The sequence below is a fragment of the Pelodiscus sinensis genome, chromosome 15 (assembly GCF_049634645.1).
Source record: "Pelodiscus sinensis isolate JC-2024 chromosome 15, ASM4963464v1, whole genome shotgun sequence".
Classification (NCBI taxonomy): Eukaryota; Metazoa; Chordata; order Testudines; family Trionychidae; genus Pelodiscus; species Pelodiscus sinensis.
In genome coordinates, this window is record NC_134725.1 from 37,522,010 (window position 1) to 37,593,800 (window position 71,791).

The 71,791-nt window shown below is 49.5% G+C and overlaps 1 long non-coding RNA gene across 1 annotated transcript; it reads left to right on the forward strand.

The window, feature by feature from the left end:
• The first annotated feature begins 20,089 nt into the window (after positions 1-20,089).
• Positions 20,090-59,355, forward strand: LOC112546369 (uncharacterized). Its single transcript, XR_012895890.1, has 4 exons — positions 20,090-20,295; positions 28,976-29,050; positions 42,725-42,831; positions 59,114-59,355. It is a non-coding gene; the product is annotated as an uncharacterized LOC112546369 (long non-coding RNA).
• The last annotated feature ends 12,436 nt before the right edge of the window (positions 59,356-71,791 follow it).

Sequence of the window (71,791 nt, forward strand, 5' to 3'; positions counted from 1 at the left end):
TCTGTCAGCCATCAGAAAGGCTAGCTGCATTCTTCCCTCTACACCTTCCTGTAACATATGCACAAAGGGCACAGCCGGGTCACTGGGAAAGGAAGACAGTTTTTAAACAAGTAGAGGCATGTTCTTGTAGCCCAGGGGGGGAAAAAACCACTACAGAACGGGGTGGCCTTGAAGCCAGTATTGTAGCTAATGGGATCTGGCCATTCTCTGAATCAGGAGCATGACTACAAAGAAAGTCACATAAGTGAAAGGTACAAGAGCTAATCAGCCATTGCCGCATGGTGGGACTGAGCTCCGGAGAGTGGGGAAGATGCTCCCGTGGAAGGGGGCTGTACAGGCAGTGGAGGCTCAATCAGCCAGCACTAGCCAGTTCTGGAGAAAAGCTAGAGGACAAGGGAAGCATCCGCCTGTTCTGGGGCAGCTATTCCTGTGACAGGCAAGAGTTTGATGTTCCACATCTGTGAAATAGGAATAATAATGAGTAGCCCATTGCCTTTCCCTGTCATTTCCCAGGTGCTGCATGCACCAAGTGCTTTCCATGCAGCCCATTGTTAAGTTTACACAGGCCATGGGAGGGAGGTCAGCAGCAGCATCTTTGTTCTACAGATGGGGAAACTGAGGCACAGGGCTTGTTGAAGGTCCCACAGAGAGTCAGAAGTAGATCTACATTGCCCAGTGCCCTGCTGCAACATGGGCTTTGATAGATGTTACCCCCAGGCAGGGTCAGCTGAGAGCAGTAGACCCAGAGTGGAGCAGTGGGGTGAATACATGATTTTTTGACTGGGTGGCCAAACCACAAAATTGGTAGGGGAAGGGAATCCCTTTGGGTCAATGTGAAACACACACAAAAATAGATTTTTTCAGCAAAACAAAAATGTAAAAAAAATCATTTCCAGTTGAGTTTTGAGGGTTTCATCCTCTTAGAAGTGAAATGAAGGGTAAATTCTACCCTAAAAGGCATTTAGAAGGCGAAATTTGAAATGGTTGATTTAGACTTTTTCAGTATTTTTGTCTTTTTTCACCTGAAACTATCCAGTGAATTTGTGAAATGGTTCAGTCAACCCAAAACTGCATTTTGCAGTAAAAAATCTTAAAAATTCCACCTGGCTCACTAGGGGCTTTCTGCAGCTCTGCTATAGGCATGTCACCCTGTCTGGTAAGGGGGAGCCGGAATGGACTCATTTAGTTCTTTACAACAATTGCTGTTTGTTCATGCTACGAGGCATGATGATCAAATCAGGAGGTACAATTCAGATCCGAGGCAGGGTTTCCAAGACTCTTGTAGTTGGAGTGTTTAGATCAGAAGTCTCAAACACCAAGCCCCACCTCTTCCCATCATTGCCTCGCCCTCTCCCGCGAGGGCACAGCTCTGGGAGTGACGGGGGGGCTTGCACTGTGTGGCAATAGTGGTTGCGCCCCCTGACACTTCTCATGGCATCAGGAGCTGTGCAGAAGCAGAGTGAATGCACTCACAAGTGTGTTCTACTTTCCCCAGAGCTCCTGCCACTGCAGGACTGGGGGGAGATGAGACTGCCGGCACCAGTTTCCCACCTGGTGATCTCCAAGTTTATATCCAAGGCTCTGGATGACCCATTAGAAACCATTTGCAACATTCAAATCCAGATCCCGCTTACTAAAGTTCCAGGGTGACCAGATCCTGAGTTTGAGTTGGTCCAATCTGCAGATCACAGGCAGCTTATTTACACATGCTCCCCAAACTTTGACCTGAAAGTCCCCACCTGCACCCTTACTTATATTTGCTGAATCAGCAGACCAGACACCATGGTATTTCCATACTAAATCGGTGAGTTTGAGCTCTACAGGGCCTTGAGCAATTTCAGATCTGCATAGCCCTAAATATTTTATCTTTCATCCCTGATTGGTAATGCAATATTTTTTAGTAAAAACAACAGTTGTTCCACTGACTTCCCCTCAATGGCTTTAAATATATAATCAGCTCACAAAAAGGAGGAGGAGTGGGTGGGCATAAAATATAATTGGTGGAATTTATATAATGCAATTTTTGACAACACTCAGCAAACAAAGCAGGAAAAGTTGGTGATTTATTGAAGGGCAATTTTTGTCATGAAGAGACTTAGGTATGGCAGCTGGATTATAGACAGAGGAGAGGTGGATGGGGGAACTGTGGATAGGCGTCCGAATAAGGAAGATTTTCTGGTTTCTTCTTCTCACTTTGATAACAAGGAGAAAGGTTATTAAATTGGAAAGCGACAAACTCAGAGGCAATTGGCAAAAATGCTCTTCTAAAGAAGCATGAGCTAGATTCTGTAAGGGAGATGGCAGAGTTCTGGCTAAGGAAGGAGCTCGAATTTTGGTCCTGCATGGTTGATCTGTGAAATCTAGGTCATCAGATCAAACAGTGCAGCTGGATGCAAAAAGAGCTCCACAAACATGGTCATTAATGTCCACTCAGAGAATGGCTGCCCAGATCTCATGCTTCAAGGTGTGAAATGAACAGGGGTCAGGAAGGAATCAGTAGTGCTACATGCTCAACAGATCCCATGGCCTGACTGTCTAGGAAAGTAGGGGGAGAGGATTCTAGGTGGCATGCTTTCCTCTGAGAGAGATGATGGGAATTGCAGCAGTTACTCCAAATGTATGGATCTTGGCTGGAAGCAGCTTCCTTCCTACGGCTCTTTTCTCTTCAAGCTGCAGGAGCCAGCTTCCATCATGAACTTTGTTGCCCCTATGGAGACGATGGTGTCACATGTTACAATCATTGGCCAAGCCTTCCCATTGGGTAGACTCAATTCCACATTCCTTCACGTGAGGCTTGCATGTGTCTTTATAGTGAAGCATGGGGCATCCAGTTATTCTTGCTCCTTCTGATAATTCCTCGCAGAGCATATCCTTGAATGTGTGTCCATCTTCTGGCCTACTTACATGGCCCAGCCAGTGCAGTTGTCATTGCCTGAGCAGGGCTGTCACACTTGGTAAGTTTGACCTTTGAAGAACCTCTGTATTGGTGACTTTATCCCGCCATTTGGCATTGAGTATGCAGTGTGAACAATGTCAGTGGGACCTGTTTGACCTTTTCTCCTGAGGAGAATAAGGTGTCCATGTCTCCCCCACACACATCAGAATGCTGAGGATGCAAGCTTGGCAAGCCAGCATTTTGGTCTTGATGAGAAGCATTGAATTGGTCAGTGCTCTTCTGGTTAGTCTACAAAAGAAAGGGGCAGCATTTGCCATGAGAACATTTAGTTCTTCATCCAGGGAAAGGCTGGTGGTCACTGTAGAACCTAAACCACTGAGCTTTTGGACAACTTCTGGTGTGTTTGCATGTCAGGTACTTGAAGGATCTTGGGGAATCCCCTGTCCTAATACAACTGGTTCTTGGTGCTGATGGGGAGAGCAAAGGCCTGACAGGCACTTTGAAGACAGCCCATGAGTTTTTGGCATAGAGCTTCATTGTGGACTATGAAGGCAGCCTCCTCAGCAAACAGAAGTGGCTTGGTTATCACCTTTTTTAGCCTTTAGCCAAGACCAAGGGTCCCTCTAATTTTTCCCACCCCTGAGCAGAATGAATTTTTTTGTGTGCACCACTGTGGAGGAGACGTGCAGCACGGAGGTGATGTGCGACACATCACCTTCATAGTGGTGCTCATGACAAAATGCATGTAGCGAGGGGGAAAGGGATGGGGCAGCAGCTCAGTGCTCGGGTTGGTGGGAGCTACAGAGCTTGGGGAGAGAGATCCCTCCTCACTGCAGCCCTGAGCAGCGCAGCCATGTGGCCATTCAGCACAGGAGGAAGATAGGTCATGACAAGGTTCCCAGCTGATCCTGCGTGGAGAAACGTGCCGTCTTTCGTGTCCTTAAACACACCGTTCAGGAGTCTCAAGAAGAGAATTGCAAAGTGTGGCAAGGCCTTTGTGACTCTAATCCGGGTGTCTTTCCCCACTGGGCAGGGCAGTGATAGGAAGGGCATACACTAGTGTTTGTCTCTTGCTCCCAGAGATGTGTGCTCTGATAGACTCTTGCTCTGATAGGCTGGCAGGGACTCCAGCAACAGAGAGGTGACCAGACAGCAAGCATGGCAGCGGAGATGTCAGAGACCCCAAAGCTGCATCTACTTGGCTGGGAACGGAGTCCAGCGCTCCCTTGGGAAAAATCTGTTCCCTGGCCCTCTGCCCTGCTGGCTGCAGGGGGTGGGGAGCAGGCTGCTTCTCTATGGGGAGGGAAGCTACAGCGTGTGAGAGCTGGGAGTGCCTTGAGGATGGATGGCTTCATTATTGATGTATGTAACATGCCCAAATACCAATGAGTAGCACCTCAGAGAAGGCACCTCTGCCGACTTCAGGTGAGAGCTCTCACTGCTAGGGGCAGGCCCATGGGCTGCAGAAATTATGGCTAGATTTCAGTGTTCCCTGAAAGCTGAGTGACTGGGTGAGAAATTCAGATGCCACCCAGCTGATTAGCCAAGCACCCACAGCACCCACAGTCAGATTTGTGTTTCTATTGATGGTACACGTCCTCACCTGTCTCAGTGCTCATAACAAAATTTATTCTGCACATGTATGGAAAAAAAATTAGACCCAGCCCCTCTTGGCTCCCAGCATTCAGCTCAGATCAGACCCATACAGGAAAGTACCCCTAGCACCCAGAAGGGTCCTCTCCAGTGATGGTCCTCAGGACATAAGATGCTCTAAAGCTGTGCTTCTTTGTCTGAGCTCTAGGCTCCCCTTCGCTGCCCTCTGTGCTGGGCTCCATTGCACCTCTCCCATTCCCCCTCTCCCGTGTGCATTCTAACTCACCAAAGCCAACCCCATGAGTCCAGTTCCACGGCCACAATCTCGTAATGCCTTTGCAGGAGAGCAGCAGGCGGGCGATGCTGCAGCCGCGCTTGAGTTGCAGGTTCCATTCCTTTGGGGTGGGATGTAATTAGTCACTTTTAATTGGTTCTGGGGAAAATCTTGACATGCGAGCTCTTAGTCCCTGGGAGAAATTGTTTAACTAAACAGGAGTTGGCAAGAGCAGCTGGGCTGCATTGATTAGCTTTTCTTTCTTTCTTTCTTTCTTTCTTTCTTTCTTTCTTTCTTTCTTTCTTTCTTTCTTTCTTTCTTTCTTTCTTTCTTTCTTTCTTTCTTTCTTTCTTTCTTTCTTTCTTTCTTTCTTTCACTTTGCATTTGTTAAAATGCTTTGGATCCAAGTGACCATCCCTTGCTTAATGCCTGGTGTTTGTTTCACCTTAGTGGCCCTTTGCCTTTGTCATCTTTGCCGAAATGCTCTAATTAATAGATGATTGTGAAAACCTCTTCCTTACACAGGCCTGATTCTGCCACGTGCTGAGCTCTGGATAGGGCCAGGAGTTGACTGAGCTCAGCACCACTCAGGATTCCCCATCTTGCACTGGTGCCAATGATGAGGCTAGGGGGAGGGCACTGGAGAAGCAGACTGAAAGAGCTAAAGTGAGGCTCCCTGGGAGAGCGCAGTGGGCATGTCTCTGCAGGATCCACTTGAGCACTACATGGCAACCGCCTTCAGCAGCAGGCAGGCGGAAAGCACAGTATACCACAAACAAGTTTTATCGGCACATGGTCTGTGTTGCCTTTCAATGCCAGAGGAGGGGAGATTTCTCCTGTCAGTCTCTTACTCTGCATCGACCAGAAATTAAATGAAGTCTACAATTACTATAATATTTGCCTAGTGACTAGACAGTTATGAAACCTTGTTATAAACAACTGCTTTACAAATTGCGTCTTGTTTGCTATAGGATCACACCACGATTCTTCAGGGGGGAAAAGAGTTCTCCTTGGAGAGGGGACACCTCATTATGCATGTTCATTAACTTACCTATTTGTACCCTCACACCATGCTGCAATGACAGTTTATAATAAGCTTTATAATAGAAGGCTGCTCCTTTTGGTTTTCAGTTACAATGGCTACTATTTATTCCTCTTTAAAAGGAGCCTTGTCAAAGAAAATCTGCCCCCACCCAATTTCAAATTTGCAAAAGCCTAAGTCCTCCATCCAAAGATTTCCATGAATTATGATTTGTTTACATTTTCCATTGGGAACAGAGTTTTACATGGAGATTCCGTTATACATTGAATAGCATATTATAGTGTAAGAGCCTGAAATTAAAACATCTCCTCTCTGCTCTCACAAATCAAACTGTAGGTGCAGCCCACCAGAAAGCAAAAGTGACCAGAGCCCAGGTGGAGAACACCCGGATTTATCAGCACACAATACAATGGTGTCGTGATTCCATCTTGCAGTGTGCAAGTTAGATATTGACTTCCTTGCACTGAACAAATCATCCCATGTCCCACGCTTCCCCTGACTCTTCCCCACCTGCACTTCGAGACCAATTAGCCCACCCTTCCTGCTGCTTACAGGTTGTTGGTAACAGAAACTGTTTTATGTTTTAATTTGATAACCAGATCGTTCATTCTAATGAGGGATCAATGTACAGACAGCCCAATGTGCCTCGGTGGATGAATTTGCTTCATGCATTTGACTGTAATATCGTGAAGAGGGATGGAGTAGATCAGGGGTGGAAAAAGGTGGTGCAGGCATGGGGCCTTGGGGAAGAGGGTGAAATGGGGGTAGAGCCTGAGGCTGAGCGGGGATTGACTGCCCCCCTGGGGAAAATTAGAAGCCAACTTGAGGGGTCCATAAAATATTTTAAATCAGAATATGGGCCTTCAGGGTGCTAAAATTTGAGAACCACTTCTTTGGAGGCTTAATCTAATCCTGCCAACACCTCCCTGAAGAGGGGAAGGTTGAGTCATAGCATGAGGTGAAGGACTTTCCTGAGACTGTACAGTGAGGCAATGGTAGAGCTGGGATTCCAACTTGCAAGACTTCCCTCTTGCCCCCGTAAAGCTCAGCTTTTGCTTTTGGACAGTACACAGCTGTCTGTAAGGCAGGGTGCTTTAGAAAAAGCTGGGCCTGCTCTCCCCCATATTCCAAACCAGTAACACAGGGATGCCAGCCAACAATAAATTCATTGGGTGGCAGCTACACTGCAGGAGATAACAGATAGGGCAGCTTTACAGTGCTGCACAATTCATTTTTATATAGAAGCCTCATACGCAGCATCCCAGAACCTTTCACAGGAAGAGTCAATCATTCACTAGAGAGAAAAGGCAAGGTTTCAAGAGGGGATGTTTTATGGATGTCTAGGTGTGTGAGAACTGCACAGGAAACCAACTTCTTATCTCTTCGGAAACTATCCTGACTGTATCTATTATAGTTATCTTATGAATTATATGGCTGGTAACAGCAAGTCTGGCTAATGGATGGAATTTTTTTTTGTTAAACTTCACTCTGGGTATGTCTACACTACAAAGTTAATTCGAACTAACAGACGTTAGTTCGAATTAACTTTGATAGGCGCTATACATACAAACCGCTAGTTCGAACTTAATTCGAACTAGCGGAGCGCTTAATTCAAACTAGGTAAACCTCATTCCACGAGGACTAACACCTACTTCGAATTAAGTAGTTCAAATTAAGGGCTGTGTAGCCACTTAATTTGAAGTAGTGGGAGGCTAGCCCTTCCCAGCTTGCCCTGGTGGCCACTCTGGGCACCACCAGGGAAACTCGTCTGCCCCCCTCCCGGCCCCGGAGCCCTTAAAGGGGCACGGTCTGGCTACGGTGCCCATGCCAGGTGCAAGCCTGCCAGCACCCAGCCAGCAGACCCTGCACCTGGCACGGATTGAGCCACCCACCCTCTGCCACCCAGCCCTCCGCCTGTTCCCGGGACCAGGCTGGCGGCTCCCAGGAGCCTGCCCAGGGCTGCAAGAGGCGGGCGCCCGCCTGGTCTAGTGCGGAGATCGAGGACCTCATCCATGACCTCCGCACTAGGCACAGGAAAGTGGCCGTCTAGGGCAGGAGAGCTGCCAACCTGGCCACCCAGGAGCAGGTTTGCATAAAAATCAAGGTGGTCCAGTGAGACCCCCGACCCTGAGCCCTGAGCTTAGAACGGCCATCCTGGGTCAGACCAAAGGTCCATCTAGCCCAGTAGCCTGTCTGCCGACAGTGGCCAACACCAGCTGCTCTGGAGGGGATGGACCGAAGACAATGACCAAGCCATTTGTCTTGTGCCATCCATCTCCAGCTTTCCACAAACAGAGGCCTGGGACACCATTTCTATTCCCTGGCTAATACCACTCCATGGACCCAGCCTCCATGAATTTATCTAACTTCTCTTTAAACTCTGTTATAGTTCTAGCCTTCACAACCTCCTGCAGCAAGGAGTTCCACAGGTTGACTATTTGCTTTGTGAAGAACAACTTTCTGTTATTAGTTTGAAGCCTGCTACCCATTCATTTCATTTGGTGTCCTCTAGTCCTTCTATTATGGGAACTTATGAAGAACTTTTCTGTATGCAACCTCTCCACACCACTCATGCCTTTATAGACCTCTATCATATCCCCCCTCAGTCTCCTCTTTTCTAAGCTGAAAAGTCCCAGTCTCTTTAGCCTCTCTTCATATGGGACCTGATCATTGTAGTTGCCCTCCCCTCTCCCACCTTCTCTCTTCCCCTCTCCCACCTCCTTTTCCCAGTCTCCCTGAGTTTTGTTCAATAAAGAGAGTTTCTATTTTTGAACACACGTGTCCTTTATTTTGTACATCAGGAAGGGGGGCTAGGGAGGGGTAAGTGGAAGGAGGTGAGAGAGGAATGGGGCATGAGCCCCCGATGGGGAGGACTGGGGTGGCCTTGAGGGCTTCTCAGGGTGGAAGCTCTCCTGCAGCCCCCCGATTGACACCCCCCCCCCCGATGGCAGCCTGTGGCAAGGGCAGACGGGCTGATGGCCAAGTGCTGTGATGTGCCGAGTGTGGGCATTCAGGACACTCCAAGCCAGGACTGCTTTGCTGTCCCTCATCGAGTTAGACAAGTGAGCGGGGAACCCCTGAGAACTGTCTGTCCGGGGTGGGGGTCGGGTCCCTTTAAGCACAGCCCTCGGCTAGCCTGAGACAGCATCTCCACGCTCTAAGTCCTAATCTGATGCCCTGCCGGCACTGCTCCTGGCCAGCCTTAACCTCGGTTCAGGGTCCACTCAATGTGGACATGTTAGTTCGAATTAGCAAAACGCTAATTTGAACTAGTTTTTGAGTCTGGATCCGTTAGTTCGAATTAGCTTAGTTCGAATTAACTAATTCGAATTAAGTTAGTTTGAATTAGTGCTGTAGCGTAGACATAACCTCACTGATTTGCAGCAAATGGGCACTCAACAGCAAGGAATCAGAGTACATGATATTATGATACAAACAACACGGGATTCAAGCAGCATATAGTTGATTAGGCAGGCGTGTGACCCTGCATGCTTTGTACATCTGATGCAGAGAACAAAGAAGCTGACCCACTACTGGTCCAGCACAAGCCAAAGTGGCAAAGAAAACGAGGCACTAATCACTGTAGAGCCATAGCTGGCCACATATAGTAAAAGAAGAATGAATGAGTCTTTCGGTTGCCTCTGAAATGAACAGCTACTGGTAATGCAGGTCTGTGCCCTGGTACAGACAGCTGGATTCCTAACTATGTTTTGCAACCATGGTATGCCCCAAAGGATGCATTTTTACTACCAAACAAGGGCAGAGGGCAGTCTTCAGAATCTAGCGGCTGCTACACTCCCACTTTAGAATTGTAAGTGGCCTGATTCTAGTGTAATTTGCTCTGGCCTGTGGCATTTGGTGGAGTGACTCCTAATTGGCAACAGTGTGCTCGGAATCATCTCCCAAATGCTGCTCTGCAGGCCAGTGTGGCTGACCCTGACCAGATTAGTAAACCAGCCATTAGAAGGATGCACCCAGTAAATTTAGTATAATAAGAACAAGAACTAATAGCAGAAGGGTGAAATGATATCAACAAAAGGAGGATAACGTCAGTGCTTGAGAACTTTAACTCTGCCAAAGGAACCTGCTTCGTCTTTAGATTATTTAGTAATGGCCAAGGGAAGCCACTTGCCGTGTGCTCAAAAAGGGGCACTCCCTTGGTATTGCTGTGCCACACCGTTCATGGCAAGTCTTTCAGAACTTCCCAATGGTCAGTACAGGGCATTGCGATCTGAACAACGGGACCTCCAGTTGCTCCACCCCATGCCTGGGGCACTGGTCCTGTTCTCAGTCAGTTGAATAAACATCATCGAGTCTCCTAGTCTGAGGCTTGGGTTTCCCTTCCCCCAGCCAAGCAGCGAACTGAGCCCTTCTGAGCAGGGGAGAGAGGATGCAGTCACAGCCCCAAAAGCTAGGGCTGCAGACATGCCGGTGTTACACCAGCAGGCAAAACTGAACCTGAGGCCTCTGGAGCTTCATCCATGAGCCACTACCACTTGAGTTAAAAGCCAGCTGGCTCCCAGCTAAGGCTGTAGGGACACACTCATTGCACCTCTCTCTCTGTAAGTGGTCTCAGGGCCACTCCAAGGGAGAGCAGCCCACACCGAATAGGGTGTGTACTAATAGTAATTAACCCTTCATTCCTTAAACCTTCCTTTAAGTCTCTAGAGAGCGCCACCACTGTATAGCCTCCTTAGTGTTAGCACCCATCCAACGTAACGGTGGTAAAATCAGAGTAAGCGGGTGCGCCCTGGTGTGCAGCTCCAGCAAGAGCTGGCTGAGCAGCAGGAAAAGACAAGGGAGCTAGTTAAAGAGCTGGCAGGGACCTGTAAGAAACTGTAAGTTACTTTCCCTGCTGGGTAAAACCACTGTTCCAACTCCATGTACTGACACAGCTCAGTCACATCAGCAAACCTGCCCCCATGAACAGAGCCTTGTTCTAGCCACTCCATCCCCTGATGAATAACGAGACTACAGGCCTAGTGCAGAGGACTCATTCCCCTACAGCCACACAAACACCCAGCTTGTCCTCTCTCATCCCTCAATATGTGCCTAGTCTAGTGACTTAAGAGAATAATAATAATAGAATGTAACATTCCTCAAAGACATTTCAACGCTTTACGAGCTTGTATCTGTGGTGTTGAAATGCTACTGACTGGCAGTCATGTGATCTGCCAAGGCAGGGCCGGCTCGAGACATTCCTGCGCCCTTTACAGCTGCCATCAGGCACCCCCCATAGGTTGGTGCCCCAGGCAGAAGCCCAGCTAGCCCGCCCCCCCCCCCATAATCCAGCCCTGTGCCAAGGCAATGGCTGGTTTGCTTGCTGTATTTCCCTGCCATGTTGCTATTTTCCCCCAGTAAGCAGACTAACACATGGGAAGGAAAGTCAGCTGCTGCTGGCTCCCCCAGCCCTGTCTCTGCTAAGTGAATGAGAAAGAGGTCGAGCTGCCCACCTGCCAGGCACGCCAGTGAGCGAAATCTCTCTCCAAATAGGATGGAAATATATCAGATTACATGGGCCATCAGGGCCAGTTGCCAATGGTGATGCACAGGGAAGATTTTGTTAGTCTCTGAGTGCAGGTGCAATCAACCATTCCACCAGCTTCCCTCACGTCAGATGAAACAGCCCCTGTGCGGACAAGGATCAGCCCTGGCTCAGGCAAAAGACTGCGGACCAGAACAGAAAAAAGCATAGAAACTGAAATGGGAAAAAGAGAGGGCTGGCTGAGCAGCAAAGGGCTGAGGTCTAGCAGTGCCCTACGCCGCTGCCTTGAAATGAACACAGCTCAGAAAGGGAGCATGCTCTTTAAAAGAGAGGGAGAGGTCATACTGTCTCCTCTGGCTTTGCCAGAAACAGAGCTGCTAATCTAAGTTCCAGCTGCGTGTGGTCATTCTAGAGCAGGGCTCTGTGCTAGAAGAGGATGGTTCTTTGGCCCCCTGTGCTCTACAGGGGGACTCGCGCAGCAGAATTTGCATCCAGATTTGAGTCCCACCAGAAGCTAGGCCTGTCCAGGCCATTGTAACGACAGAAACCATCTGAAAAACTAGGAAGGCTGCGGATCTGGGTGCAAATTTTGAATGATTTCTTGTCCTGCCCTGGGTTTGTAGCTGTTCTAATCTGGGGCTTTTTTCCATCCCAGCCAGGCCAGGTTCTGTTGCTGACTCTGCCACTGACTTCCTGAGGCAGCAAGGGTAAATCCCTAACCCTCTCTGGGATTCTGTTTCCCCATTTATAAATGACTGTCATGCCTACCTACCACGCCCTTGCGAATAAGGACTGGATGAGCCTCTCTGCTCAGCTGCAAGATGCAGCATAAGTGCAAGATAGCAATGGAAGAGTACAGCAGCTGGCTGCTCTGGTTGGAAATGCTGCAGGTGCAGAGCATGTCTGAGGAAGACACGTGGTCCTAGGAGGCGGGGAGGGAAGACAGCACCATGAGGTTGTAAGTCAAAGATGTGCTTCCCCTCCCAGTCACACAATTCCCTGGCTAAGAGCCAGGCAGCAGCCTCGGGGGCTGTTCCGACGTAGCTGTGTTATTCCAAAGAGCAGAAGCACAATTTGTACTTCTTGTCTTCTTTCTCGCTGCTGAGCTGGCTGGATCCAAAAGTGCCAGGGGATGGATGAGGGCATGTATGAAGTTAAGATGATCGCTTTGTGTGGGTCCCAGCCAGCCCGTCAAGAAGCCGCATGTAACCTCTGAGATCTAGAGTTCCTGAAAGTGAAGCCCCACAGAACACTCCTGTGGGTCACAAACTCCCATCAGTCATGGGGGTCCATCCAGAAGCACAAGCAATCGAGACCATCAGCACGATGTGAGTCAGGCGCGTGGGAGACCCGGGGAAAGGCCCCGCCTCTTGGGGAGTGAGGAGGCAGAAGTGGAAGATGTCCACAAAAGCTGCCCAGCACAAGGCCCCTAGAACAAGCAGGTTTTTCTCTGGAACAGGAGACAGTTTGCAGGGAGAGTGAAATGGCTTAGATTCAACAGTCTCCAGAGCGAGCAGGTCAGGAGTCCTCCCAGGCCCTCCCCAGTGCGCTTCCAAGTCAGAGCACCCCCATTCTTCCTTCGGGGCAGTCCCCACATGGAGCGTGGGGTGCAGCCAGACCACATGCTGCCTATTGAGTGGCCACCAGCCTGCTGCGTGAAAAGCCTGTGCTCCAGGACCTATTAGGCTATGGTTGGGCAAATGGGTGTACATAAAACAAGTCCTGATTCTAAAGTCGAAATCCACAGCTCTGACTCACTCCAGACCCAAACCTGATTTCATGCTGGTTACAGAAGGGGCTGGAATTGCACACAGCTCTGTCCCGCTCAGGCAGGAATTGCAGAGATGGGGAGGTTAGAAACCCCACAGGATTTACAACCCAGCTGACCTGTCCAAGAGACTGAGGATCAGAATCGGGAGATCTGGGAGCTGAGCCGAATCGATGCCCCTCCTGTTTTTGGTGGAGAGCTGTCCTGGGAAAACTGTCATCTCTCTGCCATCATCAGCCCCTTCTCAGTAGCTAGCTCCACAGGCTGATGATGGCAGAGAGGGGGCCACTGGAAGGAGATTACCAGCTGGAGGAAACATGCTCTGAACAAGGATGTCATTCACCCAACATTAGATTCACTGGCAGAAATTCAATCACAAGAGTCTAGTTTATTGGGTCCAAAAATTACATTTTTGATGTAATTTTCAGTTCATCCAGCTTGAGTGCTGCTCATTTCTTTTCAGCTGTCACAAAGGACTCTAAATCCAAAGGACAAATGGCAGGTGCTCACAGAGGGCCCGATCCTGCGAGGAGAAGCCATTGTGAGAAGAGGTGCTCCATTATGAGCAAAATCAGACTCAAGAGACCAGGCATTTATGCCCATCTAAGGTCAAATATATATCTTTGCTGCTGTGCATCTTTTTTTATACATAATCAATATCAGATGTATTTTTACAGTCAGTCAATGTAACGATGGTTGGCAAGTCTGAGCTATAGAAACTCTGTTGTCATTAGAACAAAATACTTCTCTTTGCTCCTTATGATCCCTGATAGTTGCTTACCTTTTTAATTTGTTGGTATCAGGTGTCTCCTCTTCAATAAATTCAGTAGTTGATCTTTCTCTTCTCCCCACCCCATCCTTGTCTAGTTTTCCTTTAATCTCCCTAATCTCCATTAGTTTTATCATAATAGAATTTCTGGCTTGTTCTTAATGACTGCCAGGGTTCCCTAATCCCCTTTAATTATGCGCAAGCTGTAGGAAAAGTACAGTCCTTGCTATAGCTCTCTGATTCATGTCTCTGTTGTTTATACAGCAGGAAGGGCAATAAATAATGGATTTTAGGCTGAGGATTAACATACGTGTTCCATAGTTGCTCTCATCCAGGTATGTTGCTCTGCTTTGCTCTGTAGAGCAAAGCAGATGTATCAAAGTGAACATCAGCCACTCAGACGGTGCTGGGGTATATTTCTGGGGAATGTTCCAAGACACTGACCAATGTTCCCACTCTTTTTTCCCCCCATCCATGTGCAGAATAAATATTGTTCTCTACACCATGGCATGTGCAGATGTGCACCACCATTGGAAACATGTCACCAGCTATGCGAAGCTGTGGACACTCTGTGAATCAGCTGAGTGGCAACTTAATCTCTCCTGGGCACCTGCCCAAGCTCATTTTACAGGGAACACTGATACCGACCCCAGACATTTCAATGAGATTTGGGAATGGGGTGGTGGTGGCTGTGTATACACATTTACACAACTATGCTTTGCTGTTAGCAGCTCCATCCAGTGTTAACTAAACCGGCAATTGACATGGACTGAGAACGTGTTGGAATGTGGCCTTTGTGACAGGGTTTGCTGTAGCATCAAAGCCAAATGCAGACATGCCAAAGGCTGACAATGTACTTCGCTGATGGCTATGTGACGCTGTTGTAAACCAGAGATAATCTCGGTGCCTTCAGGATTTTTCTAAGTCTCTTCCACCCCCTGTTCTATTTTTTTCTAGTTAATTCTCCTGGACTTTCCTCTCTGCCCATGACCTTCACATGAGGTATATCAGGAAGGCCAGCCACAAACTAGGGTTTCCTCTTCCCTTTCAGGAGAGCAGTGAAAGAACTTTTTTGGGGGGGGGATGGATTGAGGCTCCTAGCTTTCTCTCCTTTGCGGGCATTGAATAAGTCACATGCGCACCATTAAGCCGGAGACGTGAAGGCCATCTGGCAAACCTAAAAGTACATCATTTGTCTGTGCAGAGTGCTGTTTTATAACAGGCACACTCTCTTCTGCATGCTGTATCTAAGGCGACAGGAAAGGAGAGGGACATTTAGGGCTGCCCCATTCAAAAGGCAGCTCTCTGGGTCTATTAGGGCTCAGCATCCCCCAACCCCTTCCAACATTGATATTCAAGGCATCAGTTTGTGTTAGAAGTAAAATGCAGGACAATGTAGCACTTTAAAGACTAACAAGATGGTTTAATAGGTGATGAGCTTTCGTGGGCCAGACCCACTTCCTCAGATCAAATAGTGGAAAAAAATAGTCACAACCATATATACCAAAGGATACAATTAAAAAAATGAACACATATGAAAAGGACAAATCACATTTCAGAACAGAAGGGAGATGCGGGGGGGGGAGGGGAGGAAGGAAGGTAGGTATCTGTGAGTTAATGATATTAGAGGTGGGGAAAGTTAGATGTCTGTGAGCTAATGGTATTAGAGGTGATAATTGGGGAAGCTATCCTGGTAATGGGTAAGATAGTTGGGGTCTTTGTTCAATCCGCCCCCCCCGGAGAGTGTCAAATTATAACATGAATGACAGTTCAGAAGATTCCCTTTCAAGTGCAGATGTAAAAGGTCTTTGTAGCAGAATGCAGGTGGTGAAGTCGTTGAGACAATGTCCGTTCTGGTTAAAATGGCAAGAAATAGTTTTTTCTTTGTGATCTTGTCTGATATCTGTTTTGTGGGCATTAATCCTTTGGCGAAGTGTCTGAGATGTTTGTCCAATGTACATAGCAGACGGACACTTTCGGCACATGATAGCATAAATTATATTTCTGGATTATATTTCTGGATAAATTATATTTGTGTTAGAGTGAGACTAACACTAGGCACATGGAACAATGGTCTCCCTGCAGGTACAGTAAAACTCCAATAGTCCGGCATCCAATAGTCCGGCACTCCTGATAGTCCGGCATCAAAATGGCAAGAGCCTAGTGAGTGAGCTTCAGCAAAAAATGAGTCACAAGGTAACAACGGCAGCAGCTGAACTGAGAAAAAAGGGTAAAAAAGGCTTAAAAAACCTAAAACATTAGAGTACACTGTATACAGTATGTACAATAAAAAGAGTTAAGAACACTTTATATACAGTATATAATGTATATAGTATGGCTATGTCTAGACTGGCATGATTTTCCGGAAATGCTTTTAATAGAAAAGTTTTCCATTAAAAGCATTTTCAGAAAAGCGTGTTTAGATTGGCAGGACACTTTCCCTCAAAAGCACTTTTTCTGGAAAAGTGTCCGTGGCCAATCTAGACGCACTTTTCCGCAAAAAAGCCCTGATCGCCATTTTCGCGATCGGGGCTTTTTTGCGGAAAACAGTACTGTGCTGTCTACACTGGCCCTTTCGGGCAAAAGTCTTTCGGAAAAAGACTTTTGCCCGAACAGGAGCAGCATAGTTTTTCCGGAAAAGCACTGATGATTTTACATGAGATCGTCAGTGCTTTTCCGGAAATTCAAGCGGCCAGTGTAGACAGCTGGCAAGTTTTTCCGGAAAATCATCTGATTTTCCGGGAAAACTTGCCAGTGTAGACACAGCCTATATATATAACCAGTTTATACTACCTCCTGATAGTCCATCATATCTGATAATCTGGCACCACCTAGGTCCCATAGGCTCCAGATTATCAGAAGTCTACTGTATTTAAAGTAGCTCATCTTACAATCAGGTTCCATGCTTCCTCCTGGGAGGCCCGGGCCCATGATTCTAGTTTCCAGCTGGATAAAGATTCCGATGGCATGGAATTGACATGCTCAGTCTTGGGGAAAGAAACTGCTGCCTTGCCAATGGGGAATGACTCACCTACTCCTCCTCCCAGTGTAAAGGTGCTGAGCTATCCTCCGGGGGCTCTCCCCAGGTGAATTTCTTGAGCCCGCTTCCCAGGGAAGATGGTGGCATGGAAGAAAGTTAAGGCCAGAGTAATGCCTATGCACTACGTCCACTCTATTTTAGCTTGTCTGGGCCCTCCCACCAGGCAGAATTGCCAAGTGCACCTCATTCCTACTCCACCAATGGATACAAAGATCCCTGTGGCCAAATTTTCTACTGGTGTAAATTTGGACTGTTAGGGAATTTGGGCATGTTAGTCTTACTTCAAGTAACAACTGAACAGGGGCTAAAGATATGTAGGGAGATCTGGTGCTGCTAAGCTCCTTGGTGCTGTTAAGCTCCTCCCAAGCCCCAAACAGAGCATGGCTCGTGTGCACCTCTCCTCCGGCAAGACCCTGTCTGATAGTTCTGGGATAACCACAGGACATGTGATGCTAGTGAGTGCATTAACCAGAGACATCAATTTGTTATGAGAATCTCAAAATGAATGGTGCTTATCATTTATGGATGGGCTAATTAAAGATACTGTACGTGGAGGTTTTACACGGGATTGTAAATTGTGAGCGGTGGTAATAACCAAGTAAGTAGCATCCAAACAGCTTCAAATTGGCCGGATCAGACAGCTCCATTTAAAGAACCCCTTTTGCCCAGCATTACTGAGTGGGCACCAGGTGTTCTGGGTCTGATGTGACTCTGGGGGTATGTCTACACTAGCCCCCTAGTTCCCAGGCTTTATTTGCATCTTCCTGTCCAGGTGCCATTTTTAAATCCCTCTAGTTTGAACTAACTTCCCGTGGCTACACGCAGCAGTCAAACGTTAACTCCAACTAAGTCCTTAGTTCGAGTTAACTGTTACACCTCATTCCACAAGGTGTAACAGTTAACTCGAACTAAGGACTTAGCGTCCTGCTGTGTCCTGCTCTGGGGTCAGGAGCATGTCAGGTATCTTCACACACGTGTGTGGCTATCAGACCAAGGCCCTGACAGGCAGCTGTGTGACAGTCAGCTGGAGCCACATGCCCAGTGGATGGCATGGCACTTGCTCACCCGAGCACAGGTTGCTGTGTGATCCGTGGTAAACAAGGCCCATGTGCGCAGTCCCTCGTCTCTCTTCCTGTCCCCCCCTTCGGGTAGGGGACAGTGACGGCACTTACATGGTGTGACCTCCCCAGACGACCCTGTTGACTCTTCAGGTGGGACTGCTCGGGGGTCCTGGCTGTGTGGCGGCTCCTGCTCTGTGCCCTGGTCAGGGCCCTCTGGTCCCGGGTCACTGCCCCCCGGGGTGACATGCACCATCCCGCCCAGGATGCAGTCCAGTGCCTCAAAGTAGGGGTAGGTGTCTGCCCCTGCTGCGGAGCTGCCCCGAGTGGCCCTGGCATACACCTGCCGCTGCTCCTGGGTGCAGCTGTGGCTTTTCTGGGCCATGGTGGCAGCTATGCAACCATAGATGGCCACGTTCCTCCATCTAGTGTGGAGATCATGGACATTGGGGGCCTGCCCCCAAACCTCAGTGAGATCCATGATCTCCTCACTAGTGCAGGAGGGAGCGTAGCATCTATGAACCCTGGCTGGCTCCTGGGTGCTGGGGACTGGGCGGGGGAAGGCTGGCTGGCACTGGCTGCCTGGCTCATGGTGGGGCCACTGGGTCAGGGACAGAGACTGCTGGCAGGCCTGGATCTGGCACGTGTAGTCTGGCCAGAGTCTACCCCTTTAATGGCTCCACGGCTGGGGGAAAGAGGAGGAGTTTTCCTGGTTTGGCCCAGAGTGGCCACCAGAGTAAACTGGGAAGAGCTGGAGGCCAGCTAATTCGAAATAAGTGTCTACACAGCATTTATTTCAAATTAGCTATTTCAAATTTGGTGTTACTCCTCATAGAATGAGGTTTACCAAATTCGAATTAAGCACCCCACTATTTCGATTTTATTTCGAAATAGCAGTTTGCCTGTATAGACACTATAACGGCTGTTATTTCGTATTAACTTTGCAGTGTAGACATACCCTCAGAGATCTATGACAATCATGATACCAGCTCAGCTCCATAGCCTAATCCAGTGATTCCCATATATTATTCTGAGGGCTGATAGGTCCTTGTCCCAAGATCAGGCCCAGTAAAATTATTATTTCAATTATTTTATAGTTGGGAACCATCATGTGCATAGGTGCCACACTCACACTAGAGGAACTCTTTCATATTTCAAATAAATAATTTATTTACAGATATACACTCTATCTCAGCAAGGTAGATGTAAATAATACAGAGAAAGTAAAGTACAATTGGAACATCCATATCCACACCATGCCTCACAGAACAACCTGAATGTTGGCCCTTATCTTCCTCATTACCATCACCTTCCTCGTTTTCACCAGTGGCTACCATTCTGGCCCCTCCCAAGGTCTACATTTCTCCCTTCACTGCCCTGGGATGCTACTTTTATAATGTTACACTGATGTTACCATGTGCTATATATACTTAATGTGGGGTTACCCTTATTCCTTCTTTGCATTTCCTCCCCTTACCAATGCTAAGGTGTCCTTCTGCTATGGTTTCAGAGGGGTAGCTGAGTTAGTCTGTAACTGGAAAAACTTAAAAAACAACAAATAGTCTAGTAGCACCTTAAAGACTAACAAAATATGTACAGTGAAAGCTTTGTTATCCGGCACTCTGTTAATCAGAAAACTTTGTTAACCGGCATTGCCCGCAGCCACAATACTGACACATCTTCAGGCGTATAGGCCTGGCTTGGTTTACCATGATTGGCTTAACAATTTTGTGTTTAAGAAGTACTGATCATCTTTAACTCAAAATAGAAATGTGAGACCAACTGCCTCACACTACAAAACTACCAATATTAAAAACTTGAGTTTTATTAATATTGTCCATTGGTTTTTCCTAGGTTGATGGGACCCTCAGATAACCGGAATTTTTAGATAACTGGAACGCCCTAATCCCCAAGTGTGCCAGATAACACAGGTTTTACTGTTGATGGTATCATGAGCTTTCATGGGCAAAACTCACTTCTTATCTGAAGAAGTGGGTTGTGCCCATGAAAGCTCATGATACCATCTACATGTTTTGTTAGTCTTTATGGTGCTACCAGACTATTTGTCTTTTCCTATGGGTTAGTAGAGCTATGACTTCACCCCACTGTCGTATACATCAATTTGTTGCCATGGCACCTGTGCAGTCGGATGTTCCATCCAGAACCTTCCAGAAGCTGGAGTCAGCTCCTGCTCTGTGGCCAATTGATGCAGTTCCATGTGCCACAAACTCTTTCAAGTTTCTAGAACAGCTGTTCCCAACCGCAAGTCTGAGGACCAGCAGCAGACCTCAAACTGCTGCTTGCCAGGCTGTGGCATGCTGCCAGTCCACGCCCCCACTGTCTTGGCCCTGCCCGCTGGAGAAGAGCATGGTGAGTGGTGCAGCAGCAAGCGTTCTGTGGGGGTCTGTGTGCTGGGCCTCTGGGTGTGTGCAGGGGCTCAGGGAATTGCAAGGGTGAGGGTGTCTCATGCCTTGCAGCCCCAGGGAAAGTGCCACCCGACTGCAGCACAGGCCACTCCAGGAGATCTGAAGCAGCAGCGCTATCCAGCCATAGAGCACATCCGCAGAACAGGAAGTCTGCCAGTTTTTGCTTCTCAGGGGCCCTTCTAGGCTCCTAAGCTGAGGCGTCTCTATGTGGGGAGCTGTGAGGCAAGGGGGAGCAGTGGTGTTGGTGGCACCTCTGCCTGTGGGGAAGAGGGAGGGATGGGCAAGAGCACCAGCCCCATCAGCGATTCTGGTGAGCTCAGGCAGCCATGGCAACAAGCTGCTCTTCCGCTTCCCCTTCCAGTGGGGCTCAAGAAGTGACAGTGCGAGGCCACATGCCAGGTGCCATAGCTCCCTCTAAGCTGCGTGCTTGTGCATGCAAAAGAAATCTCTACCCTGCCCACCTCTTAAGCAGAGCTGCACAGCAGCGAGGTGAGAGGCACGCTTGAGCTGCTGGGGCTGGAGGAACTGTGTGGCTGGCTGGAGGAACCACTGGGCAGGCGGGTGGCTGCTCTGGGCTGAAGGAACCATGTGGTTGGCAGGTGAGTGGGCAGGTGGCTGCTCTGGCTGGCTGGGGCCGGAGGAACCATGGGGCAGAAGTGGTGGCAACTGCTCCTGCTGGTCGGGGCCACATGGCTGGCAAGTGGGAGAGGAAGTGGCTACTCTGACAGGACTAGAGGAACCGCATGTCTGGTGGGTGGGTGGCTGCTCCGGGCTGACGGAACCATGTGACGGGCAGTCAGTCGGCAAAATAACACGTGACAGCTTAAAATTAATCACCATAATGAATATGCAAATTAATTGTTTACCATAATGAATATGCAAATGTGTCTATGCTGGTCTGCCAAAAGTTTTTTAATGAGTTCACCGGTCTGCGTTATAAAAAAAGTTGGGAACCACTCAGTGCTACAATAAAGCAGCATAAAGTATTGCCATGTCACTCCCTGCAAAGGGCAGTACGTCTGTGACCAAAATCCAACTGCCTTTAAAGACCAAAAAGTAGAGAAGGCTCGTCAGAGGTTTGGTTGTTAAACAGTCACTTGGTTTTCTTCAGCAGAATAAGTGTTCTTCCTGCATTCTGTTTAGTGGTCACCTCTCTTCCTGTAAAGACCTTGAGGAGTTCTAAGGGGTCATGATAATATGCATTCATTGGTCCCCTTGTAGGCAGCCTCAGGAGAGTGAATTTACTGGGCCTGAAAACTGGACTCTTTAGTGAGCATTCCCACAGCTGATCTAGCTCCAGGGCAACTCCTTTCCTGATAGCAGTGCTGCACACCCGTTACCAGCACTTTTACCACTGTGTCTAGAGCTGTAGTTTTCAATAGGGTTGCCAGATGGTTTCAATAAAAAAACCGAACACACTTGACATGACATCACAATCTACATTACATCTTAATTAGAAAATACCCAACATTTCTATTTTCTTATTTCTATTTGCTCAATTTGTTTCTCAAACAGAAAGCTCAAATACCGGACTGTCCAGTTCAAAACCAGACATCTGGCAACTCTAGTTTTCAAACGTTTTTTTTTCATGACCCAGTTGAAGAAAATTGCTGATGTTGTGACCCAACATAATTTGACTAGAGTGTGGACTCCGGGATGGAGCTGAGGGTGAGAGATGTGGGCTGTAGGTTGGGGCTCTGGATTTAGGGGGATGTCAGAGCTGGGGCAGGAGGGGCTTACCTTGAGTGCCTCCAAGTCACCAGTGCATCCAGGGGCTAAGGAAGCTTCCTGCCTCTTCCTGCACCCAGACCATGCTGTCCCCTGAAGCAGCCAGCCACAGGTTCCAGCCAATGGGAGTGAAGAGCTAGTGCTGAGGGCAGGGACAGTGTGTGGACCCTGTGCGCTCTCCCCCCCTCCCCTCCCCACACACACACCTAGGAGCTGGGCCTTCTGCCGGCCGCTTCTGGGGTGCAGGCCAGTCAGGGAGCTCCCTTAGCTCCCCCACTGGTCACCAGATTCCCCATAAGCAACGAGACCTAGTGACCCACATTCCACCACCCAATATTGGGGCGCGACCCATATTTTGATAACCTCTGCCCTAGAGAAGATATAGAGAGAATGTTTTCCTGGCCTCACTGCAGGCTGCAGCTAGATGTTGGGCTGAACCTGCTGCTCTAGAGTTTATATGCTGCCCCTCTCCCCAAGCCACATTCTGCAGCGGGGCATTCAGCTGTCTTCATCTGCACCATTTTCGACTACTCCATGGAGGTGGTGACAGGTACCATTATGCACTGCTCCATCATTTTGATCTGAGGGGATGGGTCATGATGCATGCTGGGAATTGTCATCCCCATGGGCTGCCCCCTTGCTATTTGAGGCCAAGGGCAGGTGCAGTCTGGGACAGTTTGCAAATTAGAAGCAGTAGGCAGCTAGCCACTAACACGTGGCCACTCCCTTCCTTGGGACTGGAGCAAAGTCAGAGAGTGCCCAACTTCGGGCCCAACTTGAGAGAAGCTTGTTTCCCTAAACACTGTGGCCCCCCTCCTCTTTTAACTCTGATAATCTAAAATACTATTACCATGACAACCATTGCAGGTGAGTCTCATTACAGTTAATCCTCTAATTACTAACTACTTCTTCATTCGGTTGTAATTACTTTGGGGACACCGTTAACCTCTCATTAGAAACACACGGCCACTTTGTACCAAAAGCACAAACAGTGACATGACTGGTAATTTGCACTCATGCACTCAAGGCCACGCATTGTCTTGTACTGAGGCACGAGCTCATCCCCGTCATTACCCGAGACTGGTTGTCATGACAATTAATCATGCCATCCCTCATCAGCAACTTTTGCCAAATGTCACCCTGCTCTTGATCAAATGAGAAGAGAAAATTAAATGAATCAATTTGGTATCCAGGCTTGTTTCTCCTCCTCCCACTCCCAGCCAACAACTTTGAAATTGCCCTGCAAATGTACTTCCCCAGGTTTGCCATGGAGCTCTGCTTAACTTACTGTGAAGGGACACTCTTTGCCCCCTGTCCAGCCAAGCTGTGATGGGAAATGATTCATGCCCACAAGAATATTTAGGTGGTGCAAATTACCCAGCACCTGGCTCCACGCTCAGGCTGCTTGGCATGGCAACAATGCAAATCATACATACGATGAGTAATAGACAGAAAAGAGACAGTTGCCATTTGAAAACCTGGAATTGATCAGGTGTCTTGCTGAGATGTCATGCAGGTGACATACTCTCCCTGGTGGGGCAACTTGAGAGGGGCCAGTATGGCTCATTTAGTGCATTTCCTGGCTGTGATAAGGAGATAAAGGGCCAGATTCTGACTTCCCTTTCTCCATGGCAAGGCCAGAACTCTGTGGAGTGACTCTGCAAAGCTCCCGAGATCACAAGCCTATGTGTCCTTGTAGTGGGGTCTATTTGAAAACCATGGGAAGGTGGGCGGGCAAAGCCCACCCACGTTCTAAAAGCCCCTCCCCAGCCTTACGGGAGGGACAACTGGACCCATGTCCAACTGATTACGGGGGACAAATAATGACGAAAGGATCAAGGAGTGCGGGTCACAGGTTTAAAATAAGGGAACCAAATGGGGACACCGAGCACAGAACCCCAGACAGCGCCCACTGCTCCTCAAAGCTATCGATGGAGCCAGTGGATGCCACCCAGAGGAACTCTGCCCGGATATGTGACGCTAGGGATGAACGGAAATAGGCCCCACAGTCGCAGAGAACCCCCTCGTCCAGCATCTTCCTCCTGTTATTATAGACGGCGGCTTTCGCTAAGGCCAGGAGGAGGTTGACGAGGAGGTCTCGCGACTTTGTGGGGCCACGGATTGGGTGTGCATAGATGAAAAGGTGAGGGGAAAAGTGCAGCCAGAACCTCAATAAGAGGTTCTGGAGGAGCCGGAATAGGGGCTGCAACCTGGCACACTCGAGGTAGGCATGTGCCAGGTTTTCCCTCACGCCGCAGAAGGGGCAGGCTTCTGGGATGGGGGTGAACCGCGCCAGGTACACGCCCGTGCTCATGGCAACATGAAGGAGCAGCTAGCTAATGTCTCCGATGGACCGTGGAACTAAGGTGGAATACACACTGGCCCACCGGGGTCCCCCACCCTCAACAGATCTTAAATAGTCCTGCCACTTAGTATCGGGGTGGGACACGAGGGTGGGGAAATGAAAGGTATAGAGCACGAGCGTGTACAGATGTTCCCTAGGCGTGGTTCAGAAACAAACCAGCTGCAGATTTCGCAGCCGGCTGGGAGTCCAGGGATGGGAAGGCTGGGGGGCCCGCGGAACAGGGGCCCAATAAAAAGGGACGGAGGCTTTGCAGGAAGGGAGGGGCGGGGCGTACCCTCTCGCAGGGCTCTCTGTAGGAGGTTGAGAGCGGGCCGTGACAAAGCCGCCTCCACCTCCTGGAATAGGCGCAGGGGGGTCCAGAGGATGGAGAGCCCCATGCGCCGAGCGAGCACTTGGGGATCCACCCAGTCCCCCCTGTCGTAGTCCAGGAGGTGGTTTCTGCCAGGATCAACCTCCGGCGCACCGCAGGAGACTCCGCCACCTGCATGCACAAGGCTGGATTGTGGAGTAGGGGCTCCGCGAGGAGGTCTGCTCCCTCAGTGGCCAAAATGGACCTGGTCGCCAAAAACAGCTTCCAGGTCCAGAGGCCTGTTGGGTGGATAAAAAAGAGCTGCCGGTCGTATCGGAGCCCTCGAAGACGGCGGAGGAAGGTGCACCCCAAAATGCTCCATGCCAGACCACCTGCACTAAAGAGGAGTCTCTGCAGGGCCTGGAGGTGGAAGGTCCAGACCTGGCTGCACACGCATACCAGGCTCTGGCCCCCCTCCTCCAGGGGGAGAGACAGGACCCCTGCAGAGACCCAGTGCAGTCCTGGCCAAAAGAACTCCAGAGCTGTCCTCTGGAGTTTGGCCAGGACCTCCAGGGCCGGGTGCAGGGTGTTGAGCCGGTGCCAGAGCATGGACAGGACCAGCTGATTTAGCACCAGCGCCCTCCTGCGAAGGGAAAGGCACCGGAGCAGTCCCGTCCATCTCCGCAGCCGATCAGCCACCCTGGCCTCCAAACCCTGCCAGTTCTCTGGAGGAGAGGGATGAGTGGCGGATAAATAGACGCCCAGATAAAGCAGCAGACCCACACTCCACCTGATGGCCTGAAGTGTGGGTGGGAGGGAGCCAGCCTGCCACCCGTCCCCGACCACCAGGTCAGAGCTCTTGACCCAGTTGACCCAGGCGGAGGAGGCTGCCGAGTAGACGTGTTGGCAGGCCTCCACTCGCGCCAGATCGCCCGGGTCCTGGACCACGAGGAGCACGTCATCGGTGTACGCCGACAGGACCAGCCGCCGCTCCGGCTCCCAAAGCACCAACCCCGTCAGCCTCCTATGGAGGAGACAGAGGAAGGGCTCGATCGCCAGAGCGTACAGCTGGCCCGACAGCGGACACCCCTGACGCACTCCCTGCCCGAAGCTGACCAGCTCAGTCAGGGTCCAGTTGAGCCTGACCAAACACTCTGCGAGGGCGTACAGCACCCAGAGAAAACCCACAAAAAGGGGCCCGAAGCCGAAGGCCTGCAGGGTGCCCAGGAGATACCTGTGGTCCATCCTGTCGAACGCCTTCTCCTGGTCCAGGGACAGGAGGGCGAACGACAAGCCGTCCCTACACTCAAGCTCCAAGAGATCCTGGACCAAAGACAGATTATCAGAAATGCTACGGCCCGGGACTGTGTAGGTCTGGTTGGGATGGATCACGTCTGCCAGCACGGACCGCAGTCGCAGTGAGATGGCTTTTGCTACGACCTTGTAGTCCGTGCTGAGGAGCGAGATGGGACGCCAGTTCTGTAGGTCGCGGAGGTCCCCCTTCTTCGGAAATAGGGCGAGCACCGCTCACCTGCACGACAGAGGGAGGACCCCGCTCTCCAAGGACTTGGCCCAGACGGTGACGAGGTCTGGGCCGAGGACGTCCCAGAACACGCAGTAGAACTCCACGGTCAGCCCGTCCATGCCCGGGGTTTTATTGTTGGGCATGAGACAGTCGGCTTCCGAAACTCGGCCAGAGTGAAAGGCAGCTCCAGCCGGTCTCAGTCGCCCGCGCTGATTGTCAGGAGCTCGGTCCAGAGCACCTTGCAGGCGTCGGCTTCAATTGGATCCAGGGAGAACAAACTGGCCTAGAAGGCCGTGGCCCTTCCAAGCATCTCTGCTGGATCCGTGAGGGGGGTGCTGTCCTCTGCCAGAAGGCAGACTATGCTCGAGGGCTCGGGCTTACCTACGGTGCTTTGGTGCTGGCCAGGAGTCAGGCTGGACCTTTTAAAGGGGCAGGACTAGAACTGTTGTCCTGCCCAGAACTGTGAGCTGATAGACTTGCGTATATGGTGAACTTCTTCCCCTGCAGCCCGGACCTGAAGCAAGGCCGGGCACGTGAACTATTGCCTCTCGCCCTGACCTGAAGCAAGGCTGGGAATAGACTCACTGACTTGGACTGTTTTAAGGCATAGTAGGGTAGTAGGGCAGACTAGCCGCCCACTGCACCAGGGGTGGAAGAACCGCCTCCCGAAGGCCTATCGACCTATAACCAACCAGCCCCCGGAAGGGGGGAAGCGTAGAGGCTGTTGTGGGCACTGCCAGAGGGCAGTGTCCCGAAAAGGATCCTGCCACCTGCCGTCTGAGCTAATTCCCAGGACCGACGGCTGGTGGCGCTGTGGCGGTAAGTGTACTCCACTACAGTCCTCCACATCCTAGGGCAAAAGGGGTCTCATGAATCACTCAATAGGGCAGAGATTTCACAACATACAGACATAAGCCTTCCATAGGGTGACTTCTTTCCTGGCCAATATTCTTCTCCTGATGACCCTGCCTTGAAATGTTGGGTCCTTTACGAGTCCTCAGGATGTTGGAAGCTCTCTCTCCTGCCCCCTTTTTGGGTTGGATTTGGGTCATTGGTCTCAGGTGGTTTGATTTTTGGAAGACCGTGGCTTAATGTACCTGCTTTACCAGAAAGACCAACAATATAAACAGGCACCAGTCTGTGTCTTGTGACCTGCTCAGAAGCCCCTCAGGATGCAAAGCATAAATCTAGCATGGATGGCCTATTTGGCTCTGAGGTGGCTGCTGTTACATGTACATTAATTCGATTGCTACCCAGGCTGTGTGCAAGGCTCAGGAAGGGTTAACACAGACAACTTCCAGAGCTGAATGCAATGTTCCTCTGTAGTGCCCTAATTTTGAAAACAATCCTATCTGAAATCATTTTCCTTTTAAACCTGTAATTAGTTAGAGTCATTTGCCGCATGCAAATTCCAACCCTTAATTGCCAGCGCTAACCTTGAGAAGAGCGTGTGCACAAGCCAGCTCTCCTGCAAATACGAGTCTGGGCCACTGCTGCCCAGCCAGGAGCGGAGAACCCTCTTTGTGGGGCAGTTTGGACACAGCAATCCCTTCGCGTGTCCTGCATCTACAGCATGTGACTGGCTGGGCCACTCTGCACCCTGAAGGAAAAATGGATCCTTTCTCCCTGCAGCCAGGGGCCAGACCTGGAGCTTTCAAGGGGGTGTGAGGCAGGAGAAAGCGAGAGAGAAGGAATAAAAAGAAATAAAGACCAGGGGGTGTAGCAGGGTGACCTCTGATTATAAAGTTGAGCCCGATAGTCCAAGAGAATTAGGTAGAAGGTGGAGTATCGCCAGGCTTCTTGTAGAAATGAAAAAAACCCAGGAGCTGCTACTTGCACCATTCAAGAAGAGAGAGGCTGTTTAAGCATTTATTAGGAATTGTTATGATTTGTTCAGTGGAGCACCTCAGGGATGGGTGCTTGCAGATTCAGGGCTAAGGCTTTGCCCTGCAGAAATCCTCTGGAAAAGCTTTGCCCCATCTGCTGAGCCTGTCAGGCAAGGGAATGGTACTCACACACTGAGGGACTCTCTGCCAAGCCAGGCCCAGGGACGGCAGCAAATGGCTGGTTCCAGCCCAGTCTTTGCACTGTTATTGCACCAGTGCATTCTGGGGCATCAGAAGCACCTTGTTTATAGTGCTGCTGGGAGCAGGAGATAATCAGCAATTTCCCTGAGCCCAGGCATGAAGCCAGGGGCCACTTGTGCCAGGTAGCTGCAACGTTTGTGCCATCCCATCCGGACCTGGATGAAGCCAGTGCAGATGGTACCAGTTCAGAGGAACCTGAGCAACATTCCCCTGTTTCAACTGACCTGTGCAACCTCAGAGCACATGGGCAGCTCTTGCACTGGCATGCTACACCCGTTACACACTTTACAACCATTTATAGGGTTTCCAGGTGTCTGTCCGATATTTTTGCCTCCTGCTAAGTAAAAAAAATCAGAAAATACCGGAGACCTAAAATATCCGGTATTTTCTGATTCTCCCTCCCTCCTCCCGCCCCCCCTCCCGCCCCCTGGCCAGAAGGCAAAAATCCCGGGTGCTTACTGGGTTCTACAGGGGAGCTGTCCAGTCTGGCGCAAGGAGGCAAAATGGCAGGCAACCGCTGGCAGCCTGTTAGGGCCAAAAAGCCTCAAAAGCGTTTCTTAAAGGGGCCACATTTTTTTATTACTATTATTTATTTATTTTGCTTAACAACTCTCTGGGTCCTTTTTTCAGAAACCACCTGGCAACCCTAGCAACCAAGCCTTTCCAACTGATAGCCGTGCGCAATATCTTCTCACTGAAGTGCAGGTAAGGCCTGAGCAGGCATCCTCATGCTGCCCGTGACCCCTGGGATGTCTGAGTTCACATAAAGAAGTGGGGTGGAAGCTGATTGTGATGGAGTGACAGAGCCCAACACACCTCCTCCACTGTTCCAGGGCAGGGGTTTATAATGCCACGAACCAGGAAGCTGGTTAACCCTAAATCAGCTGGAGCAGCAACATGTGTGTCCTGGTGCAGCAACCACTTTGCCTGAGAAAGGTCAATATTTCCACAGGCATCATCTCTACCATGCCGCCCTCCCCCAGGCAAGCTCTCTGCCATAGAATCATAGAATACTAGGATGGGAAGGGACCTCGAGAGGTCATTGAGTCCAGTCCCCTGCTCTCATGGCAGGACCAAATACTGTCTAGACCATCCCTGATAGACATTTATCTAACCTGCTCTTAGATATCTCCAGAGATGGGGATTCCACAACCTCCCTGGGCAATTTATTCCAGTGTTTAACCACCCTGACAGGTAGGAACTTTTTCCTAATGTCCAACCGAAACCTCCCTTGCTGCAGTTTAAGCCCATTGCTTCTTGTCCTATCCTCAGAGGCCAAGATGAACAAGTTTTCTCCTTCCTCCTTATGACACCCATCATGTGCCCACAGATAGATAGGGTGGTAGTTAGCACTCGGGCATTGGCAAGGGCTTCCCAAAATGCTTCTCCTCCAGTGTGTGGCAGGGCTACCAGCTCCCCTCCTCTTCCAGAGAATGAAAAGCCCCCTACCACCCATTCTTCCCTCCCCAACCCCAACCTCTTTAGCTCATCCTTGATTTATCTTTCCTTGGCTGGCCCCAGGACAGGAGTAGAGTGATGAAATTCTGCTAAACGAATAAGCAAATTCCTCTCAGAGCAGGTAATATTTTACTGTGCTCTGCCCAAGCCCAAGTCACCTGCCTGCTCATTTACTCACACCCTGCTCAGGCACATGTGCCTCCTCAGAGTGAAATTTGAGATATTTTAGCCCACCTTTATGGAACGGGGAGGGAAGCTTACACTAGAAGAGATTTTTTTTCTTCCCCTTTTTAGTTTTAGGGACAGTTCAAAAATTTCACCAAATTTGCACCAGATTTTCGGGTTGCCGTCTGGCTGCTTTTTTTATTGATTTGCCAGTTGCCAGAAAACGAATGTAATCTGCTGGGTATTTTTTACCTAGGACAAAAAAAGATTTGCAGTGTCATCCCAATACACGGAGGTAATGAACGTTAAAAGTTCTGGTAACATTGCTGCAGGGTCCCCCCCATCCTCAGCTTAAGTAAGAAAATGATTCTACCAATCCTCTCTCTCTGTTATTGCCCTAGATACCATATGGGACCATTGCAGAGAGCAGAGGTTGCAGAATTACCTTGTGATGGAGTTACAATGGGCTTAGTTGAGGTGTGGGGTGCTGGGTTTTTTGCATTTCAAAGCTGGTGATAACCCTATTTGAGCCCCATTGAGGTTGTTGTAAAATATGCCCTGCTTCCAGGAGACATGCTTGCCATGATAGGTTCTGAAATGAATTAGGTGCTGGAGAACGGCCCTGGATGTCAGTCCAGCAGGTGGAAATCTGCTCTGATCCACTGACCAAGGGCAGTCTGGATCAGGATTTCCTGTAAGCTGAGCACTTGTGCAGCTGCTCAGGAGAGATTCCAATGCCACCCAGCTGATTAGCAGAGCCCCCACAGCCAGGCTTTATCTTTCTCCTGGTGGTGCACATCTGACCATGCCTTGTGCACATCAACATTTATTCTGCACATGGCTGGAAAAAATGCACACATGCATGGAAATGATTAGAGGGGACCTTGGTCTGGATCCAGGACCAGCGCTAGGTAGAAGAGGAATCATTGCTTGGCCCCACTGCTGAGGCCAGTAATGAGAGCCAGAAAAGAGGCTAAAGCCAGCTCCATGTTGGAGTTTGCCTCCATTCTGAGCAACCACGTGGTTTGTCTTTGCTCTCTGCCAGCTCACCCAGATCTTAAGTGACAAAGGCCAAAGTCTCTGTTTCTGGCCCTATGGCACGTACGCTCAGACAGGCCAAGTCCCTGAGCTTTGGCTGCTATAACCACGTTCTGTGTGTCTGGGTCATCCTCCCCTCCACATTGGGTGGCATGGGAGGAAGGATGCTCTGCTTCACTCTTGAAGGTTTCCAGGATGAAGCAGGCCTAGGGATCCAAGTCACCTGCCCATTCAATGCCAGATGCTGTCATATCCCTTCCGGGGATGCTGAGTTTGCACACATGCTGGCAGAGGGCAGTGGTGGTTGCTGCATGTTCATCCCAGCTGGGCTGCAAGGAGAAGGTGGGGCATCAAGAAATGGACCGCTCCTCTGCCAGCCATCCCTCGGAGCATCCAGACTCACTGCAGGAGCCAGAGATTTCCCCGCAAAGTGACAAGTGATGGGACGTCAAAACGTGGAACATCATTGGGAAAGCTTGCAGACCAGTGAGTGAAGGGGATTCCCTGAAGAAGCTCTGCATGCCAAACCAAGGCCTGCTCTGGTGCAATGTGGATGTCAGGTCAGTTTCCCCTTTCTAAGGAGTGCTCTGGGAACTTGTGGGACAAAGCCAGTCCGTGAGCTGAACTCCTTCCTCCTAATTACCAGGGATGGGGGGAAGTTTCATGCCGACTCTATTATTGGAAATTGTAAAACCACATTAGAAGAGGCAGCATTTACAGCCTGATGCGTGCGGACAGTTTGTCTCTTTCTGACTCAGGGAAATTGATTATCTATCAGAGAGGCACACAGGTCAGGTCTCCAGCTGTTCTTTATCACTTGCTTCCTGGGAGCCAGAGTGGGCTGTGTGCTGCAGTCAGAACCCCCCATGATGGGTCAGTGATAGGGGTGATACAGGCAGGGTGGGGCCTACTGGATCCAAGTGACACAGCAAGGTCCCTTGCTCCTCAGACTCCAGCTCTCCAAAGGCAGTGCATTACTGGCTTAGCTACTGGCTCCCCTCAGCCCAATGGATAATAAGGATGGTCTGTTGCCAGAGGCCAGTGCTTACCCTGCCTGAGGATATGGGGGCCAGCTGGCATAGCCAAGAGTGTGCTCCACAGTGTGAGGGCAGCCGGAGCTGTGTGCACTCATGACCAGGTGAGAACCAGCATTGCAGGGAGCACGCGCTGCACCCTATTGTTGTAGCTGCTGCTTCTGACGCTTCCTGCCCCGCCATGCTCATCTCTCACCTCAACCCTCCACTGCCAGCTGCTCCTAGAGTCCTGTACCCTGCCCCCAGCCTGCATGGCTGGCCCCTGGTCTCTTCCCTGGAAAGCCTGCAGAGCGGAGGAGGGGGTATCCCCATATGCACATCCCAGGGAGAACCTTGGCCAGCAGGACGGCTCATGAGTGCTCAGACGGAGTCCAGCATCTGGATGTGTGGGGAGAAGCAGAGAGCTACAGAGCAGCTGGATGCAGATGTATCCATCCTTGAAGCCCTGATTCACTCATCCCAGAGTTTGGGGGCTCCCCCTGCAGACACTGCTCCTCACAGCATGCAAAAAGGAGTCCATGCCTCTGGCCTGCCCATCGCCCCCACGACTGGAGCCAAGAGGACTCACTAATTTGGTTGGAAAGCTCAATTCAGTGCTACTCCTTCTCCTCTTCTTCTTCTTCTTGACTGTGTCTAAACTACATGGCTCCATCAATGGAGCCATGTAGTGTAGACGTACTTGATTGCAGATTCCAGTCCTGTTTTTCACAGCTCTGTGATTTTTCTCGTGTGGTTTCCATGCCCAGAGATTTTTTTATCTGCAGCCAGCAGAAAAAAACTTCCACTTGTTCTTCTTCATCTTTTATTTTCTTTTTCTTTCATGTTGTAAAATCCAAAAGGCAGTTCTGTGCTTTGAGATGAAGCAAGCATATTCCTTTAGCAAGAGAGGAGGCCGGTGTCAAAGGTAGAACATGACCTTGTCACTGCGCTTTTTCAAGGAGATCACCTCGCGGGGGTTGCTAAGCATCACCTTCACATGCAGCGTGTCACAGCCTCCTGTACGGTTCACAGCCCACCTTGCAACCTTGGAATGTAGGGGCCAGGCCAGCGAATCCCCCAGCATCGGGGGAGCAGGACCAACTCATCCTGTGGGAATCAACTGCCCCTCCCAGTGTGACAGATGCTTCTTTCTGGAGATGGTTGGTTAACCTCACAGGAATGGAGTGAGCCTTTCTCTCCAAGGAGAGGGAGAGGAGGTTTAATACCATCAACAATTGCCCAGGCCTTTGAAAATGGTGCTGGGGCTTAACCTGATGGCTGCTGTAAATGGCACAGCGTCATTGTTATTGGAGTCATACCATCATAGTCCTACACAGGGTGAAACTTGAGAGAACAGAGGAGGTCTGGGAGTTATGTTGTAGGAGGAAGAGCCAGAAGTAAATGATGCAAGGGGGCTGCAATTCAGTAACTATGGAGCTTCGTTTTTATATCTCCTGGCTTTCTGTCCCAGTGCCTGCCCCCTGCTAGTTCTGTCACAGCACCTGCACTATTCTAACTCTCTGTCTCAAGCACCTGCTTCCTGCTAGCCAGCTTGCAAGCTGATTGGGCAGAGACAAACTTTTGTTCTGGGTGAACATAGTGCCCCTCACAATGACCCATGCCCAGTACAGCTTTGGGGTGCCAGCCCATCAGCGTGGCCCTCCCAGCCAGTAGGACCAAGCTCCAAGGGACTCCACCACGCCGATGACCTAATGATTATCTTATCTCTGTCTCAGTGGAGGCTTCCTGCCCAGCAGAGCATTGAGGCGAGTGGAAAGGAAAGATCATGGGACAAGGATACAAGTCTGCTCTCTCTGGTCCAATCATGCAATGCCCAATGCTCCTACTAGCCCTTCCCAGGAGTTGCTTGCACACATGTCCTCTGCATGGGTCCTCACAGGGTCGCTCTTCCTCTCCACCCTCCAGCTCGCTCGCTCCAGCCTAGGTCAGGGCTGAGGCGCACAGGCAATGCACAGAGCGTATGTGTGACTCTTGTGCTGCAGCCAGGCCCAGCTCGGATAAGCTCAAGTGCGAGGGAGCTCTGTCAACAGGCCGGTGCTCCAGAGCCTTTCACACGAGGAGCGCTTCCTAGGATGGAGCCACGCCCGCTGTGAATAACTCCACGGCCAGGAAGTTACACAAGCTTGAGTTTGGGCCTGAGGACTGCCCGTTACCAAGGTCTGGATGAAAGACTTCAATCCCTTAACCTCCCCCCTATGCTGAGGGGTTTCAGCAGGGCTTAGGCCTCAGATAGGCTCTCTGCACAGGGCTGGATTGTGTCCAGTATTAGCACATTCAGCTCCATAGTACTCTTTTCACCTGGCAGATAAAAGGGAGGATGGGCGCTTGTGTGGTTCTAAGCTCTGGGCTGGGACTCAGGAGATGTTGCTGGGCAGCCTTGGCAAGGCCCCTCAGGATGAGTTTAGTGAGGCAGGTAGGCCCCCCAGACCGCACAGAATTCTTAATACCTTTGAGCTTCCCTCCCTGGCTGTACAAGGGGCTGTCTGCCCTTGCCCACCCCCTGGGGACTGTGCAGCACAATCCAATTGGGGAAGTCCCATTAAAGGACAGGGACATGCTAAGAACATGCATGGAACATATCAGGGTTAGGTGGGGGGACAGTGCTGGGGATGGGGCCCCTCTGCTAGCACAAGAGTTTAGCTGGGGAGCCAGACCCCAGCACCCAGCCACACTTTGCACCCTTCCTGCTTCCTGCTGTTGCATGCCCATCAAGCACTTGATTAATTCCCAGAAATCCGCCAGGCGAAAATGAATAATAATCCCAGCTAATGCTAATTGGTGAGCTGCGTTCTGACAAATTGATTTGCCAGCATGAGTTAGACAGAGCTGGCTCTGTGTTAACATCTCATGCCCTGCAGACCCCGGAAACTCCCCGTCAGGAGGAATTAACACTTGACGAGAGTCCAACGGCAGAGTGCACCCAAAGGGAGCAGAGCAGGGCTGGACTTGTGGCCACAGGGGGGCTCAGGGCAAACCCTTGTGACTCCGTATAATTTCAACCGTGTCACTTGCTCAGAGGTGACACAGGAGGCTTGTTTAGGGAGACTAATCGTGAATGTGGGAAGCGGGCTGCCTGCCTGGGGCGCATGGGAAGCAGCCCTCTGTAAGAGCCAGGAGCCATTGCTAGTGGGGCAATCCGCACTTGAGGAATTTGCAGGGCAAAGCTGAAATTATCCACAGATGTCCCCATCGATTTTGCCAAATAGGAAAAGTGCCGAAGGGTGTATGAGCAAGGAGCCTGATTTCCAGATGCTGACACCCTACCCCAGCTTTGCCACATGCAGGGAGAAGGGGATTCCGCCTCTCTAGAGCTAGGCTTAGTAATAACTCTTCCCGGAATTAGCACCCTCCTTTGGAGGTACATACTCTGATCATGTCCATGTTACAGGCTGCTTTGCAGCTGAGGCCAGGTCTATACTAGACTCATAAGGTCGGCTTCAGGTACACAAATACCATAAATAATGTAACTGGAGCCGACATACCTTAAACTGCACTTGGTGCGAGGTCAGCAGGAGTGTTTCCCATACTCCTTGTGAATCACGGAGGACTAGTGCCAATTGAGAGCACTCTCAACATTCACTTTAGCAGGTCTTAACTAGATCCACTTAATCGAACACCAGAAGATGGACATCTGGCGCAGTAAGTCTAGATGTGGCCTAAGTGTGCTTAGACACACTGTTGAGATGGAGGAGCTGAGCGGCTGAGAGGTTAAAGTGACTCGGGAAGGGTCACAGAGGGAAGCAGTGGAAAACCTGGGGAAAGAACCCAGGAGTCCTCTCTCTCCATCTCTGCCCTAAACACAACCCTCTATTCCCCACCAAAAGCAAGCAAAACTGAGCAAGGGGATACGCCCATCCCAGATTTGCTTTGGGCAGAAATCTCAAAGCAGCCTGCTTTTTATTCCTCTCCCTGAAAAAGCTGCTCCCTGTGTTTCTTGTTTGCCAGACTACAGCAATGGCCACCAATCAAACAAGTCCACCCCCATGCAGAAGCCAAGGCATCGCTTTAGTCCCACCCAGGCACTCAGAGGGTTGGCCCTCAGTGGTACCCAGGCTTGGGTCTGGCATGGGTGAATTGTATCCAGGGTGCATTACAAAGGCCGAGGTTTCTTTGTAGCAGGAAGGCAGATCCCCTGCCTGAACTGCAGTGGTCTCCTCGCACACACGGAGGTGTGTGTGTGCAGCCCACAGGAAGGCTGCGAGTTCAGGTCTTGATGTTCTGCTCCCCAGGAGGCATTCTGCACCTCCTGAAGGACAGCTTTGATGCCTTTTGCATTGCCCTTTCCCTCCTTAGCCCCCGGTGCAGTGGGAGTGCATTTCACTGGGGGTGCATTAGTTCTGCTCTGACTGGCAGGCCTCAGACACCTGGAAGACAATTCCAGATGATCCATGCCCAGCCACTGGAATTCCTAAAGAGGCCTCTTCCGTCTGCTATGTACATTGGACAAACGTCTCAGACACTTCGCCAAAGGATCAATGCCCACAAAACAGATATTAGACAGGATCACAAAGAAAAAACAGTTTCTTGCCATTTCAACCAGAAAGGGCATTGTCTCAATGACTTGATCACCTGCATCCTGCTTCAAAGACCTTTTCACACAAGACTTGAAAGAGGATCCTCTGAACTGTCATTCATGCTTAAATTCGACACTTTACCCCTCGGTCTAAACAAACACATTAATTATCTTACCCATTACAAAGATAGCTTCCCCAATTATCACCTCTAATATCATTAGCTCACAGACATTTACCTCTTCCCCCCCCCCATCCCCCTTCTGTTCTGAAATGTGATTTGTCCTTTTCATATGTGTTCTTTTTTTTTTATTGTATCCTTTGGTATATATGGTTGTGACAATTTTCTTCCACTATTTGATCTGAGGAAGTGGGTCTGGCCCATGAAAGCTCATCACCTAATAAACCGTCTTGTTAGTCTTTAAAGTGCTACATTGTCCTGTTTTTTGTTTCAGCTACCCCAGACTAACACGGCTACTTTTCTATCACTAGAGCTACTTGAGTGTGAGACAGGGCAGCTAGCTCCCAAATGCCCAGGGGCAGGCAAGGAAAACAAACAACAACGGGAGAAGCTGGCAGTGGGTCAAACTTCATTACACCCCCCTGCTGCCTGTGTCCCAGAGGGCTGTGCTTTGAGGGGCCACTGAGGACTTGTTGATGCTGATCTTTTCATGCATGATCTTGGCTGGGACCCTGTACTCTCTCCCTCTCTTCAATTCTTTATAGCACTGCATCTTTAATAGCTTTACAGTGCCCATTTAATATTCTCAGAGACATAAAGTGCAGCCTAATCAACGCATTTAGGAGAATTGCCCACATCCTCGTCTCTCTGCCATAAAACAGTGCCCACAGAAGCATCTGTAATTAATGCTTCTCCCCCCTTCTCCCAGTGAATCAATTTATAAAGCACAGACTTCCTTTGCGCTGGAGCTTTTAGCCTGTTTTACTCCAGCATCCGAGGTGACTAGGCAGCACTCGTCAATTAAGCAGCTGTGTATAATGGATGCTTCAGAGTAAAAAACACAAGCTGATTCCCAGAAATGATCAATGCATATTTTTCTTGCAAAAACACGCACACATACCCGGAGCTCATTTTCCCCTTAGAGGTTTAAAAGGGGACACTAAGGGGGGAAGGGTATTGCTTCTTCCTTCTGTTGCTTTTGAAAGATAAAAGAGGGTGAAAATTAGGGACAGAGCTAATTACTATAATCAGCCTAATCACAGGCTGAAAGGAGGGAATGCTGGAAACCTGCTCTCCTTTTCACCTGTAGCAATCCATGCTGCCTCTTATCTAAATATTTTACCGGTCTTCTAGCCCTCCCTTTCCCAGAATTATCATGTCAGTGTGAAAGCAGGAGCAGTTTCAAGGGACTGGAGAGGATTCGGAGTCAAAATGGTGGGTATGCACAAGGCCGCAGCCTGATTTCCCCGTCCTGCTTCATCCTGGGGCCAACCATCCTCACTCCTTGCCTTTCTCCCAGTGTACGCTCATTTTGCATCCCTGGCTTCTGAAGGTTCATCTTTCTGGGGGGTTGTTTCTATTGTGAAAAATGCTGGGTGATTCCTGAAAATAAAGGGTCCCTTGTGTAACCTCCCCAGCACTTCATTTGCTTTGATCTTGGTTGGTTTCTGGGGATGAGCGCATCACTGCCTTGAGAGCAGATATGTGCCAGGTATATTGTGAATACTTGTGCAAAGATTCACACTAGCAGTGACTTGTGCAAGACAGACTTCTCTTTCCACTGGCCAATCAAGAGATAAAAACAACATCATGTGGTTATACATCCAGCAAATTCGGGGCACTAGTCACAGCATATAGTCTGTGAGAAGCATATAGGGCAGAATATAAAGCACTTGCTGAGCGAGTGAATGGAAGGGTTCAGACTAGAGCTACTTCGGGGACAATTTACAACAGAAAAGGAAGGTGAGAGCCTTCAATGATTTTGGGAGCCTTTCACATGTGTCATTTAGAAGGTGCCAGTGGACAGGGTGGCCTATGGGCCGGGCAAACTGGGCCCATGCCCAGTGCGCCATAGGCAGAGAGTAAGGAGCAACTGGGCATGGGCTTTTGCAGGGCAAAAGGGTAGGTACAGGGCAGGGGGGTAGTGTGGTAGGGCATCCTGCAAGTACAGGACTGGGGCTGGAGGTGTAGCTAGGAGGAAAATGCAGGAGTTGGGATGAAGGTGGCACAGGATGGTGCAGGGGGTGGGAAGCCCCTGAGTGCCAGGGGAAATGGGCAGTGCTGTGCCCACAGGGTTCAGGGGTGTCAAAACACAAGCTCACCCATGGCTCCGTTTTCTGAGGCCAGCCCTACCAGCGGGGCTCCAGGTGTGGCATTTGAAGCTCTTTTGTTACCTTTCTTGGCCTCTGGCATTAGCAAGGCAATGTGACCCATTCTGTACCCTCTGTGGAAATGCTGTGCAGCATGCTCATACTGGTCCTTGGCACAGAGTTGGGTAGTATGTTGGGATTCCGTGACACTGAATGGGACAAGCTGTTCACCAGCAGCAACAAAGGGCTCCTTCTGGCAATGGATAACAAACACCCTGCCCCCCCCAAAACAGCACAAAGCCATGTCATCATTGAACTCAGTCAGAAGAAATCCCCCTTTCTACCTAAAGCCTTCTCTTAGAAGCCTCCCAGCTCTCACACACAGATCTGTTCTACCTACATTAGGGGCGGGCAATCATTTTTGATGGGGGGAGGCACTCCAAGATTTTGGTAAGTGGTCAAGGGCTGCACTTTCCCATGGAGAGGCTGCAGGGTCTGGGATGGAGGTTGAGTGCAGAAGGGAGCTTGGGGAAGGTGACTGGGTACAGGATAGAGCATGGGGTCCGAGAGGAAGTTGGGTTAAAGAAGGAGGGGGTTGTGAGCTGGGGCAAGAGCTTGGGGGGCAGGGTCCAGGAGGGAGTTGTGACTTGGGAGAAGGGGGGTTGCAGAGGGTTTGGGTGGTGACTGGGGCAGGGGATTAGGATTTATGGTCAGGGATGGAGTATGGATTCAAGAGAGGATTTTGGCCTCAGGGAAGAATGTAAGGGGGGTGCAGGATCTGGACGGAGTTGTGATCAGAGGGCTGCTGTGAAGCGGCTGACTGCTCTCTCTCTGAAGGTCCTGGTGCGGTGGCCTGCGGGCCATATCACTTAGCCCGCAGGCCATATCTTGCCCATCCCTGACCTAGATGAACTCTTACCTGCCACCAATATGTGCAGTCCTATTGATGCAGTTGGGCACTAAGGTTGTGTCTAGACTGCATCCCTTTTCCGTAAAAGGGATGCAAATTAGACATATCACAATTGCAAATGAAGCGGGGATTTAAATCTTTATTTTCCGAAAGATCCACGTCTAGACTGGTGCTTTTTTCTGGCAAAGCTCCAAGCCAGAAAAAAGCGGCAGCCATTTTTATGCTAATGAAGCGGGGGGATTTAAATCTCTGCTTCATTTGCAATTGCGATATGTCTAATTTGCATCCCTTTTACAGAAAAGGGATGCAGTCTAGACACAGCCTATGGGTAGGGTGGCTTTGCTACTGCACTTGTGTACCTAGAATTTGCGGGGTAAGCCGATTGAATCATAGCAGTGCTGTGATTGGACGCAGAGGGAACACACGGGTCTCACAATCAATGTCATGTGCAATTAGTCCACACCTCACTTCACATGCCCTTGCTTTACGTGTGGGCCACTTTAGCAATACCGGCAGGAAAAAACTAAGCAGACAAAAACCAGCAGAATCTGGCAACCCTATGCATGGGCAACAGTAAACAAAATGTCTGGTGGGCCACACATAGAACCCCAGTGGGGATGCATGCAGCCCTCAGGCCACAGGTTGCCTACCACTGCTATAGTTTTTTTCCAGTAAGACACATACACTTTGCTCTCTCGTGGAAATGAGAGTGGGGGGGGGGGGGTTCCTTCCTCGTTTGTTCTGTTGAGTTCCTGACTAAAAAAATGTGACCTATTGAAAGTCAGTGATTATTCCGTGTGTCTGAGACAACATAATCCCCATCCTCTACCTCTCCTACACATACCCCTCTCCCCCGCACAGACACTCCACACTCACAGTCACCTCCCTGCACATCAGCAATATGCCCTTTCTCAGCCACATACCCCAAAGGTTTAGAAATCTATAGGGAGTTCCCATGTGTTAAGAAACAAAGCTGAGAGCTGGATAAAAATGGCCAGGTGCTTCCTTTCCTGTTGGTTCTTCCCCTTTGTGTGCCTCTGAGTGTGAGTTTCCGGTCCCCTGTCAGCTATAAACCCTTCAATAGCAATGAAATCCATCATTAACGGGGCTGCTTTAGTGCTCACATCTACATAGCTCTCTGGTCCCTGTACATCTGAAATATATCAGCCCCAGCTTCCAGGAGTGGTTGTTTCTGTGCAGTCACAATTATGAAGGGCAGACAGGTATGGCACTAGGCCAGTTTGAAAGTAGATTCCATTCAAGACTGATTCCTCCCTCCCCTGGTGTATGGCTCTTCATTTCGTATCATGCAAAGGCCATTTCCAGGAAGGCAGACTCTTGGTTTCCTCTGAGTCCCTCCCCATCTGGAGGTTGTCTCCACCACTTGTGACCTCACCATGACTTATTGTGCAGATGATGGTGATGTCCCAGACAGAGAGAGGTGCCAGAGCACATCACAGATGGTTTTAGGACATGTCTCCGGGAGGAAGGACCAGCTGGACAGTCAGAGCTAACAAGCTGCAGGGTTGTCTTCTCAGAAAGGGATGGACATTGTCTGGGGTGGGACTTTTCAAAGCAGACTAGCCAAAAGTATTCGGATAATGTCTAGTAGAGAACTGTCCTGCAATGGCAGGGGGCTGGGTTGGGTGATATTTTCCATCTCTAGTGTACAAGTGGGACAGAAGCCATTTAACATCTGTCTGACCCTAGACCCATTCTGGGGGGTGCCTATTTTCCCAGGGGGGAGGAGCTTTGGGAAGTTCTCTGACCCAGAAGACACTGGCCATGTTAAATTTCAAGGGTATTACTGATCCTTATAACATCTCCCCTTCCACATCAGAGTGCTGTGTCATAGTTCCTCCATGACAGGTGCAAAATCATGTCAGGGGCCAACAATGGCCATGACTACTAGGCAAGGGTTCGGCCTAGGGAATTCAGAGTGGATACACCTGCTGGTCTTCATTTTGTGTCTCTACACTCTGGGCCATCTGCTCGGAGACTTGGCTCCAAAAGCACCATTAGGGCAGCTGTGTCAGTTAAGGGTGAGCATGGAGCAGCCACCAGCAGAGGATCCTGTCAAGGTTTTCATGCCAAACCACGTGGGTCCTGGCAGAGGGGAAACGTTCATAGGAGTACCATACAGTTGAGGAGACCTCTCCACCAGACCTCGTCTTTCACTGACACCTTCCCTGAAAGGAAGGCAGCCGGTAGCATGAGTGGCAGAGACAGTGGCTTACAAACAGCCCCCAATCAGAGCTGCTGAGAAGAAATACCCCTCCTGGAGGGGCATCCTGTTGTGTGTCATTGGCTTTACTGCAGCTGGGCTTCGTGCAGCCTCTTCGTTGAGATGGTTATCAGCCACGTCCCACCCATCCCATCCTACACCTTTCACCAGCACGAAAACCCAGCCTGAGTGAAGGAACCCATCCCACGAAACGCTTGCCAGGCCACTCTGAATGAAGCACAAATCTCTCAAAATGGCGGGAAGTTCCTGGACAGTTCCCCAGCCGGCTCAAAATAAACTCCTCAGGTCAATTGTTCTCCCAGCTCTGCTCACCACACAAATCTCTCCAGCACGGCTGGTTGCTGTAGGGCTCAAGAAAGCACCTAGCTACAACAATGGTTGCTGTGGTATAAATCCCACACATGATTGAGGTAGAGCAAGTGTCCAGGTGCATTATGGGAAGGGTTCCCTGTGGAGAATCAGGAATTTGATCAATGCTGGGACCAGATGACACAGACCAGTGGTCTGATACATTACAGCTGAGCCTGTGTTCCAGGGGGCGACATCGCTGCCCAGTGCCAGCTCTGTTCACCACAGGATAACGGAAAACCTGTGGGGATAGCTCAGAAAATAGCTCCCTATGGTGTGGGAGGTGAGAGTCTCTGGCACATGGTTATAGGATGCCAATAGTGGTGAAGTGATCACTGGTCATCTGTCTTTAAACTGAAATAAGTAATTCATTACCTTGTTGGTGGCAATTCGATTCAGGAATTCGAGAGAGAAAGAGAGACAGACAGATGGAGAGGCAAACAGAGAGACTGCAGTCTCAGAAGGAAACTTTGAGAGAGCTCTGCTTGAAACAGGAGCTTTGGCAGGTATGCAAACATGGATCCAGCACAAACCATTGCCTGACAAATATCTGATTATAGACAGCACTCTGCGGTCCACAATAACATGGGTGCCAGCGCTCTGACTAGTGCATAGCAAATATCCCTGCAAAACCAGCCACATGTAATACTGCAAGAGAAGGGCTACTTCCCCCACACACTCCCACCCAGCCATCCAGAGACTTGTTATAGTCCTGCTACTAGGGTCTATGGCAAATCCCAGATGGATGCCTGGAGCTCACAGCCTCCCTTTCCACAGGTGAAAAAAAACATAGCAACAGGCAGGAAGCTCTCCCAAGCTGGAGAGAAGCTTCATAACCACAGATGGGACAAGGGAAGTGGAGCAAAGGAGTAACCAGTAGCAGTTTTCTGGCCGTGGGGCTTGGTCAACTCTCAGAATCTGAGGAGTGCAGGGACCCTGTCTTCCCACAGCCATTGTCTCTGACAGGCCTTGCACCCTGCGAACCCGTGTAAGGATCTTCAGAGAGCTGAGAGGGCAAATATGACAGCCTGAGACAGAATTGGGTTGGTGCCAGGCAATGTTCTGTAGCCCACTCCGTCTGTGCCAGTGCCATGGATGTGTGGAAAGCAGGGAGGAGGGAGTAGATACTAAAAGCAGCAGCCAATGCCCACTGTAGAGCTGCATAAAAAAAATTTTTTTTTTTTTGGTGCAGTGACAATTCGGAAAGGTTGGAAGGAGATATTTATCACCACTCAAACTATACACCCAAAACTTTTCAGTGAATTGAAAAGTAAAAGAGAAAAGGAAGGGGAGTGCTGAAGGAAACATTTTGTGTCAATTTTGACTGTTTCGGTAATGGTCTGCATTTTGAAAAGCAAATACAACTGCAGACAATTTCAGAACAAACAAGTCATTTCAAAAAGAAAAATCCAACAGGTTTGACTTTTTTCAGAGTTGGGTTTTTTGATGCATCTGTTTCGCTCTTGCCTGGCATGACCAATTTGACAGCACTGACACGAATCCACAAAACATTTTGGTATTGTCAAATCTGTTTGTTTGGTTCTTTTGTTTTGTTTTTTGTTTTTTGCCAAAAAAAACTTTTGTCCAGAAATGTGTGCCCAGTTCTAGCCCTGGAATCAAAGTGTTGGTGGTTCTTTGCCTGTCTGAGATATAATAACTTTTTAACACTATCACAGCCTGCCCCTACCTAGACAGGCCTTTTTGGGTGAGGGATCTGACTTAGACCAAGAACTGTGATGCACCCTTCCTCTTCTTGAAAGCCACAGAATTCATGTCTTACGTCCTGGCTTGTCCCATGTTTGTTTGTGACAGAAGCAGCCAGCCAGTGGTTCAAATGGTGCATGGGATCACAGATAGAGCCCAGCACAAAGGCCCTGCACATGGCTGGGCAATGGTCAGAGAACCTAGTCGTCATCCACAAAGTCACACGGGAATTTATCCCCCCTGTTTTTAAATATTCAGACTTTGAACTTTAAGGAACCAGCCAGTCAAGACTGGTTAATGTCCTGCAGGCTCAATGACATTCGACTGTATTCTCCAGGGGCACAGGCTGATGAGTCTGCAGGTTTCCAAGTGAGGCAGTGCCGGGATAGTCTCAGCAAGGGGAAGCTGTCCCCTGCATATTGTGTGTACCCAGATCCTGCTGTAACTCTTCTCAGCAGAACTTGAGCCACTGCCATTGCCCACGTCACAGAACCAGCCACCAATGTCACAAGCCACCCAACTCCAGTGACCTCAGAGGAAACATCAAAGAGGGAGTGGGCCAGAGACAGTACCCTCTCCAGGTGGTGTCTCCAGGTTGAAGAGGTGTGAAGATTCTCAAAATAGAGTTAGCAAAAGAAGTAGAATCACCTGGGAGAGGTGTCCAGAGAGGCTGTGGAGAGAGGGGAAAGCTATACTAGTGGACACTCATGTGGGTCAGTGTGTGTTTCCATTTCTGGTTTGGTTGTCACTGAAATTGTCCAAGAATAGCTGGATCTAGGCAGATTTTGTACATTTGGGGTCTGAGAAAAGCACATAGGATCTCTGGAAGAAAACTAAAAACCAGTTCAGACAGGAATACTAGCCAAGTTGGGCCAAACTCTGTGGCTACGTCTAGACTGGCATGATTTTCCGGAAATGCTTTTAACGGCATTTTCGGAAAAAAGCATCTAGATTAGCACGGTTACTTTTCCGCAAAAGCACTTTTTGTGGAAAAGCATCTGTGGCCAATCTAGATGCGCTTTTGCACAAAACAAATCTGAGTTGTCTACACTGGCCCTTTTGCGCAAAAGGGACTTTGCCCGAACGGGAGCAGCATAGTATTTCCGCAAGAAGCACAGATTTCTTACAGTAGGAAGTCAGTGCTTTTGCGGAAATTCAAGCAGCCAGTGTAGACAGCTGGCAAGTTTTTTCTGGAAAGGGGCTGATTTTCTGGAAAAACTGGCCAGTCTAGATACAGCCTGTGTGTTCTCTCTTTGTGCTAGCATCTCCTCTGGTTCCCATCCTAATGGAATTCATACACCACAGCTTAACTTTGTGTTGCAGCTTAAGCAAAGTTAAAATCTCAAAGCCAATCTCAGGCCAAACCATCTGGATTCACGCTGCAAACACTGAGAAACTGGATTTTGTAAGTCCTTAAACAGCCCCAATTTGTTCAAAATGGGACACTGATTCTCTTGAAAGGTTCAGGAACCCTTAAAAGAATCTGTGCTAAGACTCAAGGCAAGTTTCAGGGCTCAGAGCTGGGAGGTTCTGCATACATTTTCTACAGCTGTTGCACTTTGACAGAAAAAAGCAAATTGTTACTGGGGTAAAACTGAATTCATCAGCCAAACTCTCAAAACCATCACTCCCCTCTCCCTCTCCTTGTCCAAAAGCTGCCTAGTATTCTCATGTCTGTACTGCCTTTGCTCCCTCCTGCCCCATTCTGGCAACTGGAGATTCATACAGTAGTTTTGAGCATAAAAGCAAAGCATTTCCAACCCGTTTCTGGTTTTTCACTCACACAAGTGATTGTTGTTTAAAATCCCCTAGAGGCTAATTGCAAACTGTGAGTTTTGAAAAAGTAAGAATGAAAATGCCTTTTTGCTGCTCCCCTTTTCTCCCCCTCTTACGCAGCATCTCAGAGAGTTAGAACAAAGTGAGACAGATGTGCGGATCATGTGACTGCTACCAATGAGACCTGTCTCACAAGCAGAGAAACCAAGTAGCAAAAGTTCCTCCCAACTTTATATGTGACTTTGAAGTTGGCCTTTGGAAGTGGTGGGATAGGAGAAGGGCTTAATTTTACACCCTACAGAAGAGGTTTTCTATCAGTTTAACTCATCAGCTTTATGGTAGCCTGTGTTGAGAGACTCAGGTTAGTTCTATATGTCCTATATTTTAGCAGACTGGTACTGAAAAAGGTACTAAATCCCTTCTTTAGTATCTTAAAGTGGACCGTATCAGAGCTACTTAGCTTGGTAACTCAGTGTCAAGAGGAATTAAGGCTCCTTGACAGAATCACCTTGAAAGTCCTGGCTCCCAGATCCATCAGAGCTCAGTGTAATTATCCACCATCTCCCAGATAATATTCTGCATGAGCATTAATCCCAGGTCTGAGTGAATAGTGTGAACAGATCCACATGACAGGTCCCTGGAAGAATGACTGTGTTCCTGCCACAGCTCCATTCACTGCCCATAAAATACCAGGGCTCTTGATTTGTAACTGGCCAGCCTGTTTGTTGGATGCAAATTTGAAAGCCTCGCACTGAGATATTTGCAGAAATTGAATCTGAAATTTGCAAGGGCAAGTCTTTGTCCTTAAGCACTGGCCTCATCTGTCCTATCAGGGAGTAGCAGCAAGAACATGTCAGTGCCTGACCTGTTGCGAGGAGCCAACCCTGCTCAACTCTTTGAATATCGACAGCCAGAGCACAGAGCAAAGTCTTCCATGAGATGTTCATGGAATGAACCCTAATAGCAAGCCCATAGGGGATGTCACCAGCAGCTCACTGCTGTTCTCCAGGGAGGATGCGAGGCTCCGGTTGTCAGATGAATTATTCAACCTGAAGTGCAGATACCAGAGGAGAGATTCTGGGCAACACTCACTCTCATGCCAGCCCCACAGCACCGGCAGCTTGGCAGTGCCAGTGTTTAGCAGCTCTCTGGCAACTGGTACCTACAGCCTCAGTGAACCTTCCACAAGCATCATGTCCCCGTCCATATGTGGGGCAGCTGAAGCACACAGAGGCAAAGTGTCTTGCTCAAGGTCTCAGAGCCAATCAGCAGCCGAACCAACAGAGTCCAAGTCCTGATTTCCAGACAGGCCATGCTCATGCTGCAGATGTCCCTTATCTTAGCTAGCAGGGTATGGACCTGCCTGACACAGGAGTGAACAGATACGTGCCAGGTGAAAGGGGCCCCAATCTGGCATTAAGGAGGGTACTGCTGCACAGCTGCTGGGCTAGCCTGCCTTGTGGCAGAGGTGAGATGAAAGAGCCTCTTCATAATATGTCTTCAACCCATGCCTCTTCACAGCTGCTCCCGTGGCCCCCTCTTAGCTAAAGACTGAGGCAGCAGACTCACCAGGGCCCTGAGACCTAAGCTTAGCAGGAAGGGCTGTGCCCAGCGCTTACCCTTCCTTACATCCATGGCACATCCTCCGCTCCCTATTACCTGCATTCCACCCCTCCAGCGAGTGCGCTAGGCATGGGCTTGCAGGATCCAGGCAGTGGCTTCCAGCTGCTCAAGATGGCACAGAAGGGATGGAGGAAGCTTGTTTCTCATTGAGCTTTGACCTTGTTCCACTAGCGGCAGACTCCATCCACCTGAGAGAACCATGCCCGCAGCTGCTTACCAAGAGGAATGCTCCAGCAGGGCAGGATCCAGCTGGAAGATCAAAGACAGGAAAGGAAATAATACCCAACCCCTTGACTGAAAGGAGCTTTCTTCTGTCTCCTCCGCCCACATCCTCCCCTGCTCAGGGTGTGTCTGCACAATGCAGCTTGGGAACAGGGGCTGTTAACGGGGAGTTAGGAAGGGGAATTGGGAAAGGGGTGAGATACACTCACCATTCTTTAAAATCTTTTCACTACACTCCTCCCCTTCAAGGAGGCATTGAATAATATCTGAGGAATCTCTCAGAGGGAAGGCAGGTGTGGATGGTGATAGGTCTGCTGTTGTTACCTGCACAACATGTACCAAGTTTGTTTTCCTCCTGGAAGAAAGAAGGGATTTCATCTGCACTAAGTGCAAGCTGGTTGCCATTTTGGAAGAAAAAATTAGAGGACTTGAGGCTCAAGTATCGACCCTACGTTCCATCAGAGAGGATGAAGACTTCCTCGATAGAAGGCAGCGTTTAATCCTGCAGGCACAGCAGACTGAAGAGCCAGTGAGAGCAGTGCAGGACAAGGAAGAGAACTGGCAGCATGTTACCTCTAGAAGAAGAAGAAAGCCAATTCAGGAATCCCCCATTCCTGTAAAGGTAAGTAACCGCTTTCAGGCTCTCTCTGCAGGCACTGCAGTGGAAAATGCTTTGGCAGGGACCTCTCAGAGAGGAAATCAGAAGGGAACACCATTTACCAGAAAGCATGGGATGCGTAGTCCTAGGGATGGGAGTTCCACGACCACCACCCCCAAAAGAAGAAGACGGGTGGTGGTGGTCGGGGACTCCCTCCTAAGAGGGACTGAGTCATCCATCTGCCATCCAGACCTGTAATCTCGAGAAGTGTGCTGCGTACCAGGAGCTCGCATTCAGGATGTGACCGAGAGTCTTCCAAAAGTGATTAACCTTCAGATTGCTGCCCCTTCCTGCTTCTCCATGTAGGAACTAACAATATGGCCAAGAATGACCTTGAGCAGGTCACAGTGGATAATTTAGCGCTGGGAAGAAGGATCAAGGAATTTGAAGTGTAAGTGGTGTTCTCGTCCATCCTCCCTGTTGAAGGAAAAAGTCCAGGTAGGGATGGTCAAACTGAGGAAGTAAATGTGTGGTTGCACAGGTGGTGTCGGAGAGAGGGCTTTGGTTTCTTCGACCATGGGACTCTGTTCTGGGCACAAGGATTGTTAGGAAGAGATGGGATTCACCTAACCAAGAGAGGAAAGACCATCTTCACGGGCAGGCTTGCAAACCTAGTGAGGAGGGCTTAAAATTAGGTTCGTTGTGGGATGGTGACAAAAGACATGTGGTAAGTGAGGAAGTCAAATACCGGGAAGAAACACAAGGAGAAACGAACAACAAGGAAGGTCCCCGATTTGGATGGGGAAGGTAGGGCAATCAACTGGTTATCTAAAGCATTTGTACACAAATGTGAGAAGCCTGGGAAACAAACAGGAAGCAATAGAAGCCCTGGCCCAGTCAAAGAACTATGATTTGATTGGAATAACAGAGACTTGGTGGGATGACTCACATGACTGGAGCACTGTCATGGAAGGGTACAAACTGCTCAGGAAGAACAGGCGGAGGAGAAAAGGAGGAGGAGTTGCACTGTATGTAAGAGAGCAGTCTGATTGCTTGGAGCTCCAGTATTTAGAGGGAGAAAAGCCTGTTGAGAGTCTATGGGTTAAGTTTAGAGGTGGAAGCAACAGATGTGATGTTGGGTTGGTGTCTGTTATAGACCACTCGATCAGGTGGATGAGATAGACGAGGCTTTCTTCAGACAACTGAGAGAAGCTTCCAGATCGCAGGACCTGGTTCTCATGGGGGACTTCAATCACCCTGACATCTGTTGGGAGACCAATACGCCAGTGCACAGACAATCCAGGAAGTTTTTGAAGAATGTTGGGGATAACTTCTTGGTACAAGTGCTGACGGAACTGACCAGGGGCTGTATGCAGCTTGTCCTGCTGCTCACAAACAGGGAGGAACTAGTAGGGGAAGTAGAGGTGGGTGACAACCTGGGAAGCAGTGATCATGAGATGGTAAATTTCAGGATCCAGGCCAAAGGAAGAAAGGAGAGTAGCAAAATACACACCCTGGACTTCAGAAAAATAGACTTTGACTCCTTCAGAGAACTGATGGACAGGATCCTCTGGGATGCTTACATGAAGGGGAAAGGAGTCCAGGAGAGCTGGCAGTATTTTAAAGAAGCCTTATTAAAGGCACAGGAAGAAACCATTCCAATGCACAGCAAGAAAAGCAAATATGGTAGGCAACCAGATTGACTTACCGGGGAAATCCTTGGTGAGCTTAAACACAAAAAGGAAGCTTGCAAGAAGTGGAAACTTGGACAGATGTCCAGGGAGGAGTATAAATATATTGCTTAAGAATTCAGGGGAATTATCAGGAAGGCAAAAGCGCAATTGGAATTGCAGCTAGCAAGGGATGTGAAGGGTAACAAGAAAGATTTCTACAGGCATGTTATCAATAAGAGGTTGATCAGAGAGGGTGTGGGACCCTTACTGGATGGGGGAGGTAACCTAGTGACAGATGATGTGGGAAAAGCTGAAGTACTTAATGCTTTCTTTGCCTCTGTATTCACGGACAAGGTCAGCTCCCAGACAAATGCACTAGGCAACGCAGTATGGGAAGGAGGTGGACAGCCCTTGGTGGGGAAAGAACAAGTTAGGAACTATTTAGAAAAGCTAAACATACACAAATCCATGGGCCCGGATTTAATGCATCTGCAGGACTGAGGGAGTTGGCAAATGTCATTGCGGAGCCTTTGGCCATTATCTTTAAAAACTCGTGGAGATCGGGACAGATTCTGGATTATTGGAAAAAGGCAATTGTAGTACCCATCTTTTAAAAAGGGAAGAAGGACAATCCAGGGAACTACAGAGACCAGTCAGCCTTACCTCAGCCTTACCGGAAAAATTATGGAGGGGATCCTCAAGGAATCCATTTTGAAGCACTTGGAAGAGGGGAAAGTGATCAGGAATAGTCAACATGGATTCACGAAGGGCAAGTCATGCTTCACCAATCTGATCAGCTTCTATGATGAGGAAACCGGCTCTGTAGATATGGAAAAGGCAGTGGATATGATATACCTTGACTTTAGCAAAGCTTTTGATATGGTCTCCCAGAATATTCTTGCCAATAGGTTAAGGGAATATGGATTGGATAAATGGACTGTAAAATGGATTGAAAGCTGGCTAGACTGTTGGGCCCAATGGGTCCATCAATGGCTCGATGTCAGGTTGGTGGTCGGTTTCTAGTGGAGTGCCTCAAAGATCTGTTCTAGGACCGTTTTTGTTTAACTTCTTTATTAATGACCTGGATGAGGGGATGGATTGCACCCTCAGCAAGTTTGCAGATGACACTAAGCTAGGGGAAGAGGTAGATACATTGGAGAGTAGGGATAGGGTCCAGAGTGACCTGGACAGATTAGAGGATTGGGCCATAAGAAATCTGATGAGGTTCAACAAGGACAAGTGCAGAGTCCTGCACTTGGGATGGAAGAATCCCAAACATTTTTACAGGCTGGAAACCGAATGGCTAAGTAGCAGTTCTGCAGAAAAGGACCTGGGGATTACAGTAGATGAGAAGCTGGATACGAGTCAACAGTGTGCCCTTGTAGCCAAGAAGGCTAATGGCATATTAGGGTACATTATGAGGAGCATTGCCAGCAGTTCCAGAGAAGTGATTATTCCGCTTTACTCGGCTCTGGTGAGGCCACATCTGGAGTATTGTGTACAGTTCTCTCCTCCCCACCCCTTATAGAAAGGATGTGGATGCATTGGAGAGGGTCCAGCGGAGGGCGACCAAAATGATTAGGGAGCTGGAGCGACTGAGGAGCGACTGAGGGATTTGAGTTTGTTTAGTCTGCAGAAGCGAAGAGTAAGGGGGGGATTTGATAGCAGCCTTCAACTTCCTGAAGGGAGGTTCCAAAGAGGGTGGAGAGAGGCTGTTCATAGCAGTGACGGATGGCAGAACAAGGATCAATAGTCTCCAGTTACAGTGGAGGAGGTCTAAGTTGGATATTAGGAAAAACTATTTCCCTAGGAGGGTGGTGAAGCACTGGAATGGGTTACCTAGGGAGGTGGTAGAATCTCTATCCCTAGAGGTGTTTAAGTCTCAACTTGACAAAGCCCTGGCTGGGATGATTTAGTTGGGATTGGTCCTGCCTTGGGCAGGGGGCTGGATTTGATGACCCCCTGAGGTCTCTTCCAGCTCTATGATTCTAAGGCCCTGTTGCTATAAGTCAGCAAGTGATAATGCCATTTTCTGGCACTTTTACTGGCAAAATGCTACTACCCCCAAGGAGAGAGAGGCTTTTGCTTTGTCGGCAGGAGAGCGCTTATGCCGACAAAGCAGCATTCACAAATGCTCTTGTTACAGCAAAACTGCCATTCGTGGGGTGGGGGGGAGAGGGTTAAGCACCAGTGAATGACAAAAATGTTGTGGATCAAGTGCAAGGGTAGACACAGCCTTAGTCTAGCCCAGAGCTCCCCGAGTTAGCCACCAGGCTGGATCTGGCTGGGGAATGCTGATGAATTTCATCATGGAAGTTTGAGCTGGTTCCTCACTAGGCACCAGCCAAACGGAAGTGGGGAGCAAATGTCTGAAAGGAAGAGAAATAAAGTGTTCTCCCTTTAAGCCTCACATTTGTGCTGAAGAGACTTCAAAGCCTCTTCCAACCCCCCTCTCCAGGCATTTAATGGCACACTGTGTTTGCTGTTTTATGATACGGCTCAAAACATCATCACAGGAAGAACACCCATCAAAGCTCCGGGCCTTGTAAAGCTAAAGGAGAAGTCACCTGAGGTGATATTTTTCCCACTCTCCCCTGAGATAAGGGAAATACTTGAGATAGCTGAGAGAAGCCAGTGCCCCTGGAATCAGGGTTAACTTGTAGACCACACACACACACCCCTCGCAGGGTTCTGTTACCAAATACCATTACATTTGGAGCTCAGAAGATATGTCAATACAGCTCTAGCATACTAAGGAGTTTTCAAGCTTTTTTCCTCATGATGCAGTTAAAGAAATATGCTGATGCTGTGACCCAGCAGAATATGACTAGATTGTGGGCTGCAGGGTGGGACTGAGGATGGGAGCTTTGGGCAGCAGGAGGGGGCTCTGGCTTTTGGGGGGGGTCAGGGCTGGGGCAGGAGGGGCTTCCCTAGAGTGGCTCACAGTCAGCAGTGCAGCGGGAGGGCTAAGGCAGCTTCCTGCCTCTCATGGCACCTAGACCATGCTGCCCCCAGAAGCAGCCGGCAGCAGGTTCCCTGCCAAGGGGAGTGCAGAGCTAGTGCTGAGGGCCGGGACAGTGCATGGACCCCTGTGTGCTCTCCTCTCATGCACACCTAGAAGCCAGCCCTGCTGCTGACTGCTTCTAGGACGCAGCGCAGCCTGCAGTGCAGGACAGGCAGGGAGCTGCCTCAGCTCCCCCATTGCTCACCTGATCCCCCTGCAGCAACGAGACCCAGCGCCCGACATCCCACCACTCAGTACTGAGGCATGACCCATAGTTTGAAAACCTCTGTACTAAGTGATGTTGGTTAGAATCTAGACTTTTCATTGTTTCACCTAGTGCTGAATAATATCTGGTGTCATAAGAGGCATTTGCAAGAAGATGGGGCTGGAGGAAAGATGTCCCTCTAAAATACCCTCTTTTAGGCCTTGTTTACACTACCACAGGTTGTTGATCTAAGTTACACAACTTCAGCTACATGAATAACGTAGTGGAAGTTGATGAACTTAGGTCTGCTTACTGTGGTATCTCCACAGATTGTCAGTCAATTTATTGTGTCCATTCTCAGTGTGATAAATCAACCCCCACTGGATCAATCACTGCTCCTCTATGCAGCAGACAGTGAAAAAATGCCCTTAATTCTTGCTCCCAAGGCTGTTGTTTAGGCCAGCGATGGAAGCATGCTCCTATCAGACTATGTTCATTGGGCCACTGGAACCCAGCAGATGCTGTGATACAAATACCACAAGACAGTGAATTGTGATTCTTCAGCCCAGCTCGGGTTTAGTTCCTTACTGTTGTCAATCACTCTTGCAAAGTAGCGAGCAACTAACTATAATTGCCCCTCACATTAGGACTCAGCCCTAGGCAGAGCCAGCTCATGTAGGCAGTGTTGTGCCCTCAGACAGTCTGGGCTCCTATGTAACATGATGCAATTTGGAGCCAAATCTGAAATGCTGCAGGAGCTGGTGCATTGGCTGGCCAGGCTAGATCCAACAAGAGACCCACGTTTTGGAGCACACTCCAGTTTTGGGGCTGTCTGTGGGCAGAAAGAGCAAAGAATCCCCTGGAACATGATGGGTGGCAGTATGTGCAATGTAGCTTGTCTCTCGAGCGTGGTGGGTGATCGCTGGAGTGAAGGAGGTGGGAACACAGGTTTCTGCAGTTCATTCGACTGGCACACCATGGACAGCTTCCTTCCCTTCTCTATGCCTCAGCTTTGCATCTCCAACATGCTTGCCTGACTCACAGTGGGTTGGTCACTGGCTGGAAAGCACATGAGACCACTGGCTGGAGGGAGGAGCAGAGAACAATCTCTGGGAAAGAAGCAGGTGCCCATAATACAACGGTCTATAGAAAGCTCCAGGTCGTGCTTCTGACAACTGACACACTAGAGGAGGTGCCTGGCCAAGAGACTCTTTCTCTTTCTCTTTCTCTTTCTCTTTCTCTTTCTCTTTCTCTTTCTCTTTCTCTTTCTCTTTCTCTTTCTCTTTCTCTTTCTCTTTCTCTTTCTCTTGGCCATTCACCACAGCAGATGCTCACCCATCATGTAATACCACAGAACTTTCCTCCCTTTGCACCTCCCACAGGCAAACTCACCCATAGAGAAGGGTCCCAGAAGGGGACTGTCATGCTGCCATCAGGAGGCAGGCTAATCCCTCCCAGGAAATAATGGGTATTTCCAGAATGGATGGGTTTCCATGTGGAAATGTGGTTACTTTGGGGTCATCTCTAATTACCGCTTGTAGTGTCCTACCACTGATGATCTCTCATTAACAAAAAAGCAAATTAGCAGCCAAGTGCCTCCTGTATTTCCATTACCACAAGTACTCTAGAATTCACTGCTCCCTGATTCATGTTCCATAATTGCTCAACGATGCAAGAACCTGGGTAGTGGCTGAGATTCTGGGTTGCCAACCACTGGGAGACGGTGTGTTCCATTACATAGCACTCGGGCAGTGGTGAAAGAAACTTAAAATTTCTGACAGGTACTGTCCCAACCCAAGTCCCTACCAGTTCTTTAAATAGCTCCCTGCTGGCTTTTGCTGCAGCTCAGCCAGTTCCTGCCAGATCTGTGTACCAGGGCACATCCGCTTACTTTCCCTTCTGTGCACAGGTGAACAGGAAGGCGAGTTGTTGCAGTAACAGAGAGGAACAGTGAATATTGGCTTTCTGTTGCCCACTTAAGCCAAACTGACCCACTTCTAGTAAAAGAGCAGTTTAATTCTTGCCATGCTTGTCTCGGGACATGTCCAATTCTAGGCATTTTCAAAACACTGGGCTAAATTCATCCCTAACATAATTCCGTTCCCAGCAGGGATACACCTAGGGAAGAGTAAGTCTGTGCACTCCACACCAACACAGATCCAAGCAGGTACCCTACTGTCAGACGTGTCATTTAATTCCTCCACCCTGAGCATCATTGCCCCCCACTGACTAATTAACAAGCTCAGCCTGAAAGCGAGCAGTCTCTGGGTAATAAATTCTGATGATAACTTGAGCCTAAATGGAAAGTTATAATGGTGTTTAAATTGTTTTTAAGGCAATGCCTAATTGGGATCATACAGTAGGGCAAAGTGCTAATTTCAATGTCATAATTGATCAGCCTTGCAAAATGCAGGAAATCATGTGTCCCAAGAGCAAATCCCCAACCTGGATGATGAATTCCTCCACCAGCCTTCCCAGAAACCCAGCGTGTCGAAAACAGTGCAAAGGGGTTTACAGTCCCTGTTGGACGTGGTGCTACTTCTGCCAATATCAGAACCTTGGCAGTCTCCTCTTCCTGGAAACCCTGCTACACTCTTGTCTCTTGAAATCTTTCCATCAAATTTATCTCCAAAAGCAAGTCCTTTGCCAAGGAACAAAGCCTATTTTGCGGGACAGATTCAGGTTCCCAGAGCCATGCAGAGAGACAGGCTGTCAACTGGAAACTTGCAAACAAACTTTTATAAAAATGAAGGCCACTAGGCATGTTTCCAGGATTCAAAACAAAACAGTTGCTCTTAAACAAATGACACTTCTCCTGCAGCGCTTGAAACTGGAACAGGAAGTCCGGAAGTGAAATTGACTATAAACAAAAAGGGAGCTGGTCTACGCTGATTTGCATAGGCCAGGGAGTGGGCAATAATTTTTTGCTGGGAGCTACTTCAAAGATTTAGAGCATGAGGGGCGAGGCCTGGATACTTCTTGCTTCCCCGCCCCAAGACCATGATTGGTCTGGGGTGGGGAAGCACCTTTGCCTGCCTGCCCCCTTTTTCTCCTAGGTGCCCATGCCCCTGGCTGGGAGGAGTCTTCCCGTGCTCCCTCGCCCCCAGGCCAATTAGGGCCTCAGGGTGGGGGAGAGCACGAAGTCTTCTCTCATCCTTCCAGGAGCGAGCAGCACTTCTAAGTGCACCTGCTCCTCACAGGGTGGGGCCAGGGCAGAGGAAACTGCGCCCCCCCCCCCCCGCCCCAGATACTGATTGGCCTGGGGGTGGGGGGGGGGGTGCACAAAGCCCCCTCCAGCCCTGCCAGGAGCGCCTAGTGCTTCCAAGTGCCATGCGGTCCTGGCAGAGCGGAGGAAACTTCTCATTCATACCATCCCCAGGCCCTAATCGGCCTGGGGGCAGGGGAGAAGCAGGGCCTCCATGGGCCTGATCCACCTGCTTGGCAGGCTGGATCCAGCCTGCAGAGGCCCATTTGCCAACACCTGGCATAGTCTAAGCTGCAACACAAAAGGGAAACTTTATAACCAGTGATAAAAAGAATCATTACAGAGGTTGCCTTTTGTCTATGCTTCTGATACTTCCGTTGCCCCTCTAAGTATTTGAATGGTTTTGGTATCTTCAGTAGCTAACTCAGTGCTACAGGGATAGGGCCACAGACAGGGACAAATATCCTTGTATTCAATTCAGAGCAACCTGCCAGCTGGTCAAAGTTGCTCCTTGGGACTGGCCCAACACCTGGGAGCCTGAGGATCTGAGAGCCACAGCCCTGTGCTCTGGGGGTAACTTTCCTGAGGTACACTGCTCTTGAGGCTGTGCCTCATGATTTTTAAGTTGAGCCCTTTGAGACATTAGCAATCCGATGGCACTTTAACACAAGAAGAGGCATTTGCACCCATGTCCTGGTCTCCCCTTCTATGGTTTCGTGGCCTGCTGCTCTCGTCACCATAGAGAGGGCTGCATTTCATCCACCCCTTGTGGATGTGCTTAGGGTGGGAACAGCATTTGGGACCCTGAAGCGTTTGAATAATATTTCTTTGCCTTCATAGAATATGTTTGTCTGCGGTTCTCAACACACTTTATGAAAGTGAGCAAGTATCCTCGGGGGAGACTTGGCCAAGGTTTCACAGTGAGTCAGGGGTAGAGTCTGTTCATGCTCACATGCTGTCTCAAACCTCTCCATGGTAGCGATAACCCAGCTGCTGGGTATAGGATCTCTTATTGCCTGCTTCCTTTGAGCACAGCAGGTCACTCCTTGCCAGAGAAGATTCCTAGGTTGCATGGAGGGGATTAGCCTAGCTTTTACTCACCAGTCCTGTATCTGCTACTTCCCACCCTACCTTACTTGGTTGTTACTATCAATGAATAAAAAACTGCCCAGAGAAAATGGTTAAAAACCCCACTCTGCGTTTAAATCAATTATCGTCCTTGCAGCCTCAGAAACATAATGGCTAGTTTCAATGCTCAGTAATGGATGATGCAAGTGAAATCCAGTACAGGGCTCGGCCCAAGCCAGTGTGCATAGCCACAGAGGGGATGGAGTGCTCTATTTTTCAGCAGTGTCATCAGCTGAAACATTTCCTTGGATTTCTTTTTTCCAAATGTTCCAGCAGATAATCATGACAAGGCTTTTTTTTGTATATATATTTTTTGCCTGCAACACTATCAATTTCAATCAATACTCTCATGCTGCTCTCCGGATGAGCCAGAGATCTCTTCTAGTTTCTGTCAGAAGTTTCTCTGCTAAATTCGGGAAGCTGGGGGCAGAGGAACAGTGAGGAAAGTTTCTAGGAGGGCAAGGACAAGGTTTAGTGATTCAGCAACTCAGCTTGCAGGGACTCTATTTCCCACATAGGCAAGCTGAGTTCAGCTCATCCTAACTCCTGATCCTTCAGCCATCACTTACACCAGTGCAAAGCTGGTTCTCAGTGCTACCCAAAGCCAAGTGTAGCACGCTATGTACACCTTGTACTCATGTAAACTTCTGCCCAAGACTCAGGGCCATAGTGAGCACTGTGGGTCTAAGATGGCATTAACTGCCCCTTCTTTGGGAAGCCATCGGGGTATTGTGCTGCTATGCAGAACTTAGTTCCAGATCCCATTTGCACCCCTGGCTCTGCCTCCTAGAGATATTCAGAGGGCAGCAGAGCAGAAAGACTGTGGCGGGGTGGCAGAATTAGGGGGCAGAGAAAAGACAAGTGGTGATATCGTAGCCATGGGGCAGAGGAGGATGTGAGCAGGAAGCACTTTATCCAAGGACCCCCATCAGAGAGGATTGGAGACCATCTGCCACGGGACTGGTGGGGCAAAGGAAAGGCTGAACAACATCAAACAGAGGTGCAAACACCACATGGAGTAAGGAAGCTCCAGCCTAGTTGGAGGCTGGTGGTACAAAGGGCCACCTGCTCTTAGATCCCCCCAGGACATCACATCACACTGGGCATAATAAAAAGAAGGCTGCTCCCTGACCACCAATACTGCAAATTATCCCATGCCCATTTGGCACGTTGCTGTGGCGTCTCTGGCTCTGTTGCTAATCTGTAGAGAGCACAGGGACTGCACAAAGCCCTGTGGCCTATAAAAACCAGAGGGCTAAATCCAGATCTCACTCACACTGGTGTAACTGCAGTGGTGTTGCCCTAGCTTATCCCAGAGTAACTGGAAGCAAGATCTGGACTATAGTCAAGGGGCATCACGGCTGCTCCAGACCCATGTGCTCCAAGAAAAGACTGGCTTTATCCTGGGCAATGTGACTTCAGGGAAATGGCAGCAGAGGTTTGAGTGTTCCCAGATATTCTAGGGAAGAGGATTGGGCTGAACCTACAGATGCCCTAGTGTGAGCCAAGTGACACCATATAACCCACACTTGGATGGTGTGCTTTAATTAGCCACAGGCCTGGAAAAAGTTAATCAGATTCCCAGCACTGGAGGGGAACAAGCATTTGCATCCGATTGAAATGACTCTGTGCTCTCCTGCTACTTTTCAGGCAAAGAACATTGAGGAACAGCCAGACTTCTGTTTCCACAGGAGCCGTGGTGGGACCCTGGTGAGGGAACAGAACCAAGGAATGTTTCCTATCAGAGAGATTCCTGCTTTCCTGGCAAGAGGCACTGCAGACTGTTTCTAAAAAGAATTGCCACAACTAACAGCAAGCATTTCTCCAAGCACTAGCTGCCAATGCAGCCAGTTGTAAACAGAATAGAATACTACTGTAGAAATGAAGCTTAAGGACTTCTGTATCTTCCTTACCCCCTGTTCCCAATGCCACCCATCAGTTATGCGACCCTGTCCCTACTGGTCCCATCATCCTTCTGGTGGCATGGCCTCATTGATGAAAGAAGCTCACCCATGGTCAGGCACTGATGTGTGTCCCTCTGCTGAACTCTTTTGCCTTTTAATTCCAATATTCAAAGAAAGGAATGGGACGTATTATTGGCTATTTGGGGGAGGGGACATATATCCCACATGCAGTGTGCTAGAGTGCGTGGAGGAAAGAAGGAGACAGCATTGGGCACTCAAGGCATGACAAGAGGGAATATTCGGAGAATGGGGTTTCTGCCCACGTGGGGAGAGCCAGCTGGTCCTCTTGCCCTGGAGCATCAGTTCCAATACATTATCACTAACATCATTGGGGCATCTCTGTAGGGATGTGGCAGTGCATCGTGGTCCCCCACCTCCTACACCCCCAAAATGGCACAAACAGACTCCACCAGCCAGTAGAATAGAAGGAGTTTATTGCTTCTCCAGGATACAGCACAGCACAGATGTAATCTAGTTATAGGAACTGGGGCTAGGAGGCCTCAGTGCCCCCCCCTGAGATGGGGGGTGGCTGGGCCCTACAATCCCAGCCCCCCCCCCTCCCTAGCTCCTTCTCTCCTGCTTCCCAGACCCCAACTAAAATTCCCTTCCAGCCCTTCCCCCCAGCCAGGGGCGGCATTCCACTTCCTTTGTTCCTCTCCCTGGGGGGTAACTGGTAGAACAGGTTACCTCCCTGTCCATCAGCTACTCAGCTGGGCCATGGTACAGACAGCCTCCAGTGGGGGTCACGCACAGCCCAAGACTAGCAACCAGCAAGGTGCCCACACTACGTCACAAGAGAACACTGAGGCTACGTCTACACTGCAGGTTTCTTGCACAAGAACTGTTTTGCACTAGAGTTCTTGTGCAAAAGGTTTTGCACAAGAGTGAGTCCACACTACCATGTACTTCTGTGCAAGAGATGTGCTTTTGCGCAAGAGCATCCATGGCAGTGTGGATGCTTTTTTGTGCAAGAAAGCTCTGATGGCCATTTGCCCATCCACACTGCCTTCTTCCGCAAGAGCTCTTGCACAAGACAGCTTATTCCTCATGGGAAGAGGAATAACTCTTGTGCAAGAAGCCCTCCATTCCGACGCTTTACTGTAAATTTACTTGAGCAAGAACACGCATGCACTGTAGAAGTTCTGCAAGTTCTTGCGCAAGAAGCCTGCAGTGTAGAGGTAGCCTCATGACAGAATTACAGGAATCATTAAAAGCAATGAGGAGTCCTGTGGCACCTTATAGATGAACACATTTATTGAAGCATAAATTTTCGTGGGAAAAGACCCACTTCATCAGATGCATGTCCTGATGAAGTGGGTTTTTGCCCACGAAAGTTTATGCTCCAGTACATCTGTTAGTCTATCAGGTGTCACAGGACTCCTTATCACTTTTGTAGATTCAGACTAACACGGCTACCCCTCTGATACTAGGAATCATTAAGTGGTGTCTATATGTTTTCTGAACATGCCACCCTGGACTTCTGGTGCAGTACCAGGCCAGCAAGGAGAGGCTGGGAAGGTGATAGAGGAAACAGGGAAGAAAAGGGCCTGACTCATCTCAGATCACCATGGAGGTTGTTATAGTGGATTCCGGAGCACAAGCCTCCCAGGAGAGAATTCCAGCTGGGACAGCAATGAAAGTAACTTAAAATTTCTTACGGGTCCTGTCTTATTGCAACCTGGATCCCTGCCAGCTCTTTAACTAGCTCCCTGCTGGCTTTTGCCACAGCTCAGCCAGCTCTTGCCAGAGCTCCAGACCAGGGTGCACCCCTTTACTTTCCCCTGTGGCTGGGAGGAGAGCACTGGGCAAAGAGGATGTATTTCTGGCAGCATCAAGGATAGAAAGGAGAGACCCATGGTGCCCTGCAGGGCCTTGGGGAGATTCACAGCTCACCCAGACTGAGGAGCTGTGTTACATCAGTGGAGCTGAAAGTGTGTGCACATCCCCATTTTCTACCCCATCATCAGGTGGCTTCCTGCTTCTCTCCTGCAAAATCATAGGCACGCCTTGTACCCTGTCTTCCCTCTGCTCTGCTCCCCTGCTCTCCCCCCTGGGCACTGGACTCCCCTGGCCAGTGTTGCTCAGCCCTGGCTCAAGGAGTGTGGTGGGGCCCAGCAAAGCAAGGATTTTCATAGCCTGCTGGATTGCATGATTATTATTCTGTCCCCAGGTATTTATAACTTCAAATGCATTTTATAGGGGGCGGGGGGGGGGGCAGCCGATGGTAATTGCAGGCTTTTCATCTCCACGGCGCTTTTAATGACCAAATTGCGACAGCGCATACTTAAAGCTGTCAAACACGGGCTGAGCCCTCGCCTCGCTGCCAGCCACAGGGGCCTCGGCGCACCATGCGCCTCATCCCTGCAAATGTCAACATTGCTCACCAGCAGCCTGGCAGGTGGGGTGGGTCCCACACAGTGTGTCTATGGAGTTGTATTGTCAGGCAGCCAGCCCCCCAGCAGCAGCACACTACACCATGCGGGCAGGAGCAGTGATTCCAGCTCCCCGCTCGCCCGCCGGTCCTAGCCCTTCGGCTTTTCCAGGAGAGCAGCCCAACTCCCATCAAACTGGAGAGGATGCTGAGGGATGTCTGCTCTGGACCCTCATGCAGGTGTGACCCAGCTGTCCTCAGCTGTCCGGGGGTGCCTGCTGGTTGCCTCTATGAGGAGCCACCAGAGATGCCACCTTCAGCTGTGCATGGCTGGGTTTGCCAGCTGCCTCTCTTGGGAGGCAAAGCAGGGGTGCAGACAAGAGCATGGTAAAGAGGACTGAACTAGGGCATCCATTTGGACTGAACCAGGCTCCATAATGGAAATGGTCCAGGAGCATAAGAACATCAGAACGGCCATACTGGGTCGGACCAAAAGTCCATCTAGTCCAGTATCCTGTCTGCAATGCCAGGTGCCCCAGAGGGAGTGAACAGAACAGGGAGTCATCACATGATCCCTCTCCTCACCCATTCCCAGCATCTGACAAACAGAGGCTAGGTAGACCATTCCTACCCATCCTGGCTAATAGCCATTCATTTATCTAACCTCATAAATTTATCTAGGTCTTTTTTGAACCCTGTTAAAGTCCTGGTCTTCACAACATCCTCTGGCAAGGAGTTCCACAGGTTGACTGCAGTGGGTGAAGAAAAACTTCCTTTTGTTTGTTTTAAACCTGCTACCTATTAATTTCATTTGGTGATCCCCTAGATTTTATCTTATGGGAACAAGTAAATAACTTTTCCTGATTCACTTTCTACACACCGCTCATGATTGTATAGACCTCTATCATATCCTCTCTTAGTCTCCTCTTTTCCAAGCTGAAAAGTCCCTGTCTCTTTAAATCTCTCCTCAAACACCTCTTCCAAAGCCCCTGAGTGGCGGTGGTGTGGGCTGCCCCACTGCTGCTGCTTCTTGGGGTTTTGCTGAGCGTAACCGTCTCTGCTCCAAGGAAAAGGCCACTCCCCAACAAGCCAGTGTCCTAGGCAGTCTGCTCCTGGCAACATGTCACCAAGTTCTGTGCAGGCCGCCTGCTAGTAGAGATGGGTCAGGCACCAAATCACCTGGGTGTGAATTCAACTGTAGATTAAGCTCCGTGGCAGCCTGCCCCCCATTATACCTGCCGGGGCTCCGTGATGACACCAGGCAGCTGGGTCATGTGAAGAAAATAAGAGATTTCTTCCAGCACATTGGCCGTTAAAGGCGCTTCCAAAAATGCAAACAAAAGGAGGGGGTTTTCACTCCTTTCACTTTGTTTCCCAATTTTCTGTCATAAATTGTTCTCAAGCCTGAAGCCCATAATAAACATTATTTGAAAAATTCGCAGAGACCGATTGGTCATGAATCAAATCAGATCCATCCTCAGCACTCCTACAATCTGCGTAGTATACCCCACTGACCTTCTCTGTGTTCGGAAAGCCAGCATCTGTACCTCGCTACATACTCTGCTCTCCGGCTGGACATCCATAACTGGATTTATGGCTGAAGGCTGGAATATATCATGCACGGACATTGGCATTCATATACTGTACACATCTTCATTCATCTTCCCAGTTGGTTCTGGGTCAGTGGGAACAATTCTTTGGAAACGGACCCCCGCACTTGTAATAAGAGAGGAAGCTATACCCATTCATTTCCATTATGAAACAAACACTCGCCAGGTTAGTCTAAAGATTGGCAAGAGGCTGCAAGTTCCTTCCTGGGCAAATGCTGATGTTTTCCTAAGCATTTGTGATTTTGATCTGGGGAGAAATGCTGCCCTTTACCACCCAGGAGTGCAGCTTCTTCCAAACAGCTGGATTTCCTGGAGAGATGTATTCAGCATTGTGTTGTTTTCATGGGAGAGATTGCAAATTCCCTGAGCAGGAAATGAATCTGGAGGAAAAATGAGTGCCTTAGTCTAGCAGCAAGCTATACTGAGAAATATGGTCCCTTCTCCCACCTAGTGCCTGGTACCAGGGAGGTCAATGTACCTACTGACATCTTCGGGCATTTGCTTGGGAGAGGAATCCTAACTAAAAGAGAAAACACTCAAGTAAAAACCCCTTGTGGTGGACTTTACCCACTCTGCACTGGCTGGAAGGAGTTAGCCCCATATATATATAACCCTTCTGCCACGTGGAGCCAGCAGCAGCCAGGCCTGGGTTCACTATCTAGAGAGATTCCTCTTCATCCATCCTACACAGAACTGGCTTGAGCCCCCACCCAGTAACCTGGGGAATTCACACACCACCCCTGGGCACCTCTGAGAAGCCATGCTTCCCCACTCGCACGCACAGAGTCTGAGTGTACAAAAGAAACTGTTAATAAAAGGGAGAGAAGTAATGTGGGTATTGTGGCATTACATAAACTACGAGTAAACATCCCAGCTCAAGTAGGGGGTTGGGGATGCCTGGCTGTGGGGAAGGAGTGAGTGCCTTGGTTTAGAACAGTGGGCTGGGAGTGCTTGGCTCAGAAGGAGCGGTGGGTGCATTGAGGGTGCTTATAATTTTTTTTAAAAGGGGTACTTCATAAAAAGGGTTAAGAAACACTGCTCTAAACCATTCCTTTTGGCCTCCCTGTTCCTTTCTCCTTTGGCAAGTTGGGCAAGTAGCAGTTTTGGTAAAAACTTATCAGACGTGCACACAGTGCCCGCTCTACCTCAGCTGGTGCTGGATAATCAGGGCCTCAGTTCTAAAGGAGTTGACATTACTGAGACAATCTATTTCCCCCTGCGTTTTGTTGCGGATTTTCCACAGAAGATGCTGATGTTTTCTATAGGTCACCCACATCTTCCAGTATTGTCAGAGACTTGGGATTAACATGGTTTTCTCAACTAAGTCTTATATGTGTTCAGATGTTGTGATTGTGAACACGTGGCGATGCAGTCTGCCAAAGGCAAGGCTGGCCTTGAATCTTAGCATCTATAGCTTCAGTTGAATGTCTTGTGTGAAACTTGGAAGAGCAGCTCAGAGAGACCTCTCTCCTTTACATAAGGATAGACTCTCATGGCAGCCTGAAGGAAAAAGTCCCTGTGGCAGACTGAAAGCCACGCTTGCAGTGTAACCTCAGCCTTAGGCTACTTATCGCTTCAAGTGCCTTCAATAAAGTGAGGGCGATGCTTGTGTTGTGTGTTAGTTTTATTTAAAGTTTTTCTGAGTGTTATTTTAACAGGTAAGTTTATCTCTTACCTTCATAACTATGATGTAGTTTATCACTATTCAATAGTATGAAAAACAACTAAGTTAACTAGGTAAGTAACTAGGCAGTGAGGAAGCATTACAGATTGCTTACAATAAATTTGATACACTCAAAATCTTTTTACCTTTTATTCATTGAAGCAACGAGTTACTTGTTTGCTATAACAGAGGTTTTAAATGCTTGATTGAAATATATGATTAAATTCATATTTGCGTTGCATAAAATTTTTTTCTCTTGTGTTTTATAACACTTACATATTTTAAGCATTTGACATTTTTTTATGTAAAAGACATGAACCTAATGAGAACGGGATACAAACAAATTAAAGAGAAAAAATTATTTAACAGAATGTAAACCACAAAAACTATAATTTATATTTCTCAGTGATTACAATCTACTAACTGATCCCAGTATCAGTGGATATTACTAGTATTTGTTCTTTTTGTAATTTATGTTCTTATTTTTTGCTGACTTAGAAATAAATAACAGTTACAATGATTAGGGGGCTGTGACGCCCCCACGCCGCCCCGCGCGTTTGTCCTGAGGGCTCGCTACTGTCCTAGAGTCCCGAATTCCCCAGTTCCTCTTATTAGTGCGTTTATCTTCGTTTTCCCACTCCCTAACAAGGCGGGAGGGGAAGGGGGGCCCGGGCCCGCCCACTCTCACGGGCCCCAGCCCAGGGCCCTAAGGGTTCTGGTCCAGCAGACCCGAACCCGGCTGACGGGATGCGATCCCTTAACTCGTCAGCCCACCAGTCATTCCTGACTCTGCCCTGGGCTGCTTCCTTCCCCTCCAGCCCCCGTGCTCACCGACACGCTGCTGTCCGGTCCACCTGCACGCCGGGCTGGGTGTAGCTGCCGCTGAGTTGCTCCTCCCGTCAGCGGGGCGCTCCGCTTGGCTCCCTCGCTCTCGACCCCCTTTTCCTTGGGGCCGCGGGGCCATTTTAAAGTTGGCGCCGGGGTCACGGCCCCGGCGTCCTGCGGCGTCCCCACCCCTCGCACCGAGGCGTCCTCCCGTTGCCGGGGCGATGGGAGCCTGGTCTCCGGGGTGCCCGGATGACGTCATCCGGGGCGCCTGAGGCGGACGCGCTCCACGCTGCCGCCGAACACCGCGGACAGCGGCGGGCGGCGCACGGCCTCCCGCAGTACAGCGCGGTAGGGACGGGGCTCTCCACCGCGAGCGGGGCTGCCCCGTCACAGGGGCACAAATTTTGCCTTTGCCCCCAAGCACTCTCACTACACCTCTGAGGTTAGACAACGTCCTTTTCCTCTCAGGCTCTCAAGTACAGCAATGTAAATGTTCCCTTCACATGCCCAACCCTTCTCCGTACCCCACTCACAGCCCTTACCCTTGGTCAGGGCAGACCAGAGTTCAGAAGCTCTCTGCATAGTTCACCTCCCCTTCTGATTGGGGGTGGAGTAGAAGGCATCCCACCTACACTGCTGGTCACTCTCAGCCCAAAGCACAGTCCAGCCACAAGAGACTCCAGCACCCACTGGAGTTTTTTACATACAAAAGAGACTCCTTATGGAGTTTTTTTTTAAGCTATATCATTGAAACAGTGGGGACAAGCAGGACAAATTAGTTTTACAGATCACACCTGGAGACCATGCAGCCTACTGACTCACTCTCACCCCAGCTTACTCTACAGGGCTCTGGAAGTCAAGCCTCTGTCCATCCAAGATTCTTTACACTGACAGTTTCTCTCCTCTGAGCTGAGTTCAACACAGTCTGACTTTTCTGCATTCCCAATAACTGCAAGCATTGGTGGTCATAACTTACAATTCCTGCATTTAGGGTTAACACAGTTTCTGACTCCACAACAGCCAAATTAGTTACAATAGGCAAAACACCATTCTAACAGTTGAATATCTAGCAGGCCTAAGCAAATTGAGTGAACTGTATTTACATAACCAAATTTAGGATTTCTTTCCTATTCCAGCTAGCTGTAATGGAAGCATTGATTCAGACCCTGCTTACATATACACCGAGGAAGCCACATCCCTTTTTCTTTCTGGGCATGCTCCAACTGGAACCACAGTATAAAAGGGAGTAGCTCAGCTCAGTCTGCCCTGAGTATGGAGGAGAAAGGACATGTATTGTAGGGTCCTACCTGGGAGCTGTTAGAAGCCAGGCATTCCAAGACCCAGATGTATGCCTGGCTGGCCATGGATGCCCAGCCAAGAAGGTGGAAGGAGTGGTCTGGAACTTGGCCTACTGACTATCTGAGAGGACCTGCAGACTAACAAGCAGGAAGACAGGGCAGGAAGAAGCCCAGAGGAAGATGACATTGATCCAGTTCTGGTATAGGGACAGAGTCAACATGTTTCAGAGGGCTCCCACTGACCCAGTGACAGATACTCTGAGGCTATGTCTACACTGGAAGGGACTTGCACAAGAACGGCCATTCTTCCGCAGGGCATCCACACTTCCCGTCTTTTCTTGCGCAAGAAGATTTACAATAAAGCATGGTAAAAGAGAGATTCTTGTGCAAGAGCTACGCTCTTTTCTAACAAGTGTAAGCTGTCTTGTGCAAGAGCTCTTGCGCAAGAGAACAGTGTGGATGCACGGCAGGGGTTTCTTCTGCAAGAGAGCCCTATGGCTAAAATGGCCATCAGAGCTTTCTTGCACAAGAGAGCATCGACATTGCAATGGATGCTCTTGCACAAAAGCACATGGCAGTGTGGATGTGTTCTTGCACAAGAGTACTCACCAGTGTAGGCATAGCCTGAGAGGGTCCTGGGCTGAGATCCAGTAGAGTAGGATCCCCCTACTCTGGCTGCCAACCCTGGGTATGTCTAGACTGCATCTTTCTGTCGGCAGAGGGATGCAGATTAAGCAGGTCGACATTGCAAATGAGGCAGGGATTTAAATATCCCATGCCTAATTTGCATAAAAATGGCCACCATGTTTTGCCGACTCAGCACTTTGTCGGCAAAAAGCTGCAGTCTAGAGGGGGATCTGTCAAGAAAGAAAGCCTTTTTCGACAGATCCTGGAAACCTCCTTGCAGGAGGCATAATGGATCTGTCGAAAAAGGCTTTCTTTCCTGACAGATTCCCCCTCTAGACTGCCGCTTTTTGCTGACAAAGTGCTGAGTCAGCAAAACGCGATGGCCATTTTTATGCAAATTGGGCACGGGATATTTAAATCCCTGCCTCATTTGCAATGTCGACCTGCCTAATCTGCATCCCTCTGCAGACAGAGGGATGCATTCTAGACATACCCCCTGAGTGCTGGCCCACCTCCTTTCTGGTCCCTGGGCCATGCTGCCTATCACAAAGTGCCAGTCCTACTGACTCTGACTATTGGGTCATGCTGCCCTGAGATACAGGGCTGCCTTATAGATGTAGGCCACTAGGCCACACCACAAGATTCTAAGGACAGGCCCAGAATTAGGTCATACCACCCTGAGGAGAAAAGCAGTTTTTTGGACCTGGCCACAAGACCATCACACCCCAAAGGGGTGGAAGGTATTCCTGCCCTACGGCACACACATACTCTCCCCCCATTCATCCCCGAAGCAATCTGGGTACTAATGGTTACTGAAACCCTTAGGAATCTGAGGTCTCAGTTTGGCCTGCAGGCTGGTATATTTGAAATAGTGTGTTGGTCCAATCTATGTACTGTGAGCTGCTTTCTCTGTCTGAGGAACTCTGAGGAACATGACCTGAGAGACTTCCCCTGTGCTACAAAGGGGCCCAAGAAACATTCAACAAGTGCCTCCATGAACCCAGGAGCTCAGACCGCCAATGAGGTAAAACTGCAGCATAGTGCTGCATGCAGCCCAGGGACTGAGGGCTCTGAGTAGGGAGCCTCCAGTGCACAGCATGGGTACAGCACAGATAGCAGCTATGCCAGCCCTCCAGACTGTCCCCACAATGGGCCTGAACCCCCACCCTGTAGGGGTCCCCTCTGCCAAGGAGAGAGTCATGTCTCCCTGTTTAATCTGTGGCCTGTCGGGTGAGGCTGCCAGTGGAGCGTGCGGGGTGCTATTATTGAGGTGGTATTTTGAGGGGCACGGAATGTGGCCTGAGACCCCACAGACTTGTTTGGCCTGTGGGGACCTCTAGGAAGCTTGTCACTGCTTCCAGCAGGGCAAATGCCAACTGACTATACCACAGGTCTGGGCAACATGCGGCCTGGGGGCTGGATCCAGCCTGCCTAACAATCTAATCCAGCCCATTGGCTGCATCTGGCTGGTTTCTATTTATATCCTGCTGCCTGTGCCACCAAATGTCTAGGTGGTGGCTCAGGCAGCAGGAGTCTATTTAAATGGCTTACGGCTCACAGTCGTGGTGCTACTCTAGCAGGGGCTGGAGCCTTTTAAATAGCTGAAGCAACCCCCGGTGGCTGCCAGGCAACGTGGTAGCTGCAAGGCCATGAGCCCTTTGATGTGTTTTTAATTCAATGCCTCTAGTGCCAGACAACTCTGGGGGGGTGGCTAGTCCCCTGCCTCACCCCTTCTACCTCAGGGTCCATATCTTCTGGAGGTGGAGCCAGCCTGTGGCCACTTACCAAAATTTATTTAAGTGCCCCCCTCCCCACCCCTGCAAAAATTATTGCTCATCGTGTATTCCTACATTGTAAGAATTTCCATTGACTTCCACAGTGAGCCAGAATAGGCTTGCTAGAGGTGAAATGCCTTGTGGTGTCCCTGCAGTCTCTGAAGCTCTCCTCTCCTGGGGAAGGTCAGGCAGAGGATGGCAGGACTCGTCAGCATAGCTACAGAAGGGGGATATTGCACTTGTTTGGGATTTATGTAAAGTATAAGTGGAACAAACAGCTGCTGGAAACTGCAGCCCCTTCCCACGTGTAATGGGTGCCATATCCTGGTACAGCCATGCACAGTGGCCAGAGCTGTGTCCCCCAGCTAGCTAATCATATGCTCCATTAGATGATATTGCAGATTAATTGGAAGCAGCCATTATCATGTGTGCTCAGGGAAGGGGAAGGAAGGGGGCGAGCAGGAAAGCAGGGCAAATTTACTGTGACAGATCTCCTGTCAGGAAGGGAGGAGGACAATGTCGGAGGGAATCACCACAGCTTGTCTGAGTGCTTCCCTGACAAACTGCATTGTCACAAGTTGTCATCCCTTGAGTTGAAAGACTGGGCACCCGAGCCACGGCAAAGGCATCACAGCTTACAGGTGTAGCCCACTTGCACCCAGCCTCGGCCTATCACCCCAACAAAACGCTGTGATGAAGTCTTCATGGCGCCCTGCTGATCAGCTCTGTCTGCCTCTCTCAGATCTGGAACAGAATCACGGGTGAGCGTGTTGCACAGCAAGGGGCAGGTGCTTTGGAGGTGATGCTGTGGAGAAGGCCTGTGCCAGCCATTCCCAGGAGAGACTGCTGAAGAGATACACCAAGGGTCCTGGGATTGGGTTTGGTTGGTTGGTTGGTTTTAACTGTGCTTTTATTAGCTGCCATGCGAGGCAGAATTCGAACGCCACCTTCCCAGAGGTTGCCGATCAGACGTAATGACTCTTGAAGTCTGAATTCGTTTGCCTCAAGCATTATGCTGAAAATTAATATGCACGCTGGCGAGATCATCTTTTCCGACTAGGATGTCATTTCAGGAGCAGTTTGAGTGAGGGGTACGTAAACCGAAGCTGAGCATATCTGACATGGAAACAGCACAGGAAACAATACTCTTATCAGAGAAGAGACACCAACAACCGGGCTTTATACATTTTTAATAAATCACGTTAAATCCTTTCCTGTCAGGCGAATGAAATGAGGTGCTCCCCTCCCCCCACTGGAAAACACCCACTGCACCCCACAGCTTCCAGGGGAACAAAACATTCCACCATTGCCTCTTGGGCCCAGGACTCACCACGAGATGTCCAACCATTTGGCCTGGAGGTCTTGATCTAGCTGGGGGTTTGGCCTGGGAGACTGAGTTGAGTCAGGGCTTCAGGCCTGCATGGGAGAGGAAGAGGCAAAATCAGAGGCCTGTCTGGGAGGTAGGGTTTTGTTTGCAGCCTTGTGGCAGCTGAATAGTCACATTGGCTTTGATTGTGTAACCTGAGGATTATGTCCATGTGTTTGAGCCATGGTCAGGTGGCAAACTGGAGCCTGTTTGTCAGTAATGTTGCGGGACCATCCGTTATATCATGTGGTATGTTCTTGTCTCTGACTAGATGAGCTCTGCTCTTGCAACAGGAATCTCTTTTTCCTGATGGCGAGAGCACCTGTTCACATGAGAGGAAAGATGTCCCAGTGTCATGGTGCTGGCCTGCCATTTGGGAAAGCTGTGTCTGATTCCTTGATCTGTTGCAGACTCCCCATAGGACCCTAGGCATCTTATACTCCCAGCTATCAAAGGTGGATAATAACCCAACCATTCCTGACAGGGATGGTAAGTGGCAAAATAGGTTAAATTAGGAAGTGCTCAGATTTCGGGCATAAAATAGATAGATCCAGTCAAGCAGGCTTAAGCATGTGCTTAAGTGGTTTTGCTGAACTAGGGTGAAAGGGCTAGGACCAAAGCTCACTTAGATCAGTGAAAAATTCCCATTCAGAAAGGTTTCTGGTGAATAAAAGGAGTGGCGGAGCCTGGCTAGGGGAAGCTCTTCGGCTTTATTCCCCAGGATATTCACAAAGACCTTTAAAAAATTACCATCTCTATTACCTTCTCTCTATGCCTGGCATGTCAACTCAGCACCTGGGGCTGGGCCGGCTTTGGGAGATTAAGA